This window comes from Adiantum capillus-veneris, chromosome 6, assembly GCF_014529385.1.
Source record: "Adiantum capillus-veneris isolate H3 chromosome 6, ASM1452938v2, whole genome shotgun sequence".
In the NCBI taxonomy this organism is placed as follows: domain Eukaryota; kingdom Viridiplantae; phylum Streptophyta; class Polypodiopsida; order Polypodiales; family Pteridaceae; genus Adiantum; species Adiantum capillus-veneris.
In genome coordinates this window covers 53,284,804-53,356,892 of record NC_140936.1, presented here as the reverse complement: position 1 = coordinate 53,356,892, position 72,089 = coordinate 53,284,804, and the positions used below count along the sequence as shown (strand labels likewise).

Here is a 72,089-nt window from a genome sequence, read left to right as displayed (position 1 = left end):
TATCTATGTTCACTTTGAGGTGAGAAAGTATATGCACATCAAAATCGAACTTACCTAAATAAACCCGATCTCTATTCTATTATGTCTTGCTGACAGATAACCACATGTGAGAGTACACTTTGTACACAATGGTAATCTCTAAATTATATCACTAATTCACTTCCACGTGTCAGTAAATTGAGCATGTAGCAAGTGATTCCTTACAAAAAAACACCTTGTATGAGTGAGAGTTTAAGCTCTACACAACATACAAAGTTTACATAATTTGATTTTAAAACAAAAAATAAATAAAATTTTAACAAAACATTAAATTAGATTTAACCAAAAATTTTAAAAAATTATTTTTTATTTTTTTATTATAAACAAAATTCATTTTTTTGTCTCCTATTGACATGGAATACCTTTTGTGAGGAACACTAGTCTCAGCAAGACGCGTTGCCAATATATATACTTTTTTTTTTATCAAAACATCTCTTGATTGAAAAAGAAATTGTTCTAAACATCAAAAGACTGAAAAAAAGAAAAATGTTGCCCATTTTTGCTGACGTGTCGTCGTATAATACGCTCGTATAATATGGGGTAAGGTAAAATACGCCCATATATGACATATTATATGTTTCTTGCATAACGTATAATGCAACTTAAGAAATCATTTAGAAGGGGAAAAAACATATGAAGCCCCTTGTGCTTTACAATCTCTCTTGAAATAAGACTAGAGACGAGTTTTATGAAGCATTTTAGCTTCGAAGTGGGCCACATATACCTGTTTTTTTATTTTACAGAGTTTGGCATTAATGGCCGCTATTTTTTTTGGATCGATGACTGTGCTTATACATACAGTCAATCTATACTTTGGAGTCGCCTGTAACATAAAAAGACATTTAGTAAGTAAGTCCTACACCCCCTCAGTCACAATCAAAAACCAAATGTAAGGTAATAAGTATGAGTACTAATACCCTAAATCATAGTCCATATAGATGTGTTATTCCATATTTCCTCATTTGTTCCAAAAGCCAGGAACGTGTGCCGCCAGGGTCCATAATAATGATGTAATAAGCAACCACTCACGACCACAAGAAACAACCCATATACAACCATATCAACCATATACCACAACCCATCATACCCATCTTTAGAGCCATAAACGGCCACCTTCAATCATAACCATGTTCCCAACCAACCATACTCGACCAATATGAGCAATCCTGCCAAAATTTTATATACACAGCACTAAAACGACAAGAGAGGTAATCTTGATAACCAACCCAGAGGCTCAACAACACAAGTACACCACCATGGCAGCCTTACAGAAATTACAAGCCGTTGTCTTACACCCCCAAGTATATCCGCCCCACCATATAGGGTCATTCACCAGGTATTTTAAGAAGAACACCAATCGTTGCCCCCCCTTTTTTTTGAAAACAAACACCACAATCACTGCAACAATTATCCAGTAAATGAAAGAAATACCACCTTCCAATGCTTTATTTTTGTGCCTATGACAAACCACATATGTCCTCATGAGCAGCCATATTTACCATATTCCACAACTCATCATAACCATAACTATATTCGGCCACCATCCATCATTACCAATGATTCATTCGGCCCCTTTAAGCCATTTTTTTATGAGTGTGCCTGTGCGCGGATGCGTGCGTGCATGCGCGGTGCGGTGTGTGCAGGGAAGGGAAAAGAGCACAAGCCGGTGTGGGTGGAGTAGCCTCACAAGACTCAAGATGAGGAGCTATTTATTCTCATATGTAATGAAGAATAAGGGTATGTATACACGTGGACGTGTGGCCGGACAGTGGACGTGCAGGCGGGAAAAAGGCATAGTGTCTTTACCCCAACAATCTCCCACTTAAAGATGATGCACCAATAAGTGAGGCCTACTAGCTAAACTACTAGTATGTACAAGGAACTAGGTGAGAGACTCTCTCAACCTACACCCACTGGCTCACTCTGTCGATCTACACGCAGTCATATTGGCTCTGGTGGTAGGCTAGTGTGCGTACCCACACTAGAGCTTGCATATAAATCCTGCAGACAACTCTGTATGGTCTACAAAGCTCCAGGAAGCACCATGCTAGTGTCAACCATCGTACAGCTGACAATCCGTGCTGCAAATTCTCCCACTGCAGCTACTAGGTCGGGCCTCGACAGTAACAAGTCAAACATGAGACGCCCAAACGCTGACGAAATCTGCACAAGAGTGGTTGTACTCGCCTCCCTTGCGCTATCTGCAATCACTGCATCCTCGGGACTACCCATCGCATATGGATGTGTCAACACCGACACTAGGGAAGCTACATCTCTCTCACCCATAGGCAAAATTGTGCTCCTGGCACCAACTCATCAGCCTCTAACATGAGCGTGTCAAAGAACTCCATATATGTCAGCTCTATCTGTGTCTCTAGGGAGTAGACCTGCTCTACCTCTGCCTACACAAAGTCTGACAACACCTACTGTGTCTCACTAGAGCACCGCCGCTCTATCTCTATCTCTACAAAGTCTACTAGCAAGTCCTGCACAGCTAAATGCTCTATCTCTTGAGCATGATGGAGATCACTAGTGAAAAAGACACGTCTCAGCTCTCGCTCAAAGCATGCTAGCAGCAAAATCGAGACTACACGTCTCGAACCTCAGACACATGCATAGGATATACCAAGCCGTTACGGGCTCCTCTGGCAATCATTAGTGAACCGCAATGCATCTGGAAAGACTGCTCTCTAAGCAGTACCTGACAACCAAAAGCTGTCAAATGTCTCACTGCAATCAAGCTCTATCTCAACTAAGGAACGTAGCGCACATGTCGTAGCGTGTATGACACACCACTGGGCAATGACAAACAAACATCTCCTGCACCCTCTATGTCAAACGCCGAACCATTGGCCAAGTGCACACAACCAAGTCTCCCACTAGAAAATGTGCTAAACCACTCACGACATGGTGTGACGTGGAAAACTGCATCCCTATCTAGTAACCATTGTGGAGAAAGTGAGCTAACCATAGACAAATCTACAAGAGGTACAGTGGAGACAAGCGTGACATCACCGTCACTGGCATAGACTACTACTGGAACTGCCTCTCTAACATATGTCAAAGCCGTATCTGCATCTCACATACATCTCCGTTGTTGTCTCATATGTCTGAAACAACAGCGTCTAATGTGCCCTGTGTGACCGCAATGCCAACAACGCATGTAATGGCAAGAACGAGACCGCCGTCTCTCAATGTCACACATGTCTGTTGCCATAAGTGAACGCCAAAATGGCAACAAAGTGGGAGATCACTCGACCACTATGCTAATCGAGCATAAACCAACCAGTAGCTCAATAGTGAAAACTCATAGCCTGTATGCTATAGTCTCACGCTCGGAATATGCATCGATGTGAGAACAGGAGGCAAAATCAAAGGAAACTTGTAACCACTACGAGCATACTATAAATGAATGGCGAAGAGCCAAAGTATGGCGAGAAATCTGGAAAATCTGAAAGGATCTCCCCTGTAAACTGAGAAAAACCTCAAGTACAATCTCAATCATAAACCATGCCAAACTGGCAACAAAGTGGGAGGTAACTCAACCACTACAGAATGCTCAAAAGCATGATCAATTGCATCAAATCTGATGCTAACATATGCCTAAAAGCAACTCCACAATCTACAAACTCTGCAAGCATAAACTGGGACAAACTGCTCGACTGAGCGTAAAGCGCATAACCATATACGCAAGTAGAGAACAAGCTAGCTCAAAACGCATCCCACGAGAGAAATTGCCTGCACAAAAACCTGTGAAACCTATGACTATCTATCTGTAGCCACACGAGCATACACAATCACAATCCTCACTCCTGCGAGAGTGGGTACAAGAACACCAAACCGTGTCCAAACTGACAAAACCTATCAAAAGCTGTCAAAGTGAGAGTAAGCACTCGATCACTGTCAAAGTGAGAATATATCGACCACTATAAAAGATGGCATAACACTGCAAACTTTTATGGCGAGAAGACCGGGAAAAACGAACAAAATTTCCTTTGCAAAATGAGTCAAAACCCAACGCAAATCGCAAGCCAAAAAACTACAGATAACTGCCAGAGTGGGAGTCAACTCGACCACTAAACCATCAGGGAGCTAACTGTGAATACGTGCAAACCATGGCGAGAATCTGGAAAAAATCCGACAGGGTTTCCCCTGGAAACTAAGCAAAAACTCAAAAAATCCCACCAAGTCGCATGAAAACTAGATACAAAGTGTCTCAGTAAACAAATCAACAAATGGTCTACATACGCTGCCAAAAAAGCCTGGCAAATTGTCTCACTCCTGACCGAGTGGCTGTATGGACGTGTACCTATCCAAAAACACCTATAAACCTGTAAATCTGCTACCTGCGAGCTATCTCAGCTCAAGTTGTATCCACATATGCATACATAGCATGAAACTGCAACAAATTGTGCAAAAAACTGCTCTCTAGTAATCCACACAAGCTACACTGCAACCAATGAGCAAAACCATTGAGAAGCTGGCAACTACTACCTCATCGATTGATAAAGATGTCGATTGGAAATGTTGTCCAAGAGTTGTGTGCGCTCAAGGAAAAATCTGCTCTAGAATGGTCCGTCACAGCCGTATCTGTCGGTATGTGCCATCAAGGCCGAAACTGGAGATGACCATCGAAGTCGTAAAGTTGGGGATGGTTGTCGGAGCCGTCTTCCACCGCTGGGCGGAAGTGCCAATGCTATGGCCATCACCTATGCTCGAAGTCGGTGTCGAGTCATAGAGGCCAAGTCGGATCGGTGTCAAAAATCGATGCCAATGTTGAGTAGCAAATCGGTGATATCGATGTCGTCTCACGCCGTCGGACGGGAGTGGCTAGCCAAATAGCCATAGATGATGCAGGAAGATCGAACTCAAGCCGATGTGGATAACGTCGGGCTTACTCGCCCGCACGTAGCCAGTGTGTTCTCACACAGATCAATTTCTCTCAATCTCCTTTCACTCTCCAAGCAGTTGTACACCAAACTGTCTTGAAAAACACAGTCTCTATGTTTTGGATTTTCGATCCACTTGCACTCCGAATCAGAAAACAATTTCTTCTACAAAAATGTAGATCTTGAAGAGACCTACGTTTAAATTAAAAAAAAAAGTTTTGAAATCGGAGCTTCCTTGCTCAAGTTATGGCTAAAATACTGAACATATGTCAAGCTGTCAAACCTAAGTGACCTACTTCTCAGTGTCCCTAGCTCACAGAAATTTTGATCTTTCTCTCTCCTTTTGCCTGGTGGGGTGTAAGCTCCTGTTACCTTGATCTCTGAGATCTACTTTCCGGATCCGTGTGAACCACCCCCGATCAGACGCCAAGCACCGAACTCCGTCGCCACCGAGAGATCGTCGCCGCCACCTAGATGTAGCTCTGATACCAATTGATGAGTGCGCATGTGCGCAGATGCGTGCGTGCATGCACGGTGCGGTGTGTGCGGGGAAGGGGGAAGAGCACAAGCCGGTGTGGGTGGAGCAGCCTCACAAGACTCAAGATGAGGAGCTCCTTATTCTCATATGTAATGAAGAATAAGGGTATGTATACACGTGGATGGGCGGCCGGACATTGGACGTCCAGTCAGGAAAAAAGCATAGCGCCTTTACCCCAACAATTTTACCCAAGATCAATAAACACAACAGCATGGACCGTATCTGCACAAGATTTTTCATCTTGGTAACCAACCCAAAAGTACATCCACCATAGTATAACCACCACGACACCCTTACCAAAACATACATGCCGTTGTCTTACACCCCACAAGTGGGTTAACCCCACTATATAGGGTCATACATCAGATATTTAAGCAAAATTTCTATCATTACACCCCTTTTATAATAAAAAAACCGACTTCCAAGGTCACAATTATCCAGTGTTTGAAAGAAGATACAACCTTTCAATGTTTCTTTACATGCTTATGACAAACCGTAGAAATGTATTGACAGACATCCCTAAACTTGGAAGTTATAAACCAAATTTGCAGACATCGAAAGGGTGCTCATACACATGCATATGATAAGACATTTAAAAGCAATTCCTAACTCACAATGTAAGTAAAAAACAACCAGTGCAATAAATACAAAACGGTTCATCATAAGTTTCCATTCAAGTACCTCTACCGGCATATGCATGAGGAATACCAACAAGTGAATCACAACCCATCAAACAGGTCGGACAGCAGTCCATTTTAATGCCAAAAAGTCACTTGAGATTGAGTCGAAGCGGCCAGCTCCACAATGGCCTACTTATCCTTGCCCTTTGCCATAGATCCAACACTTAACACTACCCCTTTGCAGGTAAAGACGTACACAATCTTAATGTACAGACTACTACACCCAAGTACACACAAACACCACCAATGCTAAGTGAGCATGTAAAGCTCACCTTTTTATAGGGTTTGGAGCAGGTAGCACCTTCCTTCACAGCCGTAAGGCAAGCCCCGCTTCAGAAGGGGAAAGGTGTAGCAGCGCCGCCTAATACAGAGAGAGGGGGGGGGCAGAGAGAGAGAGAGAGAGAGAGAGAGAGAGAGAGAGAGAGAGAGAGAGAGAGAGAGAGAGAGAGAGAGAGAGCACGAGCACTAAGAGCTCAGAATTGTAGACTCGTCAGGAGGGAGCAACCTTGCTATTAAGCAGAAGACGACAACTTTCACAGAGCCAGGTAACCCGCCCATAGCCCTTTTAATAACTAAGGGTTAGGTACCATTAAGGTACCACCGAAAAAAATTTACCTAATAAAGTTGAGCTAGTTATACACCAAAGGTACCCCAAGCCAACAGTCCCATTAAATTAAACCAGGTAAATAGCAACATGTTATAACTAGTCGTGTGTGTGTGTGTGTGTGTGTGTGTGTGTGTGTGTGTGTGTGTGTGTGTGTGTGTGTGTGTGTGTGTGTGTGTGTGTGTGTGTGTGTGTGTGAGAGAGAGAGAGAGAGAGAGAGAGAGAGAGAGAGGGAGGGATAGAACCTATGGTAGGTCAAAAATGTGAAAGTGAACGATGACTCAAAACCGAACTGCATAGATCACTCTCTTCCTAAGTTGAGCAACATTCCTAAATGGGATTACAAAGTGAGGATGTGGAGAAAAAAGAAATAACATCCATTTTTATTTGGAGTGCACGTGTGTGTGTGTGTGTGTGTGTGTGTGTGTGTGTGTGTGTGTGTGTGTGTGTGTGTGTGTGTGTGTGTGTGTGTGTACCATAATAGGTACACACGTCCTCTTAATGTCATCTATCATGTGCCCAATAAAGGCTTTATTTATCACAACCACCAACATACACCAAGTAAACCATGTGCAAATACCGTCGTATACATTTAAATGATATTCGACTGCCCATTAGGCCAGCTCATTCTGGAGAGATTATCCCCCTCAAGACATACCCATCATTGAGGTGAAGACAAGATTGCGTTAAAAATAGTCTAAATAATCACACAAGCATAGGCGGTAGTTGTAAGATTACACCTTAGTGGGTTATGATATCTATGGAAGACATCAATCTGTCACATGTTTCCCAAAGATGTGAAACTGTTGGCAGATTTGATACTTGCCAACGCTTGGTTCTTTTGCAATATATATCAGTAGACAACAGATTAACAATATATTAGTGGATAAGGAGATCAAATGGTATCACTATACTATGTGGTCGGGATAACTGAAGGATCATATGTATACGAGGGTTTACTAAGGCAAGAAGTAAGTGTGTGTGTGTGTGTGTGTGTGTGTGTGTGTGTGTGTGTGTGTGTGTGTGTGTGTGTGTGTGTGTGTGTGTGTGTGTAACTGTTTTTACTTAAATAATAAGACATAAAGTAACTTTAACATTCAAAAGAAAGCTGGCTTTAGAGAAAAGCCAATGGTTAGTACAAAAACAATTCAGTCTTAGAATTCTCTTTATACATGGCTTATGAGAATGAGGCCTCATTCTAGTATACAATGATAATGGCTTATTAAAGAAGTACTTCCCAAGTAGTTCGAGCAAGTGTAATCATGGACAGACATTTTCTTTAAGCCAAAAAAATTTTGCAAGAAAGGATACAGTCCTCACCTGCATCCATTCAAACAAGACAACAGATTCGTTAGCCTTGGATGTGTTTTATAGGTGTCAATGGACTATATCAGTTGTTATCCATAGCCAACTTACAACTTTTCTAACTAAAACCAAATGTCCAAAAGAGCTCATGTAATCCAGAGAATTTTTTTTCGAGTATTTTTGGATTTTAAGGAGATAATTATACATATGGTTTCTATATAGCCCCAATTTTTAATAGCCCTTAACAGATATTATTATACATATCATTTTGATCAGAAGTCTACCACCCCTTCTTATCCAAGTGTCTTAATACCCAAATTTTCACAAGAGATCCAATCCTTCAATAACCTTGCAGAGAGTGTCCAATTCAACCTTGTAATTTGCACGATTTAAGACCAGTAAGACATCACAGCAGAGTGTAGTTTGCCCAAGAGAAGAGATAGCCGAAGTTAGGCCAACAAGATATAGCATCCAAGGTACCAGTTGTGTCCAAAAACATCAAGTTTTTTAGGGCTAAGAGGAAGGAAGTAATGCAAAAACCCCTCAAATAACAACCAGTTTTAGCTTGATAATCAGATGAGTACTAAATTTCTTAAGCTACAACATATTTTTATAAAGTAGACAGTTTACGTTGCTTACTCCTTACTGTATCATCAATCCACAGGCAAAACAAGTAAAGACCATTCATATAAACAAAAAAACCATAACCCATGTAAAAACTCTAACTTAGATGATAGCCCTAATGAGCTCTTCATGGAAAAAAACCAATCACAATTGACAGTTTATAAAAACTAAAAACCTTATCACTATTAGTCAAATACGGTGAAAACAAAGTTTTTGTATCCCCTTATTAGTCTCCACCTATTTCAAAGAGGTAGACGGGATGCGATAAAAATTTATGATCAGTACGCGTTCGAGGTAGGACGTCCCACCAGTTTATGATGCTTCTAAGTCATGCTTAACGAGCCAAGTACGATAACTTCTTTATTGTGAAGACTGTTGTGAAACAAACCAATCAACTAATTTCCATACTCACAATAACGTAGGTGCCGTGTTTTTTATGCAATGATATGCTTATGCAAAGCACACAGACAAAAAAAACAGATAAAGTAACTAGATCATTAAATCATGAGCTATGTACCCAAAAAAACCCTGTTAAGTATGGAGCCTGATTTACCCTTGTAATTTTCTGTGGTAAAAGCGCACATTTGTAAGGCCCCCATTATGAGGAGAAGCCATCGTGCGTGAAGGAAAATCACTCACCGAAAACCAAAATTTTCACGGACAAGAATCAGGGGCAACTTTAAAGGCCTCAGGGGCGGAGGCCCCCGAGACTTTTTTTCGCCGGAATATTCCTTTTCGCCAGAATATTATGACCGGACGGCGATCGGAAAGTGGTCGAAAAACAACCGGTCGGTTGGCCGGTGGCCGGTAGTCAATGGCCAATGGCCGATGGTCGGAAGTCAATGGCCGGTGGCGGGTGGTCGGAATTCAATGGCCGGTGGCCGAATTCAAAAGCGGACTTGTCTTCTCAAGGGCGGCCACACATGGGCGGATTGGAGGGTCCGATTTGGACTTATTCGCACAAGGGCGGCTACACATGGCTGTCTCTCATAAGAGAGGGCAGCCCTTTTGGCCTATAAAAGGAGGCCATTTCTACACACATTTCATAGTGTGAAGTTGATGCAACAAGGTGAGTGTGAGGTGGTGAGAGTGAAGCAAGGTGGGAGCTCCATTAAGGGTATAATCCCTTTGTAAACTACTTCTTGTTTTGAAGTACCAAAGCCATTGAGTGGTTGCTTTCCCGTGGACGTAGCCCACATTGGGTGAACCACGTATATCGTGTGTACTCTCTCTCTCTCTCTCTCTCTCTCTCTCTCTCTCTCTCTCTCTCTCTATCTCTCTCTCTCTCTCTACACTATAATCTCGTGTATATAAATTTGTCTCTCTCCATTAAGTAATCTACTCAATTACCTATTTAGCTACGTCTTATTTCCTAACAAACCCTAGTATATCAACCAGTTTTTATCAAAAGGTAAACACCGACCTGAGACAGTAGTTCAGTCACCTCCATAACTGCACAATACGCGGCTATGCACTCACTTATCTCTTTCACCAACACACAAAAAAAGAAATACACCATAGGCTTAGTGAGGGGCCAAAGCACCCTCACCTCTTATATATTGTTGTAGGGTTAGGTTCTTCAAACTTGCCCAAGGTGGTAAAATCTCCCACCATCCAAGTACTCAATAGGTGCAGATTTCCAAGAAGCAACTACGGCCGCCCCAAGGAGCGGATTAGATAGCTTGACCTGGCCAAAGCAAGTGCACGCAAGCAATCATTTGTGTGTGTGTGTGTGTGTGTGTGTGTGTGTGTGTGTGTGTGTGTGTGTGTGTGTGTGTGTGTGTGTGTGTATGAGAGAGAGAGAGAGAGAGAGAGACTTCATGCATAAGCAAAGGAGTGAGGTTTGGCGTACAAGGTCAACTGTGAAGCTTGGCATGTAAGAGTGACTGCATACAGTTTTCTAGTGTGTCTATGTGAAGTACCTTGTGAGAGTTAGGGTATGCGAGCAGAGAAGGAAATAGCACTATTTTAGGTGTATGTAGCACACTCAACCCATAAAGGGAAATCCATGAGTAGGCAAGGTTGCAAGATATCGGCAACATTTATCAAAAAAAACTTGTGAGTAGGCATAAAGAAGGACCATTAGCCATTCACTCGATGCAGGCCTCACCGTCTTGGGAATTGATGCCGTCAATTGGGGACATATCCAAAATATCATGTGCTAGCCTAAGTCGTCAATGACATTACCTTTGGATGCACATGTGCAAAAAATTATGTGAAAATGTTACCGTTTGTGAAACATTAAGACCGGATTTGCTAGTGTGTGTGTAGAGATCCAAAGCCAGCGAAGGGTTCGCAACAACATTTCTTTTTCTAGATGTGTGTGTGTGTGTGTGTGTGTGTGTGTGTGTGTGTGTGTGTGTGTGTGTGTGAGAGAGAGAGAGAGAGAGAGAGAGAGTTTCATATTCAAATTCACGCTCTCAAACATGGTAAATTAACTTGAAGAAAACGGGAAAATAAAAAACAACGCACATATAATCAAAGCAAGTCTAAAAGAAGAAGAAATTGCACACAACCTAATGCTCAATCCAATTACCCCTCTTCATCGGCAAGGGTAGTGGTCGTATAGACAAGCCCAAAAAACCAATGCTAGAGATTATTGAAATTGAGTAGTAATTAGCCGAAAGAGTTATTATAGTTTAACTTAATAGAGAGAGAGAGAGAGAGAGAGAGAGAGAGAGAGCACTAAGTTTAGCATAGGGATCTAACCATTGTGATTAGAAAGTACTTATTATATGTTACCTCTGATACCACATGTAAGTGGTATGGTGGATAGACCAATGTAGCAGTCATCATTGTGTGCGCACCATAGCAATGGAGAGTGAGTAGAATAGGTAGAGTGTACTAATTACAATGAAATGAAACTTGCTTGATTGATTGAAAATGAGAGAGGATTACAAATTATCATAGTGGCCTTATGTAAGCTCAAAATGGAAGGTGGAAATAAAGGTGAGAGGGATATGCACCACAAATGGTAAAGGGCAAGTAGCATGTGGGCTACAACATATAGCATGTGGCTATAATGTGTAACATGTGTGCATAGCATGAGAAACATGTGTTAGGGATTCCTAAGTAGGAGGTCATATCCATGCACATAGGGGTGTATGCTAGTATGCTTGGCTTTAGGGATATGTCACATAAAAAGTGTAAGCTTAAAAGCTTACCCCAACAACATGTGTCATAAAGCAAGGGATAAATGACTCAAATATGAGCAATTAATACTTATTCTTGCATTTGGACCTTTTTAAAAATGGGAAATAGATGCAATAGGTCCTCTACCTAGAATACAATAGGAAAGTTCTACATCATCATGGGAGTCGACTATGTGACTAGATGGGTGGAGGCAACCACCACTTACTCTTGCATATGGACCTTTTGAAAAATGGGAATAGATGCAATAGGTTCTCTACCTAGAATGCAATATGGAAAGCTCTACATCATCATGGGAGTAGACTATGTGACTAGACGAGTGGAGGCAGCCACCACTGGTAGGATCAGAGTGATGGTAGTCACAAAACTGATCATTTGAGCACATTTTTTGTGGGCTTTCGTGCCTCTTAAAATCATTTAAATAGGGGAGCAAGTTTTGAAGGTGCTCTAGTGGGAGAATTAATGAAGAAACTAGGAATATCAAGGAGACATTCCACTCCCTACTACCCTCAATGCAACAAGTTGGTAGAATATGTCAATGGTATGATTTGCAAGATTGTTAACGACGAGTAGGTGTCTCTAAACCAAAGGATTGTGATGGTTCTATAGGACTTCTTTCATAACCTCTTTAGAATACACTCAATATCATTTGGTGTTTGGAAAGGAAACCATTTTTCCTATAGAAGTGTAGCTAGCAAGTCTAAGAATGTTAGCAAGTGAAAGAGAAAGGGCAAGTAAGTAGCTTTAGTAGAGGATCTTGGACCTAGAGAGGCCAGAATCATACATGAAATATACCCTCGAGTATTATTTGGTGTAAAGAAAGGACGGTTGTTTTCCTTTCCCTATAAGCAAGAATACCATATGGCGAGGGACACAGGCCAAGAGCCACTGATTACACCAAAAGGACAACAGTAGCCCTTTCCTAACTGTCACAGTCCAGGGGAGAGGGGCCAAGAATTGGTGCATTGAGAGAATTATGTTGGATGAGTTGGCATGTCATCGTTGGCGTACTGCAACCACAAATTACGTGGGTTGAGGTGCAGGAATTCTGAATGAGTACTTGGCTCACAATGCTCAAAAAAACTTAGGTTTAGTGTCTTCTTGGAGGATAGCATACATTCCATCTGCTGATGTGTCCGACAGTGATCGGTTGCAAATGTTGATTCTACTATGAAGGTCATGATGATGGACAAATGTGACCGGTGTTTGCCGTGAGACCCTTAACTGTGATAGAACTTTCCAAGAAACCAACAAATGTCCTATTTTTGGACTCTATGAAGTTGGCAGTTGTGACCACCGGATATCAAAGGGTGTTGAAGTGTCGACTGAAAAAGTATGTAAGAAATAAGGAAAGTGAGAAGCCACATAGCTTGCAATTAAAAAAACATAGTTTTTTTGCCTAACCTCGAAAACATAGTCATCCAACCACGAGAAGTGCTCTAAATGAAATTTATTTTGAAGACTTGGAAAACCTTCATGGACATATTTGTAGAGGTAAATAGACTATTTTGGAGGTTTTTCCTAAATTTTTAAAGTTTTTTCACCTCGTGAATTAAATTAAGAAGTAAATTGAAAATTTATAGGTGCAGTAAATTTCTGACCTACTGAACTAAATTGAAAATTAATAGGTGGTTCTTTGTTAATCAGCAGCAAAACAAAGATATCGAGGAAAGAATCCGACCTGCCGGAATCGAACCAGCGACCTAAGGATGACAGCTTGCAACGACTACAGTCCTCCGCTCTACCAACTGAGCTAAGGTCGGGGATGTTGCTATTAACTGGAATTTCAAATTTATAACTTATACGCTTTTAGCGCTGGCGTACACACGAAAAGGGTTTCAACCCGAAAAGAACAGCAGCGCACTGCCCCAATCGCACCTAATTAGGTATGCCATGCCTCCCTCACAGAAGCTCGAGATGTTATGCATTTATGAAAAACACTAAAAAAGGCTTCCTTTTCCTGCATGAGAAAATTTCTAAATCTTCTTGTGAAGCGGGTCCATATTCAAGCCTTGTCTGTTACCCAATTACTTGTGACTTTTCAAAATTCTCGAGATTCGTGCCGGCCTCCCTCAATTGTCAATCCACATGGGACCCTATTGAGAGCCCCTCTATATAACATTCGTTCATAGAAAGCTTTTTTAACACCTACATTAATAGATTGACCTCTATTTTTTGTAAATTAACGAGGTTGGATTTTTTAAATCCCTCTTTTTAATATATCCGTGTTAAACTGCTAAATTAAAAAACTCCTCCTGTTGAAAAGACGTGGTATATTTACATGATTATGCAATGGAGTCCTCAAGGCTGAGAGGTATTGCACTCTGAATCAAAGAGGAAGATTGGATTTTGGTCCATGATGATAGTGATGATAGTGCCTCTGCGGAAGATGGTGAAGCCATGGTTTGAACCGTATATTGTCAAGAATATAAATGACAATGCTACCTACAAACCATATAAGCTAAATGGTACACTGTTGAAGGTGCCTATGCCGAGATAACAAATCAATTTGTTCAAAAAGCAGGATTCGGATATAAATGTCAAGAATATAAATGACAATGCTACCTACAAACCATATAAGCTAAGTGGTACACTGTTGAAGGTGCCTATGCCGAGATAACAAATCAATTTGTTCAAAAAGCAGGATTCGGAGATTCAAATAAAGTTTAAATCAATAGATTAGTGATAGTAAAAAGGCTGATGAAGAAGATGATTCATAGACAATGCTAACTCAAGAGTGATAAGAGTGGCACATACCAAAGGATGTGTATTCATATACGTATGTGTATGTACAGAGGTATGTGGGCATATTTCTTTCTTATAAATGTGTACAAGTATCATGTCACGCATAGCATGTAGCAAGGGACTCGGAAAAGCACCTATCTTGTGAAAAAAATGTAGTATGCCCATCATTGAGAAGCCATATGATAAGTGATACAATGTGCATGTCAAAACAAAAACCTTGAAAGAAGGCCATGAAAATTTTTTGAGGATGGGGAGGAACTCCCTTTCAGAGCCTCAATCTTCAAAAACACTCGAGAACTTCAAAGGAGTTGGGCAAGCACTCAGAGAAGTTTGAAAGTAGAATGAGACAATGTGTTTGACATTGTCACACATAAATCCAACTCCCCAGAGAGAGAGAGAGAGAGAGAGAGAGAGAGAGAGAGAGAGAGAGAGAGAGAAGAAGAAGAAGAAGAGAGTTTTAACGTCGTAGGAAACTTTCCCAAGAGACTTAAAGATCTAGCCGTCGAAGAGTTGAACTCAAGACTTGTTATGAGAGAGAGAGAGAGAGAGAGAGAGAGAGAGAGAGAGAGAGAGAGAGAGCACAGCAGCAGCAGCAGCAGCAGCAGCAGCATTTTTCCCCTACTTGTCTCCAACTCTAGATGTATTTCCATAGGTTTATTCCATATATTCCAAGGGCTTTTTCACTATCAGTTTGGATATCTGTATTGCCTACAGGCTTTTGTATGCCTTCAGTCTTTGTAGTTTTCCAAGTAATACAAAGTGTTTAAGCCCCACTTTAGAGAGAGAGAGAGAGAGAGAGAGAGAGAGAGAGAGAGAGAGAGCTCAAATTTGGAGCCTCAAAACACTTGAGCCTGCCGAAGGAAACGATAGACAAGTCATAATAGTCCCTGTCGCGAGTGCTTTGGCTGCCATCTATGGCCCCTTGTGATATGTTAAGAGCATATTTACACGGAAGGGCCCATTTCAGGCTTCCGTTCTCTGTTCCCATTCCAACTTCCTGTTCCGAGTCCCAATTCCATGTTTTAGACGTGGATATCCGTAACAAAGAATGGCAATTCATGCGCATTTCCATTCACCATTTTTTCCAGTTCCTGGTAGCCATGGTTAAGAGTGTTGCACAAAGATATTTCAGGTAATCCAACTGATTGCAGTGTATGTACATGTCTGAGCTAAATAATAGCTAAAGAAGAGGCTGCAACAACTGTCTTGCAGCTAGTACAAACATGTCTTTTCGCTTACACTGCTATGCATATACTTTTGTATATAGCCTCAACAGGCAACAAAAAATTGACCGCATTAAGACTTGGGTGAGAACCTAATGGGACAAATAGAGAAGGCCATCCGACGTGCTGCAAAAGCAAGAGTAAACCTCTCATTTTCTGTCAGAGGCCTTTCAATGACTTTAATATTATTGGGAGCCTGTAAAATACACACCGAAAGAATGGTAAGGCTAATGACAGCTGTAACATGAAAACATCGCAGAATAATGCATATCATCATAAACCCCCCAAACTACAAAAAGAATCAACTTTCATGCCCTACACTATTAAGATGAACCGAAGTTTTCTCATATAAGCAGGAATGAGTTCACAAAATTGAATGGATAATTCAATATTCCCCGTGCAAATAAAACTGATTGTATCAAACATAAATGCTCACAACAGGGCCCAAAAATTGTTGGGAGAGGTACAAAGGGAAGGTGCACTCTTAACTAAACATGTACGCCAGCCCCTTGCTGGAAAACAAGGGATGGAGGAGCCCAAAAAGCCAGGCTGAAGGTGCAGCCGCCTCACAGTAATCTCAAAACATTTAGATGAACATCAAGAGGTGCGAAAGACTTGGAACTTTCTGAGATCAAGCAGATGTTGCCTAGAAGGTTCTTGCTCATGTGCAAAGCTTTAGTACTTCAACACATAGTGATATGGAATGCGGAATGGTAATCATTCAGAATGGGGAATGGGGTTGAGAGTGCCGAATAGAAACAAGACAGGACAGGAGGCGAGAAAACGGCTTATTTTATGCCATTAGAGCTCCATGACTTCAACACTAGAAAAGCTGAAGCCTCTTAACTCTAGTGACCTACACAAATAATCATTTGGCACAACTGTTAAGAGAGCATGTGTTCCTTGTGTGTGTGTGTATATTCATGGAGAGGAATTAAGAACAATCCCCATTGCCCCCCACTGCTTTCATCCCGCCACCGCTGGCCCCTAGCCTCTCATGTGTTTTTGCCTATCCGGCCACCTCCACCCCTTCGACTGTGCACTCTACATGCGGTTCAGCAGTAGCCACACGCCACACCCCTATTCCTTTATTTCTGGCTGTTGACGTGTTTGAGCCTGCATCTGCATATGTGCCTGCCGTCTCCCATCACCAAAGCCGCTTTAGCCACCGCTGGCTTATCTCCCCCCACACCCGCGTCACGTGCTTGCTCGTACTTGGCGTTAGCCTGTTATGTCACAGGCACGCTGCAGTTCTTCAGCAGCCCTTCGACAACCTTGGTAGCATCAATTCGCAGCAGGCCCTCCCTACGTGACCCTTGATTGACCAGAGCTGTGACGGCTGAAGATAGTCGTTCGGTGGACTCGCCAGGGTTACTTCTTGCTCACATTCCACGTTAGCGGGTATAAGAATTTGATGCATCCAAGCTTGTTTTACCGGAGGATTGGGCCTTGTAGCAGGCCACGCCATTCCCTCCTCTGGCTGGGGCGGATTGGCATGACCATAAGTGTCCCCAACCTATGGGGCACCTGCCGATAGGGCCCTAGGGACACTAGAGTATAAAAAAAAGAACACCAACGGCTGGCCGTACGGAAATTTCCGCAATTTGTGCTGATGGTGCTGACGTGGCTGGCCGTACGGATTTCCGCAAAATGCGTTGCTGGGCTGATGTGGATAGCTGTATGGATTTTTCTTTTTGTGCTGCCTGCTTTTGGGAGCCCAGTGCTTTTGAAGTTGAAGGCTTTTCATGTAGTGCTTTTCACCAAGGCCAAGGGCCTTTAAATAAGTCCCTTGGGCTCTCTCTGGCTCACTTTGTGTTGACAAGCAGTGAGCACAGGCGACGCAAGGGCAACTCTACTTTGCTCAATTAATAATACAAAAAGAAATACCAAAAGGGGCGCCAGTCTTTAGGGCCAATCTCACTGGGCACAGAACTACGTCGGACCCTGTCAACTCAATTGAACTGTGATTTAAGTGTCTAGTGTTTAAAGTGATTCTCTCTCGTGTGTCGTGCCAAATTCCAGACTTGGGGTGCCCAAGTTTGTTACAGACACACACACACACAAAGACGACACCACATATCGGGTCCCAACCACCCTCAAGGGCCCCCTTGCTCTGTTGCCAGGGAAAGTACTTGCTTTATTACTTGCATAATGCTGATACAATGATGCTAAATGCTAAGATGGTAATGGTTACTTGATGCTATTGATACTCGGTACTGGTGAAGTGCTCAAACTGCAGGTTCTTGGTACTTGGTACTTCCCTTGAGTTCGCAAAGCCGAAGCACGCACAGAGCTCTGATACCAGTACTCGCTTTGGCAACAAAGCAAGGGGGCCCTTAAGGGTGGTTGGGACCCGACTAGCGATGTCGTCTCTCTTTTCTCTCTCTCTCTCTCTGCGTCTCACTCCTTCATTGTGTTCAATTCAGTTTCCTTTCAAGTGAAGTTAAGTAACCTAGTGTTTGTGTGCGGAGTACTAAATCCGCACTAAATCCTTAAAAACTTTCAATGCACCTGACATTGGTATCAGAGCTTTGTGCGTGCTTTGGCTTTGCGAACTCAAGGGAAGTACCAAGTACCAAGAACCCGCAGTACCCCTCAGCATCTACCGCAATACCCAGTACCAGTAGCATCAAGTAACCATTAGCATCTCACCATCATTCAAATAACAACTGAACAAAAAGAGATGCGCGACTCGAGACGGAGAGTGGCAGAGTTCCATGTTGCTAAATGGACTATTTTCTTATTTTCTTATTTTCTCGAGTAATTTCTTTTTATGAGATTAGGATATTTAAAGATGTGCACTTGAACAGTAAGGTTAGGAACTGTAGATCTACTGGAATTTTTAATAGCCATCAGGAACGGAAAACTCTGATGCGTCATATGATGGGTGACATTAAGCATCGCGAAGGGGTTTTACCGTTAGTTCGGTAGGAGAGACCGGGGAACGAATATTCCTGATGCGTCACGTGATGGGGTGACGGGAGCATCGGAAAGGGAATATCTTGTTGGTCTGGCAGGAAACCCGAACTGGAAAGAGGAATACGCGTAAAGACGCAAGCACAAGAATAAAGATGGGTTTTGAGAAGCTTTTCTTAAAAAACGGAATATTTTAACGAGTTATCCAGGAAGAACAGACGGATGCAACTAGTATCTCTTGGAAGAAATGGTAGAGTAGAATCCCCACGAATTATACTAGGCTTAGGAGATGTAGATGGTATATCTGTTGAAGAAGATGGAGCCTATAGAGGTGGATTCTATGGTGGATCCTTGCGCGCGTAAACCTGTCTGACTGGAGGCACTTTTGTCTGCCTTTGCCGCTTGCTTCTCCTCTTCTTTGCTTCTCTCCTCTTGACCCTCTCAGCCTTTGTGTCACAAATGTGATGACGTGGCATTCTAGTGAAAGAGGACATGTTTAAAGTGCCCAAAAGTGGTCGAAACGAAATGGGACTAATTTGAAACTTAAAATATGATGATGTGGCACTTGTATAGGCATCCTAGAATTTGCGGCGGCTCTTTAGGAGCAGCTTTTTTGGTGCCAGCTTTTCATGTAACATGAGCCTGGGGACCCTATCTGGCTCGGGACCCATTGGGGTACTTGGTGATTCTGTTGTGCCTTCATGCAATTCTGATAGTGATGAAGTTCCTCTTGCTGTGCGTATAGCACAATTTGGGGAGAATATTCCCCCTCTTGCAAAATGTATGTGTTAAGAGATTTGAATGTATATGTAAAGAGATCTGAGAGAACTTTCAAAAACCAAGAAGTAGTCTTGATCATTCAGTGTATATTTATGGACATTTTTGAGATCGCACTTCTGTGGTGGTCGGCTTTTGTACATTTTATTTGAGGCTATGCCCTTGAGACTCTTCTCTGATAAAAGATTTGAGAGAGAGAGAGAGAGAGAGAGAGAGAGAGAGAGAGAGAGAGAGAGAGAGAGAAGAAGAAGAAGAAGAAGAGAGTTTTAACGTCGTAGGAAACTATCCTGAGAGAAATAAAATGAAATGAAATGTTATATTAACGTCTTCAAAAGGCCAGAGTGACCTATGAGACCAAACTGATACAAAAGTGGTGAATCTGTTACAATGTCTGAAAAGTGTGAAAGTGTGAAAATAAATGCGAAAAACTAAATACAAGATATTAGATAAACTTCTTAGGAGCATTCTTGGTGTTTGGCTAGAATACTTCTAATCCTTTGTTGTAATCTCCTCCGATGAAGTGTGCTTCTGCATCTCGGTCGTGGTCGTCTCGATTTCCTAAGCTCAATCTCCCTGTCAATGAGGGTGCCTTTGGTATGAATGTGGGTACTCCTTTGTGCTTGCTGCTGGCCTCTTGCTTCTCCTTCCATTCCTGCTTCTCTCGATCCGAAGAAATCTGTGATCTGCCTCTGAGGCTGTAGTGCTCTTTGTCTTCGCATTAGATTATCCCTGTGCCGATGTAGTTCCGGTAGGTACAGGCCTAAGCACCTTTGATCTTGGTATTGCATGACTCTATCTAGAGGTCCAAAGCCTTCTTTAAATAGGCAATGGAAACGCCCACGTATCTCATAGTATACGGTGCAATGGCATATGTAGTGTAATTCTGTCTCCGGCTCCATTCCACATAACTTGCAAATTCTACTCTCAGGTGGGATTCCCCTAAATCTGCCAAATTCAATTTCCAGCTGGTGTGAGGATGTACGAATCTGACCAATAGCACATCTCAAACCATGAGACAGGTGGGTATCCATGTAGCTCGGGCAAATCACAAAACCATCTTCAGATAGCTGTAGGAAGTTTTCTTTGTAGTCGGCCATCTTCGTGCCCAATTCTTGTGTAGGGTCTACCCATGTCCTCTTCGTGTCCAACTATATAAGATCCTAATGGATGATTTTATTAATCTCCGCTCGTGTGATTGCCAGTGATGGAGCCTCAAGAGAGTATTGGAAGGGGGGTAATCTTTCCATACTGAACCCGTGTCTCTAAAACCACGAGGACAGTTGCGCATACCAGCATGATGTATCTCCTTTCATTGCTAATTGTCGAGAGGATTCGAGGGCCAATCTAGTATATCGGCAATTATTTGTATCCCATAAACCATGTATAAAGGACACTGATCTGGTAAGAGCTTCAATTTCTATCGGAGGGGCAGCTAGTTCCGCTCGGATAATCGCGTGTGGTACGGAGGCCTTGGCTCTAATCGTTCGGGAAATCATAGATACCAAAGGTCTCTCCAGTGACTTCCAACTTCCAATTATCCTGATCCACAGATGGTCCCCAAATCTGGACCCCATAAAGCATAGCCGAAGCCACCACAGTATCAAAGAGCCAAAGTTTTGTTCGTGGTTCCTGAAACTACACTTGTGAACACATCCTCTCCAACCCTCCCAAGGCCGCAGAGGCTCTGGACAATCTAGCATCTGCTGCTTTCTTAAGAGTAAACTTTGGTCATGTAAATACCACACCAAGGTATGTGTATGCATCTGTGTACTCTACTGTATCCTGGCCATATGCAAATGTAGGTGCCGATCTCCTAACCCACTGCGGTGTGGTGTTAAACACCATAACTTTCGTTTTACCCAAATTTACCGACAGTCCGCTGTCCTCCGCGAATTTATGTAATGCATCTAACTGCCTTTGCATTCCATCTGGTGATTCTGCTATCAATACAATATCATCTACATACAACAACAAAGGGATCCATGACCTTGCAAGTGGGGCACCTCTGTCACCCTCTCTATCAATGTAATCTGATACCTCATCTATATACATACCAAATAAAGTAGGAGACAGTGGGCATCCCTGCTTTACTCCGACGGTGGAATGAACAATGTTGGAATCCCCTTCTGGAGTACGTACATAACCATTTACTGACCCGTATAAGGCCATGATCCCCCAGATAATCTCTTTGGGGACCCCTAACTCTTGCATTCTGCGCATCAATCTGGCCCTTGGTACTGTATCAAAAGCTTTCCGAAAATCCACAAAGCAACAATACATCCTTCTCCCGCTTGCTCTTCCTTCCTCAATAATGGCTCTGAGCGTAAGAATATGATCTAAAGTGGAATAACATCTCCTGAATCCAGCTTGTCCTGTTGCCCTTATGCCCTCATTCTCTGCCCATCTACTCAGTTTTTGTTCCAGAATGGATGCGTACAGTCGGGTCAATGTGTGACCCACCATAATGGTACGGTAGTTCCCGGGTATCATAGGATCTCCTGACTTGAAAATAGGTACGATAGTAGATAATTTCCAAGATTCAGGTAATCCTTCACACATGACCCGATTAAACAGACGAGCAAGGACTTCTAAAAGTAGATCCCTTGCATGGATCAAATGTTTTGCTACTAAACCCTCATGATCATATGCTCTTCTTGTCTTCATCTTATCAATGGCTTTTTCCACCATTTCCGTAGTAAAGAAAGTACTAGTAGCAGGGCATGGCTCTAGCGGATCTGGTAATGGAGGCTGTCCAGATACCGTATATAATGATGTTACATATTGACCCCAAATCTCAGGAGAAGTAATTGTCGGAGGCGATGAGTGCTCGTGAAATAAACGCCAGGCCTCATGTGAGTCCTGACTCAAGAAGAGCTGATATAAATCCTTCTCCAGTTTGGCTAAAAATGCCCTTTTCTTGCGACGTACTATACGCCGAAGAGCAATCCGAGACTGCTTATATGTGATGATCCCGAGAGAGAGAGAGAGAGAGAGAGAGAGAGAGAGAGAGAGAGAGAGAGAGAGAGAGAGAGAGAAGGATGGAGACGAGGAATAGAGATTACCCCTCTGCTATAAATACTCTCTCTCAAGGAGGGATGGAGCACCACTGATGTAGCATATCGTCTACACAATGTTCTCTTATCTTAGATGAACATAATTTGTGCACATTCCAGCATCCGCACCCCATGGTGATGCAAACAATACACAATCCGTCATTCATCCTATATACAAAGCATGCTCATGGCTCCAAATGATGCACACTCAATCATCGTGTTGTTATCTTTACTTAATCCATGGAAATAGACTGTATGCTGTATTTTTTAACATTAAAAGAATGTTTCTATTTCTATGTGGTTGTATGGCTTGTTTTGTCACTAACATGTACCCTATTAATTTAATTAATAAAGGGCAAGGAAATTTTTGAGCATTTTTTCAGAGACTCTCATGATTGAATTGGCTTTTGTCGTTAGGTTGATTAAACTTAGAAAATATGTAAGCCCTATTGGCTGTCATGGTTTGTATGTATCCAGACTCCAGTCATTAGAGCTATTATTGCTGAAATCATTCCTTCCCTTCCTCCAAATATCAGCACCTATTAACATACATAGTCCTTTCTCAACCAGAAAACAATGACAACGACCACTCTCATTATATTAAATTTGCTCTAAAACAAGGGTACAGGAATTCAAAGAAGAATTTAAACACTCTCTCACCTTCATGTTTGAGCCAGTTGGAGGATTGAAATTTGTGGTAGCAACACCTCCAATGTGAATTACATTATTTACATTCCCCCACCTGTCAACTTCAGTTGGCAGGCTATGAGAATGTCTCCACTGCCCTTCAACAATAAACTTAAAGTAGTACCTGAATTTTAAACAAATGGCTTAAAGTCAAGAAAGTACTTAACACCACTGAAAATTGCAGCATGAAGCAGACAAAAAGCATCAGCAAAAATAAGTAGCCTCCTAGACTTTTCTATCCCTGAGTCACTGTAAAGTTATTCAGTACCCCTTGTTATTTACCTGTTCCCAAGTTTCCTCACATAAAGAGAAAAAGACGCTAAGACCAAAACTAAGAAAATGCAATGATTACCTTGTGGTGAGACATAAGGGGACTTGAAAAGAGGTATACATGTCACAGCATATAAAGAAAGCAAGAAGACATTGATGAGGCCAATATGGCCTATGAGATCACAACAATACATATAACGAAATGAGTATCTTGTTTAAGATTTTTTAAATAAAATAAAGCTAAAGACAGATATAAGAGATAATTTAGGTTATTATAGGTGATCAAGGACGATGGAAAACAGAGACATTTAAGCTTATGAAGAAGAGTCAGCTTATTGAATGAGTGTAGGCAAATGAAACCAAGTTAAGTCATGACAGTGTAAACTGTGTTCTTTAACCAGGTACTCCAGGTGTTTCTTCATAACGAGGATGCACAGCAATGGGAAGGTTCTGAGAGGTCAAATATATATGAAGATAGCTCTGACTTGGCACAAAAAAATTTACGCAAGTAGTTGCTGATAATCTGTTACTTTGCACCAAAACCAATTGGGCGCACCCATCAAAAAGACAGCACAAAAGAATCATTTTCTATTTCCTGATAAAGATTTTTCTTGACAAACAAAAAGACCTCTTTTAACACATGAAACACAAGAGCGATATAACATTTCTTGACCATCTTTATGGAATTATGATGCAAGTTAAGAGTTTACAAAACTCTTCCTGCTCAATCTAATGGTTCCTACAATGTGTCGGTTGTATAGCATGGTAGTTCCCATTGATCAAAGAAGCCTCTACAACAATAGGAGCAGCACACTCTTACAAGAAAAGATATGTATGTTGTGACAAGTTTTTGGAACATCGTGCAAGCCACCCGCAAGAGTTTGAGAGATGATCTTTTATGGTTTTTTGCATCACACATGTATATGAATCATGCTTGAACAAAGCGGTGCATGTTAGGTGTCATTGAGTGACAATTGCACGGGGTGCATAGTTTTGCTATTTTTCTACATGCAAGTCTGGGCACTTGAAAAAGTGACCTAGTACTTAGAGAGCTGAATAAAACTGTGGTTTTATCAATTTTTGCACGAGTAAGCGGAGGTTTTCGTTGTGGTGGAGGGAGCCTGTGTTGCTGCAGTCTGCAATGACTGTGGGTGTGATGCGAGGGTCCTACAGCTTGAGTTGAGGGTGTCTTCAAGAGGGCCTTGCACATGGGTGTGGACCTCTGCACTTTCACTTTTCTTCATGTTGTTTGGTGATGAAAGCTGCGTAAAGTGGAGCTCTTTCGTACATCTGGGTCTACTACGACTCCCTTTGTTATACGTGTGAAAAGGGGAGTATTTCTCCATGTTTTGCATGGTTTTTCCTGAGTTTTTGGCTGAGGATTGTGAAAAAAAAATTAAGTCTTGATAGGAAAATGGTTTTCAATGAAATTAAGTCATGCTTGGGAGCAACTATGGAGCCCCATCTTGCATATGTAACGGTTGTAATGCTTTTGTGAAGCATTTGGCTTTTATGCTCAAAAATGAAAAGGTGTTCCTAAATTTTCTTCCAAAATTTGGTGGTGGTGGAAGTGCAATTAATCACATCTAGGGCTATGGCAGTGCAAAGGGACGCTAGTCGAGTTGTGTGCGTGCAAGGGTTGAGCAAATTTATGAATGGAGATCAGCCCATATCTTTTTGTGAGAGCTACTTTCTCTATCCTCATCTTGTGAATATGGAGGTGTTATAGAGGTCAACCTCAAATCCTTCACAATGTGTGCACCCCCTTCTTGATTGCAACAAGTAGCATGAACATTCTGTATAATATGCCGGAGGTGAACCTAAAAAGTAAGGTATGATGCTGTAGACCATTGCCAAAACACACCAAGACGGCAAGGATACTACTTTAAGAATGAAAGAAAAGTAGCGTTTGTACTGTTTACTAACAGGACCAAGCCTGCGACCATTCAAAATACTCAAGTCAATGTTACATTTGAAAGAAACCATCACAAATAACCAGCAAATCAAATAATACGTACTTGCCCTGTGGAAGACGAAGATCTACAATATACTTTGGGCCACCAGCGTGAACAGCTTTGATAGGCTCATTCCACTCACCCTTGAAATCACCCACTAACAGTACTTCCTCACCCTGCTCATAACGAGAGAACAATAGAGGGAATAACTAACCTGCCTTATTATAATCCAAGGAAACCTCTAACAACAAGATCAACTGCCCCCCCCCCCCCCCCCCAAAAAAAAAAAAATCAAGAGATTTAGAAGTTATGTACCTCCCTGCAACCATGATTCCATACAAACTGAACCGTGTGAGTCGCAGGTCCTTCATGGTTACCCTTTTCAGCCATTGCAACAAGGTCCCAAGTGGCCCATACCAAAGCCGGTCTGTTCACATACCCACTCAATTAAAATTGACCAGATAGATAGTGGTTTTATGGACAAGAACTTATCCAGGTCTACACAATGGGAAACCAAATGTCACTAACCTGTCAGGGCCACAGCGGTGCACGCTCTGGACAAAATCAAATGCATCTTGTAAAGCCACATCACGGATCCAATGCAAATAGGCAATCACACATGCAGGCGAGCGATCCAGCCCTGTTGTACATGTCACATAAACACGGTGTCCTTGTCGTAGTAACCGATAAAGCACTGCAATTGCACAAGGCAGCTTTCTACGTAGATCAACAGAATCAACTTCTCTGCAAAATACCAGAATCAGCTTCTAGCTGTTTTTTGAGAATTGTTATGGAGCCCAAAGACAAGACTGGCTACTCCATTACCTTACTGGAAAGTCGAGTGATAGGACACCATTTTGGCTCAAAGTCTGCTTAATGGATTCTCCATCAATGTTCCAATTAGTTTGTTCACTCTTGCATTGCAAATTGAGTACAGCTGTGATACCCTGAGTAAAAAAACAAGTTCAGAATAGTTGCAGAATTGTCAATTGCGTCGATGTCAGGTGGCAATTAATTACACCACCAAAAATTGTTGCAACCCTTACACCTTATTGATCTTGTGAGATTAATGTGAAGATAATTTGTACAGGTATTCAAAGAGGTGGTTATGCTTGTTCACACGTTGGCACCACCTTCTCTAACAGTTCTCATCTCACTTCCTGGATGACAAACCATCCTCTCCTTGACCTCACACAGGTTCCAAAAGTCGGGTAGGTTACTAGATGATCATACATAAGATACGAACGCCCATTGAGAGTTTGGCAAAGAGATCGAACAGACTTGAGAAAATGAGGTGGCAGTCGAGCTAGCACTGTGCTTGGTAGAATTCATAGTAGTGCTTGTTACCAATGTCATGTTTCGAATGACAATGGTGTTGTCAAGTATCATTATATTGTGCATTTTTTTCACTCTAACTTTTGTGAGCTTTTATAGTGCTTTTAATTAACATGAATACCTAGATGAATCCAAGAAAAGCCCTAATTCACCCTTCAAAAAGATAAGGACACATGTATGTGCAGCAGCTATATTACAAAATGGGAGAACGGAAGAGCCACACAATTGGCCTATAGTAGATACGGTGGTCCACCATAAAGAAAGGTCCTGGCCGCCACAGGTAGATGAATGTCTCGCACTGTCTTCCAAGCCTGTCGGAGCTACCATATTGTCCTTTGAGAGAGTGAATCAGCTCCAACCAAAAAGAGCCCACTGTCACTGCAGGAGGCTCAGGTCTGTCCTCGGAGACTCTCAAGCATCGGGCTCACTATGCAAACTATAGGCTAAGGCTACTGACCAGCTCCCATCTTCTCTCTCTCTCTCTCTCTCTCTCTCTCTCTCTACAATTTCGGCGCTAGTTGCAAGGAGATTTACCGGCTGGAATCTGCAAATGATCGAGTGAAGGCAGTAGAAGTGCAGATTGTATTTTTTATTTTTGATGGACGTAATGACTGCTTCGCCAGTATGTAAGCCCCATCCGAAGGCAACTTTTGTGCTTACAAACAAGCGGATTACACAAATGGAGAAGGAGATGAAAGACTGGAAAGCAGATATGGAGGGATGGTGGAAAGAGAAGGCCAACCTTCTTCAAATGTTTCTCAACGAAGGCGCGCAGTGGAAGAAAGAGAAAGAGGACCTGCACGCAGAGCTACAAGCACTTAAGGCGGACTCCAAAGCAGTTAAAGAAGAGGTCTCAGCTCTCAAGCGAGAACTTGCTGATAGAGCGAGCAGTGGACTAGAGGAGGGGGAATTCCAACCTTCGGTAGTAGAGGAAATCAAGGTCATCAAAGAGCAGGTACGGATGATCAAAGAGGAGGAGAAACAAAAGATGGTAAAGATGTCTTCGTGGATGGATGTGATCACGAAGACGCAAAAGAAGGCGGATGAGGCCGAGAAGTGGATAGAAGTCGCTAAGAAAGGCAAAGGGAAAGAAACCACATCTGTCCCCACTCATACAATCATCAACATGACTCTAGAAGAAGAACAACGAAGGAAAACTAGAGCTTTGCATATAAGAGTAACCGGTCTAAAAGACCGAGATGATGTGGAAGGGGAAGTTGAAGAACTTCTCCGCATGATGGGTAGTGAGGCTACTCATACAAAGGCATGGAGGGTGGGGAAGAAGACACAAGGCAATGGGGAGACTTCAAAAGGGAGAGCTCTAATCATCCGTTTCCCATCCATGGAGGCAAAGAAGGACTTCTTGAAGAAGCGTCCTACACTAAAGAAAACGGGCATATTCCTTGGAGATGACCTCACTCTCACACAGCTTGCGCATATGAGAGAGGTAATGCCAGAGATTCAAGCGGCAAGGGAGAAGGGAAAGACGGCCTTCTACAGAGATGGTCGGGTTGTGATTGTAGAGCGACGCTCCACATGACGGTGCGAGACCCGTGGGAACACCCTCAAAGTTGCCACGTGGAACTGTAATGGATCTATGCGACTTAATGTGGGCGCCTTTGAGGATAGTTTCAGGGGAAGAGACATCGTCTTCTACTCTGAGACACATCAGGCCCATGGGCAGTCTATGCCTCACATCAGTGGATATAGATGGGAGACTGCCTATAGACAGGAGACACGATCAGAGCGCAGAGGGCGGGGATCAGGAGGAGTGGCAGTGTTATTCAGGGAGGAGTTGCAGCCATTGATACATATAGCCCGTAGAGATGAGCAAGCTAGGTACATGTGGGTGAGACTGAGAGCAGAGACAGACAGATATCTTTACATTGCTATTTGCTACTTTCCTCCGAGCACGTCAGTGTATGCACCACCCAGAGGACAGTCCCCTTTCTCTATTTTGGATGATGACATATGGGAGTTCTCTAGAGATGGTGACATCATCATTCTAGGGGATTTCAATGCTAGGACTGCCATCATCAGACAGTATTTTATGATACTTCAGAGGAGATGCTGAGAGAGTTGGATGCTGCAGAGACAGGCCTATCCAAACTATCACAAGATGGAGAACACACTCAGTATGGACGACACTTGATAGACATGGGGACTGCACATGGATTGGCCATCTTGAATGGCCTACAGAGATTTCCCGCCTTAGGGGGTTTTACATGCTTTCCACACAGACATGGAGCCAGCACAGTGGACTATGTCATGGCACAGCCAAGCCTCATCTCTAGTATCCAGGATCTCACGATTGGACCCAGACCTGTTGGTGTGGCAGTGGATCATGCTCTTGTGTCAATGACCATCTCTTTTCAGTTTAGTGTAGCACACAGGATACGGACAACAGCCCCTACTCGCTACACCTTCACGCGGGAGATAGACTCTGTATACATAGATGGGATCTACAGACGCCTATGCACATAGGAGCCAGGGCGACCTCTGAAGGAGCTTACTACTATATTGACACAGACACTACATGATGCAGCAGCAGAGGCATACCCACATACCCAACCTGAGCAGAGACGCCGTTCGGGGAGCATGCCCCAGAACAGTTGGTATGATGAGGAATGCCGGGACACTAGAGCTAGACTTCAGAGGGAGGTGCTTTTGGGGGACATCACTCATAGACACTCACAGATTGACTTCCGACGCCTAGTGCGGCGGAAGAAGAGGGCATTTTTGGCTCGGCTAGAGCAGGATCTATATCAGCTGTTCTTGAGTCAGGACTCACGTGAGGCATGGCGGCTCTTTCAGGAGCACTCTCCCTCCCCCGCCATCACCTCTACAGAGGACTAGGGCCAGTACGCATCATCCCTGTAAACAGTTCCTGAGCAGCCCCCCCTTCCCGACCCTCCCGATCCATGCCCACACACATGTGCTTTTTTCACCGCGGAGATGGTGAGGAAGGCCATTGACAGGATGAGGACTGGGAGATCTTACGATCATGATCGTTTAGTGGCTGAGCATTTCATACATGCCAGAGATCTACTAGCAGAGCTTCTAGCAGTGATGTTTAACCGTGCCATGTGTGAGGGCTTGCCTGATACTTGGAGCCTATCTACTATTGTACCTATCTTCAAGTCCGGAGACCCTATGGAGCCTGGGAATTATCGCACTATCATGATTGGACACACATTGGCACGGTTGTACGCATCTATTCTTGAGCAGCAGCTAAGTAGATGGGGAGAGAGGGAGGGGATACGCGCAGCCGGGCAGGCAGGGTTCAGGAGGGGTTTTTCTACTCTTGACCATATCTTGACACTCAGAGCCATCATTGAGGAGGGTAGATCGCGTGGGAGACGGATCTATTGTAGCTTTGTGGATTTCCGCAAAGCATTTGACACATTGCCTAGAGCTAGATTGATGCGCAGATTACAGCAGATGGGAGTACCCACAGAGCTCATTTGGGGGGTCATGGCATTATACAGGTCAGTAGTGGGGCAGGTACGCACCTCAGAGGGTCTATCCACACCGATTCACTCCACTATTGGGGTGAAGCAAGGCTGCCCGCTCTCTCCTACTCTATTTGGTATGTATGTGGATGAGGTTTCTGACTACATTGAGAGAGATGGTGATAGAGGTGCACAGCTGGCAGGGACATGGATTCCATTATTGTTATATGCTGATGATATTGTGTTGATCTCCGACTCTCCGGAGGGGATGCAACGTCACTTGGATGCTTTGAATAGGTTTGCTCAGGAAAGTGGTTTGTCCGTCAACCTTGGTAAAACCAAGGTCATGGTATTTAATACCACCCCACAGTGGATCAGGAGGTCAGCACCAGCATTCACATACGGCCAGGAGACTGTGGAGTATACAAATGCATACACTTACCTCGGAGTGGTTTTTAGTGGGCCAGCATTTTCATTGAGGAGGGTAGCAGAGACTAGACTGACCAGAGCCCATGCAGCATTGGGTAGATTGGAAAGGATGTGTTCACAGGTTCAGTTTCACGAGCCTAGGACGAAGCTCTGGCTCTTTGACACTATGGTGGCTTCTGCATTACTTTATGGAGCTGAGATCTGGGGACCTTCATTAGATCATCACGGGAGGAGAGGCCGCAGTGATGGATGGGGGGACATGGAGAAGCCTCTGGTCTCTATGATCTCGCGGCTCATTAGAGCCAAGGCCTCAGTACCACGTGCTATTGTTCGAGCAGAGCTAGCTGCCCCCCCACTAGTGGTTGAGGCACTCACTAGATCGGTCTCCTTCATACACCGCATGTGGGAACTTCCCAGAGACAGATATGCCCACCTTGAACTTGAGTCCTCTCGACAGTTAGCCATGCAGGGAGATACAGCATACTGGTACGGGGAGATGACATCATGGTTTCAGGCGCATGGGTTCAACATAGACAGATTGCCTCCCTTCCAGTACTCAGTGGATGCACCCTCTCTGACTCTTACACAGTCCGAGATCACCAGGCTCATCCGCCAGGACTTGACTCAGCTAGACACCAGGAGGACATGGATACAACCACCACAGAAGCTAGGCACGAAGATGGCTTTCTACAGAGAGCATCTCCTCCAGCTTACGGTTGATGGTTTTGTGACGAGGCCCAGATACATGGACACCCACTTGTCTCATGGGATACGATGTGCTATCGGCCAGATACGTACATCTTCACACCAGCTGCGGATCGAGACTGGGAGATACAGCGGAGTACCAGCAGAGGCCAGGACATGCCCCCTGTGTGACATCGAGCCTGAGACAGAGTTGCACTACACATGCCACTGCCCCGTCTACTACGAGATACGAGGCCGCTTCCATTGCTTGTTCAGAGAGGGCTTTGGACCATTCTCCAGAGTCATGCAGTACGAGGATTAGAGATGCTTGGGTTTGTTTTTGCTCGAGCTACGCAGACACAGAGAGAGCCTGATGAGAGGAGAGGCTAGCCAGTCCCAGAGACAGATCACAGATTTCTTTAGAGCTGCCATTGGACACCCGGAGGAGTTACTACCACAGCAGAGCTCGTCGTCTCACACCAGAGGCACACTGATCGACCGAGCGACTGAGCTTGGAAGATCCAGACGCCCACGACTGCGGAGGACTACACAGCATCGACGGAGGCTGCATCAGAGGATTCGTATCACTTTGGCTCGACATGCACGACGCCCGGTCAGACTACTAACCATGGAGGAGATTGATGAGATCCGCCAGCCACCGATGCTGGATCTCTTGTGATCTAGCTATCCCAGCTAGCTGCTGTTCACAACTATTAGTTTAGGATTCCATAGTATTTTATTGTGACATTTGTCATTTCATTTTTGTCATTGTTGTCATCTTGTTACCCTGACTCTGACTTTGTATCAGATCCACCACATTGTAACTTTCTGGTCTCATAGGTCACTTTGGCCTTTTGAAGACGTTAATATAACATTTCATTTCATCTCTCTCTCTCTCTCTCTCTCTCTCTCTCTCTCTCTCTCTCTCTCTCTCTCTCTCTCTCTCTCTCTCTCGTCTAAACTGCTGCTGAGAAATCAGGCATCGAGCATTATTGAGGACATCCCACCCGAAGCTTGAACCCTAGGCTGCCCTGCTCATCCTCATAAGCTAGCTGACCATAATGAAGTCCCGCACGTGAATATCATACCAAGAAGAATGAAGGCCATCACACGAGGGATGTCTATTGTTTCTATGGGCAGTTTCACAGAGAGTGTCTTTGGGTCTCCTCGAGGTGTCCACAACCAGGGCAAACGGAGGGTGTCCATTGTATGCCATCAGACCCCCACTGCTGTCCCTCTCTGTGCGACTGGAAAGTAATAATCCTGCAAGACTCATGAGTAGCCCACAGTCAAGTCCAAAAATATGAGAGGAACCCATCAGTGCGCCCCTGCCGGCGCCAAAACTACAGCTGCATTGCTGCTAATATGGCCTGTCATTGAGCCCCATCAAGATGTGCCATGCAAGCCAAGCAATGTACTTGAAAACAGGAATCACCAGGTGGCCGGGAGAGGCAACAAGATCTCGCCACAGCTACTCTCAAGAGTCCCACTGTAGCTGAGATAAAGGCTGAGCTCCCAAGGCCCATAACGTTCAATCTCCTCTGACCACCTCCTCCGGAACAAGGTCAAGGAGCCACTGTTGTGTTGCCACGTGCCCCAACTCTAATCCTCTGGAAAGTGCACTCTAGTACCAAGGCTGACTCACACTGAACGCAAAAGAGTTGACCCTCCTCCTGCACCTATAAGCGGAAACACAATGTCTGTCTATACACGCTCTGACTGCAATACCTCTAGCTGCGTGAAAGCTACTATCCAGACAGGGGCCTCGAGCTCAAAAGGTAAATGCCAATCTGCCAAGAGTGCTGTCTGAATGCTCTGAAAGCATATAATGAGTCACTACAGCACCTCTGTCCACAAATGGCCTGACATCAAGAATCCACGATCGATATACATGCCCCTCCCTGTAACCCCATAGTACCTGTAGCAGGGCTACAGTATCACTCGCATGGGACAAGCAATTAGTTGCAGTTGGGCTTGAGTTCACACTCGGCGGACTCTCGCCTGGGCAGTAACACGTGGCAAGTGTTACGATGGTGGTCCAGTGGACACCGTGGCCAGGTCACCAAGGAGATAGGCTTCGCTGGATTGGGATATCTGCCAGCTGTGTTGGTGACTCTTAGATACATATGAATGGTTGGTTCCAGTCGTCGGGACCCATCATCATCTTCTTCATGTATGGTCCAGCATCGTCGTCTAGAGCAGTGAGTCGTCTGCACCATCCCTGCACACCTGGACCTCGACACCCTCATTGTACCCGTGAGTTCTGGGCTGGAGCTGAGTGTGCTGCCACGCCAGAGTCTGTACTGGTTCCTTTGAGATAGTCGAGTCCATATGTTCTGGTCTGTTGCTGTGTCTCTATGTTGATTTGTTGTTATCTATTGTTTCCTGTGTTTTCATTCTGTTTGAGTGAGATGTCACGCAAATTGCACTGAGGAGCACCCACTGTAGAGAGCACGACACACTACCCACGCTACAGGCTCTCATTTTTGGCACACCCGGCAGGACCTCAACTAAAGTCTCACTCTCTGTTGAGGTACAAATCGAGGAGCTAGCTGGGTTTTACCTAGCCCCACCTACTTCGCCTTGCACAGTGCAGCCTGCTGGTCTGGTCCAGTTTCACCCTAGACAGCTTAGTCTAGCTGACCTAGTCTCTCACCGTGTAGGTCTCGTCCTCTCTCGCCCTGGTCCAACCAGCTCTCGTCCTGGTCTAGTCCTTCCTCGCCCCTGGTCCAGCCAGATGGTCTAGTCACTCGCCCTATCTAGTAGAGTCTAGACCGGTGTTCAGCCAGTTGAAGGTCTTCTTGCCCAAAGCTTGGTTGGGTTTGTGGTTACTGCATGACACATACAAGACGCTCATTAGAGCGTCAAAGTGCACTACTGAGTCCTTCGAAGTACTACCACAGAAGGCGTCAACCCTTGGTACCTAGTAGAAGTCCACCAACCCTATCACCCATACCTCCACATACAGCATCATCCATTCCTCCATCCGGTTCTACGTCTTCCAGGTCACCTTCCCCAGTAAAGCTCTCTCCCATTTTGTTACAACAAGCTACTGAGCAACAGGCTCCAAAGCAAGAGGCCATCGAGGAGTTGACCAGTGTCTTGGCCAAGGTAAACATCAAGTTTCCGACTTTCAAGGGACTCTCCTCAAAAGATGCAGACGACCATGCAAGGAGGTTTGTATCTCTCTGTAGAGGTCGTGGTCTTAATAGAGAAGATGTTTATCTGTTAAATCATAGTTACCCGGAATGGGAAATCGGAACGGGGAACGGGGAACGGCAACATGCATGAAATGCCATTCCCTGTTTCGAATACTCACGTTTGAAACACGGAATGGGGATTCGGAATGGGAAATTGGGATGGGAACGGGGAACGGGGACCTGAAAATGGCCATTCCCTGTTACTATGATCTGTTTCCATCAACCTTGGATGGTTTAGCAGACAAGTGGTACAGTCAGTTTGCAGAGAATCACTTTCCAACTTGGGCAGCTTTAAGACAACAGTTCTGTGCAGCATTCAGGTCAGGTGACTTCCAGGAAAAGGTTTTGGATGAGTTGGCCAACATGGTGCTCCAGCCAGAGGAGACTTTTGCAAAACTCGTGACTAAAACCAAGTCTCTGGTTGCCAAGCTTCCTCAGCAACCAGGGGAATTTATGGTCAAGAAGTGGGTAGAGAAAGCTCTTCCAAAGACGTCTCAGCAAAAACTACGCGAAAGTCTTCCACCTGAAGCATCTTCGGAGGAGTTTATAGCGGCCGCTACCAGGATAGAAGGAGCAAGGAGGCTATTCAAGGACCCCCTTCAAGTGGAGACTGCCTCAACACTCACGGAAAATCCCTCTGACCCCTTGCTCTCTCTACGCAGGGAGTTAGAAGCATTGAAGTTACAAAGAGCACTTCAAGAGGAGAGGTCCTTCTCTCCTAGACCGGAAAAATCTCCACATCACGAGGCATTGGAACAGATCAAGCGCGAGCTATAAGAGCTCAAGTCTCAGGGGGAGACTAAGGCTATGGTTTGGTGTAACTCATGCCGCTCTCCAGGGCACCCTCCACATGAATGCCCCCTTCGGGTTTACTTCCACTTCTGTGAAAAGTCTGGACATGAGGACAAGGACTGCTACTACCACAAGGGATTGCGACAAATACAGCAAAGTCTTGGTCCTACTCTTCAACAAGGGCCAGACCTGCATCCAACATGGTTTTTCCCTGTGGCCATCCACACCATATGCCACCTTTATTGACAGCCCCTCCTATGCAAGGTATGCAAAGTACTTTTTCATCTCATAGCTTTTGTCATACCCATGCTCCCTCATCACCTCAAAGCTTATATGCCTCCACCTCCAACTCCATGCACCACGAGCAAGGACCACCTCGCCCTTCGACTCGCCCATTGAATCGGCCCATTCTGTGCTACAGATACGGGGAATATGGTCATTACCAAAGCAAATGCCCTCTGCCCGAAGGGTCCCCTCCCTGTCGTCATTGCCCTGAAACGAAAGATCACTACAGTAAGGATTGCCCTAAACTTAGTGCATCCACGGCTTCGAACCCAAGTCAAAGCCAGAATGAGTTTACCTTTTCCAAGCTCAATCTGATAGCAGTTAGCACCGTTCCTCGGCCGCCCCCTTCTACGCACGTGGTTACCCCTCAAAATAAGCTGCAGTTGGTAGAGGAGCCATCGCGTGTCCTCACTCGAGCGCAGAGAGCTGCTCTCGGTCTTAGCATTCCAGCAAGTTCAACTCCCCCACACATTCTCACAACAGTGGATACCCTGCCTTCAGCTGTTGACAAGCCATCCCCCAGTGCCAAGAAAGAATCCAAATCTTTGCTCTCAGATAATGGTACCTTCATGGAAGCAGTAGAGAACTTGCAGAAGCTCAAGATACCGATCAAAAGAGAGAAGCTTACAGCAGAGACTATCTTGAAAAACACCTTTCAGCAAGTTCATTGTAGGACATGCTTCGACTTGATGCAAATTGTCGAAGGGACACCCTTTCCATCATTCAATCTTTGTATCCTGGTGCAAGGTCTAGTGGCAAGCACCTACCAGTGCAGCCCGTAGAGTCCTACATGATTTCATTTCCCGGTGCTCCGCTCACTGACTACAGGAGTCCTTGTCTCACCGCGTCTATTCTAGGGCGCGACTTTTCCGGTGTCATAGTGGATGGTGGGTCGGGTATCAACTTGACGCCCGAATTCACCATGTTGGCATTGGGTCTCCAGCCTACAAAGCCCGCTCCCTTTACAGTGACTTTAGCGGACCATAGAACTGTCAACCCTGTGGGAATAGTAGACGAGGTCCCTCTGCAACACTCCAGGTACAAGACTTCACATTTAACTTGGATTTTGTTGTGGTTCGTCTTCCCCAGGTTGAGGGGGGATTTCCCTTGCTCATCGGTAGACCATGGCTGCGACACACTAAAGCACTTCATGATTGGGGAAACCATGCCATGTGGATACATACTCCTGGCTCCCCAATGCAACCCATTTTCCTAGAAGGAGGCATGGATCCCGTCGTACAACATAGTTCTTTGTCCCTAGAAACTAGCCTTGAATTGGAACAGCCCACTCCACCTGACGGGTCAGATGAGGATATGTTGGAGTGGTTGGACGCTACCAAATCTATGCCTTGTTATGGAGTCTCTGTTCACTCTTTGCCTGGAGGTACACCCTCTTCCAATGTTTCCACGGTAACTAAACCTAATAGGCCACTTGAGCCAACACAAAGGTTGAAGGTCACAAAAGTTACTCCTACAAGGGCGCCCTTGGTGGTAGCCTTTGGATTTGGTGAGCCTATGAAGAATCATAGAAGCGGAAAGAAATCTCCTCTACAGGAGTTTATCAACCTTCAACATCAGCCCCATCGGTGTCTGCTTCTCCGACCAGAACAAAGCTCTCCTCTCTGTGTAGCAAACTCCCTTCACAAAGCTTCCTCACGACGGGATACAACAAAAACAATGTTGATTTCAAGCTTGATGAATTCCCTGATCATGATATCTATCTGCTTGAGTGTCGTCTCCCCTCACTACCTCCTCGCCCTTACTCACACCCCCTCTCGCCCCTACCCTCCCCCTCACACTCACTCGCCCCTACCCACCCCTTTCCCCCCTCGCCCCTCCCCCTACTCACCCCTCGCCCCCTGCCCAGGCCTCCCCCCCCCCCCCCCCACTCACCCCTCGCCTCCTGCCCAGGCGTTGCACACCCCCCCCCCCCCACAACTCCCCCTCATCTCTCTCCCCTCGCCCCTACCCACATGGGCCCCACCCCTCGCCCCCGCCCCCACCCACCGCTCATCTCTCCCTCCTCACCTATTCACTCCCTAGACCCCACAACCCTTCCCTCAAGCTCCAGTGTTAGCAACAGCTACTACATGTGCATTTAACCCTCCAGTGTTAGAAGCAACTACTACAAGCGCATTCTAGTCGGAGTTTGAGCATTGCCATGAAGAAAACCGGAAATTTTCACTAAGTTTCATTGCAACCAAGATCCACGCGTCGATCTAAAACCGGGCATTATTGGTACCTTGCTCCGAGGAACTCAAAATCTTCTCCAAACGTCACTTCCTTCAATCAGAGTATACTGCGTTTTTTCTGGTGTTTTACTGTTCTCTCTAGTTTCACTGTTCTATCTCACCGGGACGGTGAGTGGTCTTGTGGCGGGCAACCTGTAGCAAGGCTACAGTATCACCGGCATTGAACAAGCAGTTAGTTGCAATTGGGCTTGAGTTCACACTGGCAGACTCTCGCCTGGGCAGTGACACGTGGCAAGTGTTACGATGGTGGTCCAGTAGACACCGTGGCCAAATCACCAAGGAGATAGGCTTAGCTGGATTGGGATATCTGCCAGCTGTTGGTGACTCTTAGATACATATGAGTGGTTGGTTCTAGTCGTCGGGACCCATCATCATCTTCTTCATGTATGGTCTAGCGTCGTCGTTTAGAGCAGTGAGTCTATACACACAGCACGTCTGCACCATCCCTGCACACCTGGGCCTCGACACCCCCATTGTACCCGTGAGTTCTGGGCTGGAGCTGAGTGTGCTGCCACGCCAGAGTTTGTACTCGTTCCTTTGAGATAGTCGATTCCATATATTCTGGTCTGCTGCTGTGTGTCTGTGTTGATTTGTTGTTATCTATTGTTTCCTGTGTTTTCATTCTGTTTGAGTGAGATGTCATGCACATTGCACTGAGGAGCACCCACTGTAGAGAGCATGACACATTATCCACGCTACAGTTCCAAAACCGAAAGACCCAGAAGTCTCATAGTGAGTGTCATGCAAGTATCCCACCAAGTTGTCTTGCAAGTCTTGTCTCAACCAAACATGATATTGCAGAAACTACGCTCCTCAAGGTCGCCATGAGACAATCCTCATTGTGCTTGAGAAGGTCATGGCTACTACAGCAGCAAAACATGCAATCTTCGCAAGTGGCTTGGTCACTGAGTAATCTGCACCTGAGTACCTGCAAGACTAGGACAAACTAGTATGACAGGCAAGCTATTGAACCAAGCCCAAGGTTCCCTGGCAACTTGCCATGCTTCTGCCTCAGGCCAAGAATCTCCATAAATAAATGCATAGCAAGGAGCACGAAGTGGGTCAACAATCAATCAAATAGCTAGGTGACCCAACCCTGAACCATCTGGTACTGACAAGGTGAAACGTGCTACTGCTAAAGGCCAAAACGTCTTCAGCAAGACTGCACCTCTATGTCACTAAAATGATACAAACTTGGGTCCCAAGGAAACTGCTTACACAATTTAAAGACGACTCCTACTGACTCCTCCCACATTGAGGAAAGGGGAAGCCAATAGATGATTCCACAGCCTTGTCACCTCTGGCTGGCATCCAGAAGATATGCACTCCGATTCAAGATGGTGGGAGATCTGCCCCTAAATTACCAACATATCACATAATGGAGAAGCCGAAATGCTCCTCAGTGGACTGCGGAGTGTAGGCGGAGATGGCAAAAGTGGACTGAGGTGACAAGGTGGAGCTGCTGTCACTGCCTGAGGTGCCCCAAGATAGGCGAATTCAGTAGCCCTTATTCAGTCGCAGGTGCACAGCTGATCCATGTTTACTGCTCAAGTAGCCCGTCTCCTTGCAAATGCAAATGTGTGAGTTGCAGAGCTCCTGTCAAACAGTTTGCACTGAGGTTCCAAACAACACAGTACATGATTTTGTACAAAGGATTAGACCCTGCAATTTACATGCATGAACTATGTGTGAACTGAAAACAATTCAATCAAACCACAGTGGAAAAAGAGTTTCAGTTTCTGAGAACTAACCAAGTCTTTTGCAAGATTTGAGGCATCAGCCACAGTTTGTAAGCACGACCCCACAAAAATTTCTCCTGTAATCTGTAGGACAGAAAACGGTAATTGCACAGCAAACTGCACGGATTTGTGGACCAGCTCAGTTTTGAAAGAGAGGCGAAGATTTACCACAAGCCAAGCTTCACCTTGGTCACTTGCATTCCAAGGGAGTGATTGTACGACAAATCCTTTTCAGATCTTTTCAACGCCGATGTATAGTCCTCCAAAGAGAAGTTGCCGTGTGTCCACTCCACCTCACCATCTGTCTCTTCGTCACTGAAGTAATTTACAACTTCATAGGTTGGAAGCTTCCCACCATAGCCATTTTTCGAACCCTCCATTGGTCCATTCATATAATTCTGCACAATCTTCCATTTCACAAGGGCCTTGAAACCCCTTGATCTTAGAAACCGCGATGAAAACATCAAAAAGCCGCTCTTTCCTTCATGTTTTACATCAGTTCCAAATAATTCTGGGTCTATAGCCACATTCTCCCCGTTCCATGTGACAAGACCAACCCTACCACAGTTGAAGGAAGGTCCACCCTTGCCTAGAAGTGGATGTATACGTGCTGGAGTGGCAGGACGTTCAAGGACCAAGCTGACAGAACCACTACGCTTCTTTATTGCATGCCTATTTAAGAGAAGATAGTACTTAATAAAGATTCTCAATGAAAGAATGAGCACAAAGCTTGCTGGAACATAAGTACAAATTACTCGTAACTTCAAGTTTGAAGCAAAGCATACATGGTCCTGCTGAAATCCTCAACATCCCACATAGCATCACCAAAGACAGCGCTAGTCTTCTTGAGCACATCACCAACCATGATCATTCGAGAACTTTCTGCATTACCCTAGTAAACAAGCAACCCATTCATGTGCTGCTGCTGCTGCTGCTGCTCTCTCTCTCTCTCTCTCTCTCTCTCTCTCTCTCTCTCTCTCTCTCTCTCTCTCTCTCTCTCTCTCTCTCTCTAGCTACTGTACACCCAGAAGAACAGACAGAGGAGCAACCAGCGACGGTGGAGAGGTCTACCCACACTACTGGCATTCTCATAGACCGAGCATTGGAGCTAGGGAGATCTAGACGACCCCGAGGGAGGAGAGGAGCTACACAATTTCGAAGGAGGCTATGGCAAAGGATTCAAGCCATACTCTTTCGTCGTCCAGAGTGCACATGAAGATGGATCTCTACTCCCCTCCCATATTGTCTTCACATTGTACTGCTTAGTTTAGGATCCCGCAGTATTTATATTTTGTTATCCTAGTTTAATTTATTTTGTTAATCTGACTTTGTATCAGATACACCGCATTGTAACTTTCTGGTCTCATAGGTCACTTTGGCCTTTTGAAGACGTTAATATAACATTTCATTTCATTCTCTCTCTCTCTCTCTCTCTCTCTCTCTCTCTCTCTCTCTCTCTCTCTCTCTCTCTCTCACCAGATCGGTCTCCTTCATACACCGCATGTGGGAACTTCCCAGAGACAGATATGCCTGCCTTGCACTTGAGTCCTCTCGACAGTTAGCCATGCAAGGAGATACAGCATGCTGGTACGGGGAGATGATATCATGTTTTCAGGCGCATGGGTTCAGCATAGACAGATTGCCTCCCTTCCAGTACTCACTGGATGCACCCTCTCTGACTCTTACACAGTCCGAGATCACCAGGCTCATCCGCCAAGACTTGACTCAGCTAGACACCAGGAGGACATGGATACAACCACCACAGAAGCTAGGCACGAAGATGGCTTTCTATAGAGAGCATCTCCTCCAGCTTACGGTTGATGGTTTTGTGACGAAGCCCAGATACATGGACACCCACTTGTCTCATGGGATACGATGTGCTATCGGCCAGATACGTACATCTTCACACCAACTGCGGATCGAGACTGGGAGATACAGCGGAGTACCAGCAGAGGCCAGGACATGCCCCCTGTGTGACATCGAGCCTGAGACAGAGTTGCACTACACATGCCACTGCCCCATCTACTACGAGATACGAGGCCGCTTCCATTGCTTGTTCAGAGAGGGCTTTGGACCATTCTCCAGAGTCATGCAGTACGAGGATCAGAGATGCTTGGGTTTGTTTTTGCTCGAGCTACGCAGACACAGAGAGAGCCTGATGAGAGGAGAGGCTAGCCAGTCCCAGAGACAGATCACAGATTTCTTTAGAGCTGCCACTGGACACACGGAGGAGTTACTACCACAGCAGAGCTCGTCGTTTCACACCAGAGGAACCCTGATCGACCGAGCGATTGAGCTGGGAAGATCAAGACGCCCACGACTGCGGAGGACTACAACATCGGCGAAGGCTGCATCAGAGGATTCGGATCATTTTGGCTCGACATGCACGACGCCCTGTCAGACTACTGACCATGGAGGAGATTGATGAGATCCGCCAGCGACCGATGCTGGATCTCTTGTGATCTAGCTATCCCAACTAGCTGTTGTTCACACAAGTACCTCGCAGACTTCTCAGAACCCTCAGAACGGTAAAAACGATAAGAATGGTAAGAATGGTAACTCTTCTAACCAATCTTCCAACAGTCTCTCAGAAAAGAATTCTTCCAATGAATCCAAGGGTAAGGCTAACACAATTGCTAAACCTAAGCTTACTTCAAATGAAAAGGTAGCACAAGGAATTGTAGGAGGATACATCACGTCGGAAGAGCAAAGCACTTATTCTAAGCAAGGTCGTTGTTTTCATTGTCACATTAAGGGTCACATAAAAAGAACATGTCCTAAGCTTGAATCGAATGAATCTAAAGAATCCACAGAACCCACTTCCTCTGTCAATGCAATTAATGATAACACGAGTGTGGCCCAAGTTTCTCATGACCCTCCCATTGATGATTCTCTCATTAAATGTTATGGTCATATGACGGGGCAGCGTTTTGTCATATTGTTTGACCCAGGTAATATGCATGATGTGATCAGTCCCTCTCTTGTTGAGAGAGCCCGCCTAGAAGTTAGTCAGAGATCTCCTATCGAGGTTTCTCGCTTTGTTCAAGGTATGGACGCTCTCATCACGGAGAAGTGCCTTGATGTGTTGTTTGCAATTCAACAAGCTGCCTTTGCTAGAAGATTTGTTGTCTCTCCTCTCTCAGGATGTGATATGATTTTGGGCATTCGATGGTTTCGTGATGCTAACCCTCTCATTGATTGAAAGGCTAACACTTTCACTCTCAATGCCAAAAGTGATTCTCCCATTGTCATTCATGGAGAGGACATTGTTCATTCTTCATCTCTCATTGCTAATATGCAAGACAAGATTGAACGGATTCATGAGAAGGAGACTCTCTCAGTCTCTTCTTCTCCCAAGCATGACACACAAGATTTGCATGATTATAAGAAGCATGATGATTTGGATGACAATGACAAGCATCATGATTTGCATGATCAAGATGTGATTTCTCACGAGCATTATGATTTGCATGATCAAGATGTGATTTCACACAAGCATGAGGAGTTGCATAAAGAAGATGTGATTGTTCACAAAGATGATGTGTTAGTGGATGCTTTTTCTAGCGAAGCTAACCTCGTTGTAGATTCGATCGATCACGAAGCACCGATCTTGGCTTTCGAGTCGAGGTCCAAAGAACCCCCACAGGACGATTCGATCATTCACGAAGAACCGATCTTGGCTCTTGAGCCTAGGTCCAAAGAACCCTCACAGGAAGTATTATGTGTTCGCATGATTGATACGCACGCATTGTACGAGTGTTCCATTCGTGATCGTTTCCTGTATTTTAGTCAGCGTCTTTATGTGATCCCTTTGCCTAGGCATGACATATTGTACGTTGAGCACGTTTCACTCATGGATGAGCACGGATGTATGCAGATTATTCATGAAAATCTGAAAAGTATACATTCAAGGAAGTCACATTCCATGTCTCTTCCTTGGCATGACACAGTTGTAGAAAGAGCACAAGAAAGTATGAGCACCAAGCATGGGCATTTCCGTTGTGAATTGCCACAGTTGATTGATTTAGATCAACAAGACAAGATTCGATCTCATTGTTTGCGTGTGTGTGGTGAACGGTTTGGCACTCCGTCTATTTGTTCATCTACATTGCATGCACAATCTTTAGCGAAGACAAGATTTTTTCCACTCACTTTACATGGAATAGGTATGTTCATGGTTTTGTGTTGGAAATGGTTTCAGGAATTTTCAGCCATGGAGATCCTTGAAGAAGAAAGAAGCATGACTCTAGACGAAGTTGAAGCATTGAAGGAGCCATAGAAGACTTTGTGTCGCTTTCGGCGCGGCCCAAAAACGAAGGCATTGCAGACCTTTATGAAGTTCAAGTACCGCATGACCCACACATCACAGTGGGTCGGCGAAGAGTCCCTTCCAGGATTCTGGATGCTATTGGCGATCTCCCTCGACGCCATACAGTTCGGTACCAGTACCTCACTTTCAAAAGGAGGGGATGTCACGTGACACATCCAACCCTATGTGTCCATGGACAAGCTACAGCATAGCAAGGGTTCGGTCAATCCAGTCAGTCTAGATTTAGAAGTGATTTGGCACTTTTGTGAGTCTATCCGTAGACCGTGCATGCCCAGTAACTTAGTGTAGATGCATATCCTCTGGTTGCACACAGCATGATCATAAGCATTCCCGTCGGAATCCATTAGAATCAGTCAGGGGAATTTTCTAGTGCATTTAGCCTATTGTACCTATTTTTGACAGTTTTCACTTATTAGTTTTAAGTGCCTTTCCAACAAAAGTAGGTAGGCCAATTTTGCCAAGTTTGTATATAAGTAAACTAGAGCTAGCACTATTTGGTAGAAGAGGCAACAGGAGCCAAGCTCAGTAGGCAACTTCTCCAACAAGACCTTAGCGGTTCTCCCCTCCAAGCAAGATTCAGCACCTAGCGTTTTCAGCATTTACATCATCGCCAGCAAGTCCCTTGCCTTCGCATTTTTGCATCAGCAGATCTTCACCGCAAGCAAGCCCAAGCCTAGCGTTTTTGCAAAGTTCCATCGCCGGCAAAACTACAATACATCAGCGTTTTCAGCCCTTGCCATCGCCATCCACAGCCCCATGCCTAGCGTTTTTTATCCCAACAAGATTCAGCCCTAAAGAGTAGCAGATTCAGCCCGGAAAGACCAACAGTTTCAACCTTTAAGAACCTCAGTTTTCAGCCCTAAAACCTGCAGATTTTCAGCGACAAAGGCCTACAGAATCAGCCCCAAACCAGCGTTTTGGGACTGTAGCAGATTTCAGCCCATAGCGTTTTTGGACAGCAGACAAAAGATTGCAGATTTCAGCCCTTAAGACGGTGTCGTCATCCCCGTCGTCATCGTCGACATAGCCTAGACTTGCATCAGTCTCATGCATACCGTTCGTACCTGTTTGTGCAATCAATAGTAGACCACTCTCGCCGACGAGAGTGGGGCCTTCGAAGGAGGGTTTTACAACGTCTCTGGTGTCGTATTCTCTCCTCTCTCTATCTCTCAGTCTCATGCACTTGCACGCACAATGTCCATTCACTTTGTTTGTGATCATAGCATTCTCTCACTAAGAACGGAAATCTCTACCTTCCATAAGAACAAAAGGAACCTTGAGCACAGTTCGGAGCACTCATCTTGAGCAAAGCGCAAACATTCATTCCGTTGCACCTAACAACTGTCCCAAAGACAGATTACAGATTTCTTTACACTAGATATTGGACACCCAGAAGATAAGCCAGAGGAGCAGCCACCATTGCAGAGCTCTGCCCGCACTCATACTACCACTACTGACATTCTCATAGATCGAGCATTGGAGCTAGGGAGATCTAGACGACCGCTATTGAGGAGAGGAGCTACACAGTATAGACGGAGACTACAGCAGAGGATTCGAGCCATACTTTCTCGACGCCCAGAGTGCGGATGAGGATGGATCTCTACCATATCTATCTTCCCCCCCCCCCCCCCCCCCCCCCCCCCTTCTCTCATTGTACTACACAGTGTACTGGGCACCTTTTGTATTAGCAGGCACATCCATACAGTCCCAATTTGTGGTTTGTAGTAGTTGTATTTTTGTTTCAGTTCTTTTTGATTCCAGACATGGTATCAGATTCACTATGTTGTAACACCTTGGTCTCATAGGTCATTTTGGCCTTTTGAAGGCGTTAATCTATCTTTTCATCCATCCATCCATCCATCCATATATATATATATATATATTTATATATATATATATATATATATATATATATATCACCCACATGTAACTTGCCTGCTCATCCTTACGCGCTATATATATATATATATATATATATATATATATATATATATATATATATAGCGCGTAAGGATGAGCAGGCAAGTTACATGTGGGTGAGGCTAAGGGCACAGACAGGCAGATACCTCTACATTGCTATTTGTTACTTTCCTCCTAATACGTTGTGAGCAGGATGGAAACACACACAACGCCTCTATAATGACCCGACACACACTCTTGGGATATACACACACACATTATGGGGCACCACTCGCCATACACAACCAGCCTGGCCGAGACAGGAAACACACAGACGGAGTGAGAAGAGAGAGATTTCCCACTTGCCCACTCAACACTCACACATACACACTCACACACACTCTCAATTCAGCTCAAAGGAGGCAAATTGCTGTTGTTTAGACTCAATGAAGCTCAGCCCAACACCAATGGGGCAAATAGTTTACACAGTATTGAGGAAATACACCAGATACAACCACAAAGTTAAGCAGAGGCTTCACTCACCGGAGAAGATTACACAGAAAAACAGCAGAAAATCTGTGAGGAATTTGGCAAAATGGACAGCGCCATTGCGTCCAGAACGCCCAAAAACCCCAGTCTACAATGTCAAAGTGCTCAAATCCGACCTCGGATGAGCCGTTTAGGGCCAAAACAGGCTCCAAAAACCCCAAAAACACAGTTGCGGCTGTTCCTCCTCTCTTCTCCACGTTTTTTCTGGTCTTCTCTCTTTTTTTTTCAGTTCCCACACTTCGCTTTATTAGTTGGGCACCCGTGGCCTTTTAGATGACCTCAAACGGACCCCGAACAGGCCAAAAACTAACCTCGCAGTGCATAGTTGTCACCTTTTTGCATCATCCGCACACCTGGCACTCAGTTTTTCCAATAATGCATCCCGCAACCACGTGAAGTGGCCCCAAAAAGTGGTCCTCATGATGACCTTTTTGCATAAGTATCACAAGAAAACACCCACGTCGTGTCCATACTTCTCCGCGTGCAAGTATTGACCCCGTTCAACCTCCTGACGCTACTCGATGCCATCTGACGCACCTGCTTACCTCATGTCGTCGGCCCGCGGATAGCTTCCTCGAGAAGTTTTACGCGCTACCAACTCCTCCTTATTGTAGAAAAAACACAGTGGTACTGTTAATAGTGAAAATCGATGCACTATGTACACCCTGTCCTACCTGTACACATGTGGGCCCCACGTAACCACCTGGCTCTGAAAAATGGGCAATTCTTTATTTGATGCACCATGCATGTATATGTACATATACGCAATCCCTTGCTCCAAAAAACTCCTGACATAATTTGCCCATCCCCTAGCCTGCTAGATCATTCATGATCAGCAGCAGCAAAGAGAGATGAAACTCGCCGCATCAAAGGTCTCCTCATCCCTCACCAACACTGCTTGATCCACAGACAGCTCATCTTGCTCCACCATCATCAATCTAGCATGATACAATTTAAGACGCAATCCATTTACCCTTGACTTATGTAGAACACCATCCAGATTAGCCAGATGATATGTGCCATTTGGAAAACACTCCACTACCTTGAAAGGGCCTTCCCACTTAATTTGAAACTTCTTTTGGAAGGTGTTGTCCAACTTACTGTTGTAGCGCAAAACCAAGTCATGTTTCTTGATACCCTTACTTTTGACCTTTTCATTTATCTTTGCCAAAGCCTTATCCTGCATCTGCCCATAATGCTCCAATGCGCTCATCCTATCCAACTGAACCTCTTGTAACTGCAAGAGCCTCTCTTTGAATGCATCACTAGGCGGCCCAAGCAACTTCTCTAACATCTTGACCGCAGGCAACTCTACCTCCACAGGCAATAGTGCTTCCTTTCCATACACCAAATGAAATGGAGTAAACTCTGTACCTGTCTTCACCGAAGTACGGTAAGCCCATAATGCACTAGGCAATTCCAAATCCCAATTCTTTCCTTGGTGCTCTCTCACTTTAGAAAGAATTTGTACCAACTCACCATTGAATCTTTCATTTAAGCCATTACACTGCGGGTAATAAGGAGTGGTATGCTGGTGCCTAATCTTCATCTTTGTGCATAAGAAGTCTAGCAGTTTAGCTCTAAATCCTGGCCCCTTATCTGAAAGTAGCTCTAATGGCACCCCAAACTTGCAACATATTTCATCATACACAAATTTTGCCACATCCTTTGCAGTGATCTGTTTTACTGCCCATTGTATCTGTATCAGATTCACCAATTATAACTTTTTGGTCTCATAGGTCACTTTGGCCTCTTAAAGACATTAATATAACATTTCATCCCTTCTCATCTCTCTCTCTCTCTCTCTCTCTCTCTCTCTCTCTCTCTCTCTCTCTCTCTCTCTCTCTCTCTCTCTCCAGCGTCATGCTTTTTTATCGCAGCTCCCCCTTTTTTAACGCTTCACTTTGCCTTTAAATTTAGTCTTACTTTATTTATTTTTAGCATTCGTCTAAACGGCCATTCATATTGCCTTAAAGGATATTGAAAAGGTCACCCAATTTGGCATACATCTTAACCTATGGAGTGCAAAGCACATTCATGTCAACCAAAGCATTGCCAAGTACCATACTAAGCCACTACATGGGCTTCTTGATTAAGCATTGCACCAATAAAACACCCTGAAGCATCACATTGAACCTCAAATGATTTCCTTTAAGTCTGGCACTATCAAAATAGGTCCATGACTTAATAAATACTTTAGCCTGTCAAAGGCATCTTCTTGGCTCGATCCCCATTTGAAAGGGATCTTCTTCCTTGTTAGGTCATGGAGTGGTCCTGCTACTTGAGCAAAGCCTCGGATAAACCTCCGATATAGGAACACAATCCCAAAAGCCTATGTACATCATGTACCGTAGTGGGAGTTGGCCAGTCTTGTACCACTTGGATCTTGGCGGGATCCATACTCACTTGGTTGTGAAAGACTATATGGCCAAGATAGTGTATCTCCGTGAGAAAGAACTCACTTTTCTTTGCATTCACGTGCAACTCATGCTTTCGCAATTCCTGAAACACTATGTCCCAAGTGCTTCCGATGATCCTCCTCGGTCTTTGAAAAGACGAGTATGTCATCAAAGAACACTCCTATAAAAGCTCGATGTGGGCTGAAAATTCGATCTATATTTCGATTGAATGTGGCAAGAGCATTGGTCAAGCCGAAAGGCATTACCCGAAATTCATGAAGTCTAAAGGTAGTGCGAAAGGCAGTCTAATGGACATGGAGTGGAGTGGTCCTGCTATTTGAGCAAAGCCTCTGATAAACCTATGATAATAGGAACACAATCCCAAAAGCCTACGTACATCATGTACCGTAGTGGGAGTTGACCAATCTTGTACCACTTGGATCTTGGCGGGATCCATACTCACTTGGTTGTGAGAGACTATATGGCCAAGATAGTGTATCTTCGTGAGAAAGAACTCACTTTTCTTTGCATTCACATGCAACTCATGCTTTCGCAATTCCTGAAACACTATGTCCAAGTGCTTTTGATGTTCCTCCTCGGTCTATGAAAAGACGAGTATGTCATCAAAGAACACTCCTATAAAAGCTCGATGTGGGCTGAAAATTCGATCTATATTTCGATTGAATGTGGCAAGAGCATTGGTCAAGCCGAAAGGCATTACCCGAAATTCATGAAGTCTAAAGGTAGTGCGAAAGGCAGTCTTATGGACATCCTCAGGGGCCATGCATATCTGATGATACCCACTCTTCAAGTCAATACAACTAGAGATGCTTGCACCCTATAACTTATCTAGAATATCATCAATCCGAGGAATCGGAAAGCAATTCTTGATTGATCTTGTTTAGAGATCGGTAGTCTATGAACTGGAGAACAGTAGAGCAAAGTACTTGGTTGAACAAGACCTTTTACCAAAAACACATTGACTTGCTTCAAAATTTCCTCTTGCTAAGAAAGACTTACCCTATAAGGGGGTTGGTTTGGGAGATCAATGATGCAGTGATCTTCCAGACGTTCCCGGAGGTAGCTTGTCCGAAAGCGTGTCCGTGAAAAAATACTTATACTTTTCAATAAATTGAAAACACTCAATTTTCAAAATAGAGAGCGAACCCTCATCAGTTTTATCCTTTTCCCATGCAAAAATCAAGCAAGCATAAATGCATGTCTTTATTTCCTTTCTAATGGAAATATGGCTCGTTTACAATAGGGAATAGCCAATCCCCTATATCGGCAAAAATTTTAATGTTCTTACCCTCATGCTCAAAAGCAAGGGTCTCGTCCTTCTCGAAGTCGGTCTCTCTCTCTTGGGAGAGTGGCCCCACAGACGATGGAAGTAATCTCTCTCTCTCTCTCTCCATTCCCTTCTCATTTTTTCTGGCCCTTGCTCTTGAAAGGCCGTTTGTTTTGATCTGGAGATCCCTCGTGCACTTCAGCACCTCTTTCTGCCTATGGGTTGTTACCACCGGCAAAATTTTCCTGACGCCCATTCATATATGTTCCTTACCGGTTCTTGATTCCTTCCAAAACCTTTTGGATAGCCAACAGCTTGAGGAGCTGCTACTCAAGCTGCTACAATTCCGCGAGTTGAACTCGTACTTGCTAAGGTTCATCTTCAACGGTTTCTCCATGGCTCTTCATGGTGCTTCCCATTCCTTCCCAAAATCATCCTCCTTTGTAAAAAATGAGAGGCATCCGCACTCTGATACCACTATCAAAAGCGAAGCGCACACAAATAATCAAGCAGCTGAAAATAAATAAACTATCTTCTCAGTTTCCTTTCGACCTATACTCAGAGCACGGAAGCTCTGCCGATTCGGTTTTCGGAATCCCTTGAGCGTAGGCAGAAGCCTCTTCGCTCACTTCTCCGATACGGAGTACCTACAAAATCCAAACACGGTGGCAAAGACTAGCAAAAGCTCATGAACGCCATTCACCTGTCACTATGAGCACGAAAAGCAACCTTCCTTCACTAAGCAGTCACGTACACTTCCAGTTTTCCGGCGACGGAGTCTCTACTTCACTTCAGCGCTGGTTGTTTGTGATCCAAGAGGAGGGCATTGGCTTCCTATATATAGGCCTTGAGGGCTGGCAAAAATAGGGGGGCACGTGCCTAGGTGCACTTCGGCCAGAGTTAGCCTAAAGAGAGAGAAGATTGGCTGGCGCCAGGTTTAGAGAGAGGAGGGAGAGAGATCGCACGCTATTTCAACTTTTACACCAGTGTTGGTGTATTTTTAAGAGCCTTGCTTTATTTTTTTATTATCGCCTGTCAACTTATTAAGTGGACAACCGATCAATTCTTAAAAATATGTGAACCTGTTTAAAAACTCAATGAAATTCAGTGAAAGAAAACGGATGCTACACAACACTTCCAAGGCATTCCTGGATGCAGTTCTCAGGCACAGATGCAATGTAAGCACAGATCCCTCGCGGAAAAGCATCTGCTTTTCCCATAAAGCATTTAAAAATATTCCAAGTTTTTTTTTAAAGCTTCTCAGAATCCATCTTTATTCTTGTGGCTGTGTCTTTATGCATAATCCTTTTTCCAGTTCAGATTTCTTGCCGAACCAATGGAATATTTTCTTTTCGATGTTCTCGTCACCCATCATGTGACGTATCAAGAATATCCACTTCTCAGTCTCTCCCACCAAACTAACGGTACAACTCCTTCACGATGCTTAATGTCACCCGTCATGACACATCAAAGTTGTCTGTTCCTCATGGCTTTTAATAATTCCAATAGATCTACACTTCCTAGCTTTATAGTTCAAGTGTACACATTTAGATATCCTAGTTTCAATAAATAGAAATTACTTTGAAAAATAAGAAAATAGTCCATTTAGCAACACTCTCTCTCTTTCCTGTTCTCATTCTCCCTTCCTCTCCACTCTAACAAGAGCTTATGCACTACAATGAGATACAAAAGGGAAAGATCCTTTTTTTCTCCAAAGCATGGATAGCCTAGCAAAACACTACACAAAGACTTCTTTCCCTCAAAGACAATGAAGAGTCTTATGCACTATAACAAGGTACAAAAGAGAATGACCCCCTATATTCTCCAACACTGGAAAGGCTACACAAGGCTTCTAATTTCCCAAGGAGCCCTACTCATGCAACCTAGAGGGGACAAAAATTGCTTCTTGCTGGGACGTTGCAAAGGTGCTAGCTAGTTAAGACACTTCAACAACCTCTGTAGCCTTGAAAGGAGCAAGTTTCGCACTTCAAATGCCTCATGCCGAAGGTCAAAAAAGCTACAAAGAAGTGGACAAGGGTACTGACTTGGGACCAAATTTGACATGGAGAAAATGCCTCAGTACCATTTTACACCATACGCTTGACATGTTAGATATCCTATGTGTTTTGCTTGTGAAGGCGCTATATCCCTCAAGGCCTCACTAACGTTCTAGAACAAGCGATAAGCATGAGGCAACAAAGCATACCTCCCTTTGTTTAAAGATTGAATAAGCGTATCCAAATTAATTCTTTCCAGCGGTCAAGCCTAGAAGTGTTCAAGAACCATATTTTTTTGCTGTCAAGAAAAATGACTTGCATGCAAAACAATTGCTTCATGACAGACACAAGGCCAAGAATTCTATGTCCATAATCTCAGTTTTCGCTGAAGACAACAGTTAGCACCACAACAGTGTGTGACCTGCTTCTAGCACGCTTTTGCAGAGTGCACCCGGCTACCCTGGTGCAACTGAAGTACATGGTCAATTGCAAGCATAACTCTGCAATTTTTCCACTGCAATACGATCTCGCACTCTGTGAGATTACACCCGCTTCCTATATTACTTGATCATTATAAGCTCTAGCGATTGAACATTGTCCGTGTTTCACTCATATCTGAGCGCCATGCTCAAAGTCCGCAAAATCTGCATAGGCATAATAAAAACTTGACCATCTTGCATTGTGAATAACACTACTGCTATAAAGATATGGCATTGCCATATCTTTAATGCAGCTAGTTGATTGTTGTTTGACAACGATCAACGGCTCATTCATCCTCACACTATATGAAAACAAGACCATCATGCATTTCTAACACTGCAAATCAATTACTTACCTTCCCTGTACATCTTACAAAAAGCCAAAGCAACGGAAAAGAGATTTACATGCTTGGCAAGTGCTTCGACATAAACTTTTCCATCCAGAGTCTGCGCAAATCGTATACCCAGAGGTTTTTCAAGGGTGAGCATGTACTCGCTAAGATTCATGTTGTAGGTATTGGCAACCCGGGTCTGCTCAGATGAAAGAGCGTGCACACCCAGCCGCTGTGGCCTTGAGCTGGAGCTGCTGCACCATTTCAACCGCCCACCACAGACCCAATGAGAGCTACTGATAGAGCTTGGAAGAGAGCGCCATTGAGAACTTGTCAACATTCCACGATTCACGTTGCCCTTCTGCGGACAATGAGCCTGGAAGCTGCCTGCAATTCCCTCCATGAGCCACCCGCTTCGTCGATCTCACAGCTCGATTTTCTCTCCTCCGGAACCTGAATATTAGCTTCTACTTCGCCATCAATTCACAAGGAGTCCCCATTGCCCAACAGTACCACAAACGTGTCACTATTTACTCGCACTGCCGTTAAGACAGGGCCGCGGGCTTCGGCCAATCAAGTTTTGCCATGCTTTTATGCGGAGGACATGCATGCAATTGCCATTCTTGTTGGGTTTAGAGGGTAGATTTTGGGTGTGAAGACTTCATTTTTTATTTTTGACGGAAAGTATGTGGGACAACGAGGACGCTCTTTTGCTTCAACTGTGGTTTTTGTTCTGCTTTCACCCACCATTTCTTGCAGGCACTCTCTCTTCTAAAAGCAAAGCACGTCCTACCTTTGCTTCGAACTTTCTTCCTTGCCGGAGCTGCTCCATCTTCACTCGCATGCCTTCTACGCTTCTCTCATGCCGACGAGCACGCAATATGGTATGCTTCGTCTGCAAGGTGACCTTGCTTGTGTTTTTTTGCGAATGTGGGATACTCGTTGACATCTTCTTGTGCGCACACTTAATTGCCATCTAGCCGCACAACATACAATGAGAAAAAATAATTCCCTATGTGAAGTGTCATCGAAAGTCAAATAGCAAAGATGATTGAGAGCAAGTTCCCTAAGCCGAAGCATGCGACGGGGCCATAGAGCTTGTTTTCTTATGTGGTGTCGCTTTTGATTTATTGGTTGAATAATTTGTTTGAGCTCATTGTAAATTAAATCGTGCCTCTTAATAGATGATGTGGAGCCTTTTTTGAACTAGTATGCCTTGATTGCCAAGCTTTGGAGGAGGTAGAGCAAGGCATAAAGTTGGAGAGTGCAGGAGGTAGTTGTTCTTGGTGTCTTGAGATATTGAAACACATTGCAGCGCGCTCTAAAGGAGCTTGAAGGGTTATAGTGAAAGTAGCTAACTGGAGGAAGAAAGGGGAGGTTGGAGGAAGACAAGGAATTTGCTGATGTTTTGTTGTTATGAATTTTGATATGTATAGTGTATAAGTTATTGAAAAGCAATAGCAAGGAATACTATTAATTTGTGTTGAAGGCAAGGTGCAGCATTGATACATGTATAAGTTTGTTGTAAAGTATATAAGTTGTTGATACATGGTTTGTTTCTTATTTGTTGATTTTTTATAGAAGTATTAGACATGGAAGTTTATAGAAGGTGAGCTTGAAGAATTGTCGATAAATGGTATTGTGGTAGCGTAGCTGGTTGTTGCTGGAATGAATTGTCTATTTCTCTGTTATTGCAAGACATTTAGGTAATGTGGACGGACCAGTATCTTGATCAATCGTTGAGCTGCAGTACATGTAGCTATTGAACCTTAAAATTTGGAAGCTGAATGATGTTGTTGTAGAAAAAATTACAAAACATAAGTTAAACAAAACATAACTTAAAAAGTCTCACAAATAATAGAGAAACATAACTTAAAGATTATCACAAATATTAGAGAAAAAGACTCTTGAGAAGTAGTTTAATACAGAAGAAAGACCTGAATGAGAGATATTACCCTAGAACAAAGATTGCATTTCATTGCACGCTATATCTTTCTATGGTGTTTTAAACAATAGTATTTCTTACAGTTTGGAGGATGTCCCTTCAAATTATTGTATCCTTTGGTGGAAGTTGCATCTTGAGGAATTATTTCTTGTGCTTGTAGTGCAACAGCAGTGCTCATATTGTGTGTATTGTGCAGTACACGAAACTTGAAGTTTTGAGAAAACGGTGGAAAGGACGACACATCATGTTTCATCCGTTTTGGTGGATTTGTCATGCGCCCTTTTTCTAGCTTCAAAATCGGATGTCATGCCTATATAAACACGGTTATTGATTTTGCATATAGTAGAGTATACTATGTAGCTCTCTTTGTCTATCGTTGTCTTTTAAGAGTTGGAGCAGCGTCGGAACGGACTACTTCCTCTTGTGAAGTTGTTATATTGTTGGGGATCTCGTTGCTGGTATCGTTGTCATTGTCTTGTACTGCAGTGGTGTGTTTAGTAAGTATTTAATCACATAATTATATTCTTAAAGGGGTACATATGCTCACTATATAGTGGTTCAAGCTTTCAAAATGGATCGGTTGTCTCACCAAACCGGGCATCAAAAAGGTCTCTATTAAAATGCCATGTGAATTTCTCATCAATTAAGATTGCTCTCTCGTTTCCTTTGAATTTGTTTTCAAAATCTTTGGCCATGTTTGAAAGTGCCTGGCTTGTTGTATTCTTGTCGAGGATTACCAATTTATCAAGGCAATTTTGTAATCGTAGTGAAGCATCTCGATTGCGTAGGTGGTGATTCCAGCAGTCTTTGTGTTCAATATTTCTTGTGCTTCTGTGTCTAGTATTTTGTTTGACTCGTCAAAATCAATGCCCAAGGATAGCAGTGTCTCTTTTTGTAACCCTGCAAAAAAATATAGAGGTTGTAGGAGCAACCAGATTTGTTAATGTTTAGTGTTTATATTACAAGAATATGAAGTGTTCGAAGTACCTGTTGCCAACTTTAGCTCGCTATTTCTATATTCTTTCTTTCAATTGCTGCATTTATTGATGTATGAGTGGAGTAGCTGAGACGTGTGGATCCCTTCAATGAATGCAATCGGGGCCTTACCAGCCATATTTGCTAGTCGCATTTGATTTGAAGTTGGGTATACAAAAGAGCTATTTTTTGTTTTTGAGGTAGCTGCGATATTGATGAACCTATCAAATATCTGAATGATAGAGATATAGCATGGTTGAGTCTTCTAAATATTAAATGGCATAAAATATAGCTACGAAATAGATTAATTCAAGGAATTTTTACGTGGTCGATATCCATGAGGAGATGTTGGAGGTTATTACTTGCTGTGAAGAAAATCTGCATTCAAGAAAACTGTCATCAGAGAATTGATTGTATAGTTCATGCATCAAATGAGATGAAAGAACCAAATAAGTAGAGGACTTGTTTGTGAAAATGAGGGGGGGAATGTCTAACCATTGGGAGAGTGTTTTACCGACCAGCCAGAACATCCTTGGGGTTGAAATGTTCAGTATTTTGAGATGGCATCTTTCTGTCACACGAGAGAACGTGATGTATACAGTATGTCAATCCTGGGGCAAAATCTTGTTTTATAATGAGGATGGATTTCTTTGATATCATCGCTCCTTGAGATTTATGTCTAGTGATTGCGTACGCGAGTGACAAAGGGAATGTGCTTTTGTGGAATCATTTGCAGTTGATTGCCCTAGTAGCGTGCTTAGTCCTTCGTATTGTCATGGTGGCGCCAGTGCAAAGCAACATTACTTCTATAGCAACAATTTGACCTATGCAGTTGTATGAATAAGAAAGTGTACGATAGGTGGAGCCGCTCTTGGCACCTATAGCCAAGTTAATACTCTCTGTAATCATACATCTAGCCCCAATTGCAGTATTGTCCATCTCATGGAATACCTTGTCTTGGAGCCATTCCTGTAGTAATGGATCATCGGGAGCATTGGTCTTCAGTGGAATGGCAACAATATCATTGTTTATGATAATGAAGTTGGCACCATGTATGGCGACAAATCTTTCATCTGTGGGATGAATTGCTTGCAGAAAATGCTGTTTGGAACAAGGAATCCCGAATTGATAGTGGACTGTAGTTGCCAAGCTGCTAAGGCGGGCAGCCGCCGTTGCTCCAGTTGATGCAGTGAGGATAACGGTCTTATTATTTTTTATGAAGCTTGAGGTGAAGAATTTTATGAGGAATGTTTTTCCACATCCTGGAATGCTTGTAATGACATGGAGGCCATTACTTAGGCCTGATATACGATCAAAAATTGTTTGTTGTTGTGAGATCAGAACTGCATTGTTGGTCTCAATGAACTCCTACAGTAGCTTCAACATTCTAGTACGAGTTTGAGATACTCCTGGATAGACTGTGTCATTCACCGTACAAGTGAGTGGATCTTCACAATTGAGGATGAACTTTTGTTTTATGAGGTTTAAAGTGTTTCCTGTATTTTCAAAGACGAGCATATTGCATTGGGTGTGCTCGTTTATATACATCTACAAGTCTTTGTGAGTGCGCGGATGCGGTGCGCGTGCACAGAGAGTGAGAAGGGGAGAGAGAAAGAGAGAGAGAACGACACAGGATGTGGGGTGGAGCTCCCAAATCTCACTGTGTGAGCACCATGTGAGAATGTGAATGAGAGCTCCTTATTCTTTGTATGTATAAAGAATAAGGAGATAAATGTGGGTAGCCAGACACTGGCCGGTGGACACGGGCAAAGCATGGTGAGGCACACCGCCTTTACCTAACATTCTCCCACTAAAGGCTGTGTGCCAATAAGTGGCAAGAAGACTAGCCTACAACTAGTATATACAAGAGGTGAGAGAAGACGACTCTCCACCTATGCCCACTGGATCACTCTGTAACCGCTCTAGTGTAGATGCAACATGCATACCACCAGGACTAGAGCTACGATGACACTCATGATGCAGGTATCGAGTGACGACCTACATGGCTCCACAATGCACAATGCCAGTGTCGGTCATCGCACGACTGACAACTCCCACTGCAAATGCACCAACCGCATAAGCAAGATCAGGTCTCGAAACCAAAAGGTCAGACATGAGAGACCCGAAAGCCGACAAAACATGCACTATGTGTGCTAACCTATCCCTGTCAACAACCTCAGTGCCATATGCATCCTCATCAGGAACCACCTGACTATGCATCACCATGTCAACATCATCTTGCAAAGGCATGTCTGCTGAGAATGACTGCAAAACCGAAAAATCAGCACCACTGCAATCACACACAGCTGTCTGAAGGACACTGTCGCCCTCAAACGTATCAGACGCATCATAGAACAATGCATCGATCTCTAGCTCAATTGATGTCACCTCAACTGATGACTGACAAAGCTGTGCATCCCCAGAGATACCACTGTCTGCGTGAACATCACCACAAGACAAATGCACAACTTGCTCTCCATGTAGCACATCCGCAAAAGAGACACGTCTCGTCTCTCACTCCAAACATGGCTGCAAATACACAGAGACTACACCGCCTCGTGTGTCAGAAATATTCAAAGGGTATACCAGACCACTCCTAGCACCTCTGGATATCACTAGCGATCCCCTATGCATCTGAAATGACCGCTCTCCAAGCAGTACACGATGTCCACTACTCTACAAAACTGACGCACTGAAATGAGACTCTGACTGAGTCCTGGTACATAACGTACATCTCGTAGCATAAGCAATGCACCGCTAGGCAAGGACATGCATACATCTCCAGCACCCTCTATGTCATATGCTGAACCATCAGCAAACTGCACACAACCAAGTCTCCCACTAGAGAAAGAGCAAAACAAATTACGACGTGGCGTGACGTGAAAAATTGCATGCTCGTCTAGTAGAAAACGCGTAGACAATGTGCTATCCCAAGACACAAAGTAGTCTGAAGGCAAGCTAGACTCAAAAGTGACATGCCCGTCACATGCATACTCTCTAGCATCTGTCACACTAGCACCATGCATCTGCCTATTCCGTTGCCTCATACGCCTGAAGCAACGACGCCTAATATGTCCCTTGTGGCCACAGTGCCAACATATCAGTCGCGATCTTGAACGGGAACCGCCTCTAACCTGAAGCGTCTCCATGCCAAAACTATGGCAAACAATGCTCGAGATCACAAGACTCTCCCACCCGAGAGCAAACCACTGTCTCAAGCAAAGAAGGATACACGACTCCTCACTCTTGCGAGAGTGGATACAAAAACACAAAACTGTGTACAACTGACAAAACCTGTCAAAGTGAGAGTAAACACTCGATCACAAACTATGGCGAGAATCTGGGAAAAATTCGGCAGAGTTTCCCCTGAAAACTGAGCAAAAACTCAAGTACAATCTCTACCATAAACCATAACACTACTCAATGCCAATGAGTAGAAATGCCAAAATGGCTCCACATTTTCACATACAATGGCAATCCGTACTCAACGTACATCAACGGAGTGACCGCGCATAAGCAAGCGTCGAAAGAGTTGCAATCCGGAAACTTGATCAATGCGAAAACAATGCTCTCAAGAGAGCTCACCGGCACTTGAAAGTGCTCGCCAAAATGCATGTATAATGGGCATCAACCATGCGCCATAACCATATGCAAACCCATTCACAAAGACCATGAATCCAAGCACAAAATCACTGTCAAAGTATCCTGTGAAAACCAGTGAAAGAAGCTCCACCTGTGTGCTCCAAAAACCGTGTCTCTCAAGAGACCGCTTCGATGGTGTGTAAACGCCTTCGTACTTCGTTGCCCAAATCTACCAAAAAACCCTCAAACCACAAGCTCTGCACAACCTCAAATTGCATCTTCAGCTCAGAATTGATGCACCTAACTTTGGGCACCTACCGTGCTTCCAAAAGTGCATCAAACTCTCACACTATGCAAAAACAAAAACCTACAATTTCTGTATACAATCAGTCTGAGCTGAATATCAGCAAAACGGTAAGGAATTTGCAAAACATTTCTTCTACAAAGTTGTAGACCACGTCGAAACGGATGGGTCCTCAAGATAGAATTCTCAGATTTGTACTCTACAAGGAGAAAAACGAATCTGAAAACAGTGCTGCTGCGCACACAATTTTTAGGGCAGCACCTTCACTTACACACAATTTTCCACACTCCTTTCTGAGCTTCCACAAGAGCATACATCACTCTCAACTGAGCTCACAAGCTCCCATTGCATTCTCACAAAGCTTCAAGCTTTCTTAATCTCTCCACCGTCGAAAGAGAGCGAGCTATCGCCTCGAAGCTCTCTAAGCCGTCGTGCTCTCCGCGATCACCATTGGCTCTGATACCAATTGTGAGTGCGTGGATGCGGTGTGCGTGCATAGAGAGTGCAAAGGGGAGAGAGAAAGAGAGAGAATGACACAGGATGTGGGGTGGAGCTCCCAAATCTCACTGTGTGAGCACCATGTGAGAATGTGAATGAGAGCTCCTTATTCTTTGTATGTATAAAGAATAAGGAGATAAATGTGGGCAGTCGGACACTCGCCGGCGGACACGGGCAAAGCACGGTGAGGCACACCGCCTTTACCTAACAGTCTTCATCATCAAGAATCATCCCACGGATTTTTCACTCCAGGAAGTAAGAAGAGGGTGTGTTGGTTGGTGATAGTAGCTCCATCTCATTCCTAAAGGAAGACCATATTAGGTAAAGTGGGAAAATCCCAATTCCCAGGTTGGACAACTTTCAATATATCATGTACAAAATATAGAGATTTTGTCAAAAATTTGAGTTTTCTTAAGGTCTCATTCCACTTTATGCACATACAATACACAATGAAAACAACTAAAGTACCATGGTTTCAATCAATTGGATTATTAGGAGACGAGTATATTGCATCCATTATCGTTGTCTATGTCCTACTGTCCTACCTACAACTTATCTCAACATGGAGAGCTTGGTTTCTAGGTCCACCACTTGTCCAAGTTAATGTAAAAGTGACTCAAGGTTCACAACTTGTGAAAGCAAGGATCCATTGAGGAATACAATCCACTTGGCTATTTTTCCTTAATTTATCGCATGTGACATTCAAGCAAGGTCCACTTCTAATCTATAACTTCTTAATTTGAGGCATGGGGCATACATAAAATATGTAGCATATGCTCTATTGCCTCATAGGAAGGTTGGTTTCAAGGTGCACTTATCCATGCTAGCCTATCTTGGAGAAATGATGGAACTTGCTTCTCTCCTTGTTTCAATGGAGACTAGCTTGGACAAGTGGTGGACCTTTGCTTCTCTCTATGTTCCAATAGAGTTAGCTTGGACAAGTGGTGATCTTGGAACAAAACCCCATGTAAAACATATCATGGGTATTCCAAGTGATTAGAAAGATTACCATTTAAGATATAACCTTATAGGTTGGACAAATGGAGCTTGGCTTGGAGAAATGGTGGACCTTTGATTCTCTTCATGTTTCAATGGAGCCTATCTTGGATAAATGGTGGAGCTTGCTTTTGTCCATGTTTCGATGGAGCCTAGCTTGAACAGTTGGTGGACCTTTGCTTCTCTCTATGTTTCAATAGAGTTAGCTTAGACACGTGGTGGATCTTCAAACTAAGCCAACTACTATCAATGTTTCCTAGCTTGGACAAGTGGTGGAGTGTTTCTCTACTCCATGTTTCAATGGATCTTAGCTTGGACAAGTGTTGGACCTTAAAACAAAAACCCCATGTACAACATAGAATGGATTTTCTAGATTTCAATGGAGTCTAGATTTAACAAATGGTGGAGCTTGTCTTCATCCATGTTTCAATGAAACTAGCTTGGACAAGTGGTGGACCTTGTAACAAACCCCTCCATGTACAACATATCATTGGTTTTCTAAGTGATGGGAAGGAATACCATTCAAGATATAAACTTATAGCTTGGATAAGTAGTTGACTTTAAAACCAAATTCATCATAATACAATGAAATACAGGTTAGCCAATTCCTAAATCTTGAGACCAAACCTCCCATGCTATTAGAGATAATATATTGGATAAGTGGTGGACCTTCTATTATTTTCCCATGCCTAGTTTAGACTACCGGTACACTTTGCAGCTATAAAGGTTGGACGAGTTGTGGAGCCTTGTTTCTATCCATGTTTTAATGGATCCTAGCTTGGACAAGTGGTGGACCTTGGAAAAAAGCTTCCATGTACAACATATATGAGGTTTTCCATGTTTTAATGGAATCTATCTTGGACAAATGGTGAATCTTGCTTCTCTCCATGTTGATTTTGGAACTACCTTAGACAAGTGGTGGAGCTTTGCTTTTCTACTCTTCATAATACAATGAAGTATACGTTGGTTACATGGTGAATCTTAAGGCCAAACCTCCCATTTTACTAGAGATGATAGGTTGGACAAGTGGATCAACCTTCTATCATTTCTCCATGACTATATTGGACAATTAGTAGACCTAACATCTCTCTATGTTGTCTAGAGATAAGCTTGGACAAGTGATGGACCCTGCTTCTCTCTTCCCTTGGTTTACTAGTTTGAAGACTCAGTATATATACTTTCTTAGATCTAGCTTGAACAAGTAGTGGACCTTGTATCCACAATCTTAATTCATTACAAAAAAGTATATGAAAAAATAACATAGGAATCTTGGTTTGAAGGTCAAGCAATTAGGTTCCAAATGCACATAATAATATATTTTCCACCCATAATAAAGAAAGTTAAATATGTTATTACCAAATTGACAAAGGTAACGTCCAAGAATTCTAGCTTTGCATCTTGTCAGATCTAAATCTTCATCAAGGCGACATGCATGTATACATCAACTTTCAAGCCATTCAAGAATACATGCACTTAGATTCCATAGTTTTGTTTTCAAAGTCTTTTAGGTTCTAAAACTCTTTCACGTAAAGTATGTAATGACAAAATTCTTGAAGCAAACATTTGTGCCCAAGAAAAAGATATATTTAAAGTCCATGAATTCTCTGATGCATACTTACAAGTTTTATTTTGACATCAAACATCAATTCTCTCATAGTTACAAATAAATGCAACCTCGATATGAATTGACAAAAAATGAATTTCTTTTACTATATGACCCAACATAGGCCCCAATCAAATAAAAAATGAGTCTCCAAAAATTTGGGTGCACTCTAGCAATACATCAGAGTCCCCTTACAATAGGATGCACTCCAATAGTACATTGAAGTCCCCTTAGAGTAGGGTGCACTCCATTCAAGTGTTCATAAAATTGACACACCTTTGTTTTTTTATAAAAAAGACTATATCAAATTATACAAATGTTGAAAGATACACACTAGAATAAAAAAAGCATCTTATGGCCATATTTATTCAATTCTTTCGTGTTGACAAGTACACACCAAGGACATAATTTGTCTCAGAATCACTATACTGATTTACAATTGTGTTGTATGTATAGACTCTCTTATCTCTTGCATACAACCATCCTACCAACCATGGAATTATGGTTCTCTGCAAGAAGTTTTGAAGTTGCTCGGAAGTTTGCCTCCACATCTTTGGAAATATAAGATATGTCCCTGGCATGTTCCACATCACCCTATATGGAGTGTCATCAAAAATTAAGGTATTGTTTGCATCCAAATCCTCAAATATCTTCCAAATATCACTCAAATTTTTGTGATAAACCCTTGTAAATCCTAACATAATATTTGGATTTTGGCAATTTTTGTTACTCATAAACACCTTGAACTTGGTATACTGCTCAGGAAAACATTTTTGTGTGATGCGTTGCACCCTTGTTAAGTTATAGCAACTCCATATCCATAGCTCAAAGTATTCAGCACAAAAATCCAAAAAACTTTGTGCGTCTGGTCGCACCACATGATAAACTTCATCTTTATCCTCCACAAGTCGCATGTGTTGAGCCCAAGATGGCATAGAATCTCCATGTTTCATTTCAATTGTCTTGAGAAGTAACCCCTCTAGATCCAAGATAAGTACTCTTTTGATGTCCTTGAAAGAAAGTGGTAGGTGATAAGGAGGTGATTCATTCCTTGGACAAGGTCTTGGAGGAGGTTGATGGGTAATTCAATAGTTTTCTTCAATTTATGCCAGCATATAGCCAATCCATTTTTCTGTAATGGTTCTGAAATTAAAGAACAAGAACACTTAATGCAAACACAACAATAGACATGAGTTTTACATTGTCTACCCTAAGTTTTATTAGATACCAAAATCCATCTATGATCTACTCATTAATAGAAAGAAAGTCAAATTAAAATCCTGACTCTTTTATGCTACACTCTCTCTTAGTCTCAATACCATGGAGGTCAACTAGACTTAAGTCAACTAATAACTACTACTTGTTGTTAAAGGTATGCTTGAAGTGCATAAGGCTTTACCAATGCTCTAGTGTAGAATGGGTATTTAGGTCTCAAGGTCTACCACTTATCCAAGCAAAGATCCATTTAGATATGGAAACCCAATTTTTCTTAATATAATGATATAGAGTGGACAAGTGGTGAATCCTGAGACCAAACCACTCATGCTACTAGGGATAATAGGTTGGACAAGTGGTGGACCTTGAATGTAAACCCCCCATGTACAAAGTATCAGGGGTTTTGGGTATTTCAATCGACTCTAGCATCTTCGAGACATGGTGGAGCTTACTTCTCTCCATGTTTCAATGGAGTCTATCTTGGATAAATGGTGGAGCATCATTCTCTCCATGTTTCAATGGAGCCTAGCTTGGACAAGTGGTGGACGTTTGTTTCTCTCTATGTTTGAACAGATTTAGCTTGGACAAGTGGTGGACCTTGGAACAAAATCCCATGTAAAACATATCATGGACATTACAAGTGGTGAGAAAAAATACCATTCAATATATAACCTTATAGGTTGGACAAGTGGTGGACCTTAACACCCAATTATTATTAATATAATGACATAGAGTGGACAAGTGGTGAATCTTGCGACCAAACCTACTAGGAAAAGTAGGTTGGACAAGTGGTGGACCTTGAATGCAAACCCCCCATGTACAAAATATCACTCATGCTACTAGGAATAATTTGGTATTAAGGTCCATGTTTCAATGGAGCCTAGCTTGGAAAAGTGGTGGACCTTTGTTTCTCTCTATGTTTCAATAGAATTAGCTTGGACAAGTGGTGAACCTTGGAACAAAACCCCCATGTAAAGCATGTCATGGGCATTACAAGTGGTGAGAAAAAATACCATTCAAGGTATAACCTTATAGGCTGGACAAGTGGTGGACCTTAGCACCCAATTCCTCTTATTATAATGACATAGAGTGGAAAAGTGGTGAATTGTGAGACCAAACCTACTAGGGATAATAGGGTGGACAAATGGTTGACCTTGAATGTAAATCACCCATGTACAAAATATCATGGGTTTTGCGTATTTCAATGGAGCCTAGCATCTAGGAGACATGGTGGAACTTACTTATGTCCATGTTTTAATGGAGCCTATCTAGGAGAAATGGTGGAGGTTCCTTCTCTCCATGTTTCAATGGAGCCTAGCTTGGACAAGTCGTGGACCTTTGTTTCTCTCTATGTTTAAATATGGTTAGCTTGGACAAGTGGTGGATCTTGGAATGAAACTCCCATGTAAAACATATCATGGGCATTTCAAGTGGCGAGAAAGGATACCATTTAAGATATAACCTTATAGGTTGGACAAGTGGTGGACCTTAACACAATATAATGACATAGAGTGTACAAGTGGTGAATCTTTAAACCAAACCACTCATGCTACTAGGGATAATAGGTTAAACAAGTGGTGGGCCTTGAAATAAAACCCCCTAGAGTGTTTCAATGGAGCCTAGCTTGGAAACATGGTAAAGCTTGCTTCTCTCCATGTTTCAATGCAGCCTATCTTGGATAAATGGTGGAGCATCATTCTCTCCATGTTTCAATGGAGCCTAGCTTGGACAAGTGGTGGACCTTTATTTCTCTCTATGTTTGAATAGAGTTATCTTGGAAAAGTGGTGGACCTTAACACAAAACCCCCATGTAAAACATATCATGGGCATTACAAGTGGTGAGAAAAAATACCATTTAATATATAACCTTATAGGTTGGACAAGTGGTGGACCTTAACACCCAATTATTCTTAATATAATGACATAGAGTGGATAAGTGGTGAACTTGGGACCAAACCTACTAGGGAAATAGGTTCGACAAGTGGTGGACCTTGAATGTAAACCCCCCATGTACAAAATATCACTCATGCTACTAGAAATAATTTGGTATTAAGGTCCATGTTTCAATGCAGCCTAGCTTGGAAAAGTGGTGGACCTTTGTTTCTCTCTATGTTTCAATAGATTTAGCTTGGACAAGTGGTGGACCTTGGAACAAAACCCCCATGTAAATCATGTCATGGGCATTACAAGTGGTGAGAAAAAATACCATTCAAGCTATAACATTATAGGTTGGACAAGTGGTGGACCTTAACACCCAATTCCTCTTAATATAATGACATAGAGTGGACAAGTGGTGAATCATGAGACCAAACCTACTAGGGATAATAGGTTGGACAAGTGGTGAACCTTGAATGTAAACCCCCCATGTACAAAATATTATGGGTATTGGGTATTTCAATGGAGCCTAGCAACTTGGAGACATGGTGGAGCTTATTTCTCTCCATGTTTCAATGGAGCCTATCTAGGAGAAACAGTGGAGGTTCCTTCTCTCCATGTTTCAATGAGCCTAGCTTGGACAAGTGGTGGACCTTTCTTTCTCTATATGTTTTAATAGAGTTAGCTTGGACAAGTGGTGGACCTTGGAATGAAACCCCCATGTAAAACATATCATGGGCATTTCAAGTGGTGAGAAAGGATACCATTTAAAATATAACCTTATAGGTTGGACAAGTGGTGGACCTTAACACATAGTTCTTCTTAATATAATGACATAGAGTGTACAAGTGGTGAATCTTGAGACCAAACCACTCTTGCTACTAGGGATAATAGGTTGGACAAGTGGTGGACCTTGAATGTAAACCCCTCATGTACAAAATTATGGGTTTAGGGTATTTCAATGGAGCCTAGCTTGGAGACATGGTGGAGATTGCTTCTCTCAATGTTTCAATGGAACCTATCTTGGAGAAATGGTGGATCATCCTTCTCTCCATGTTTCAATGGAGCCTACCTTGGACAAGTGGTGGACCTTTGCTTCTCTCTATGTTTCAATAGAGTTAGCTTGGACAAGTGGTGGGTCTTGGAACAAAACCCCTTTGTAAAACATAGCATGGACATTACAAGTGATAAGGAAAAATATCATTCAAGATATAACCTTACAGGTTGGAAAAGTGGTGATGGACCTTGACAAGTGGTGAAGGATACCATTTAAGATATACCCTTATAGGTTGGACAAGTGGTGGACCTTAACACCCAGTTATTCTTAATATAATGACATAGAGTGGATAAGTGGTGAATCTTAAGACCAAACCACTCATGCTACTAGGTATAATACGTTAGAGAAGTGGTAGACCTTGAATGTAAACACCCCATGTACAAAATATCATGGTTTTAGGGTGTTTCAATGGAGCCTAGAATCTTGGAGACATGGTAGATCTTGATTCTTTCCATGTTTGAATGGCACCTATCTTGGAAAAATGATGGAGGTTACTTCTCTCCATGCTTCAATGGAGCCTAGCTTTGACAAGTGGTGAACCTTTGCTTCTCTCTATGTTTGAATAGAGTTAGCTTGGACAAGTGGTGGACCTTTGCTTCTCTCTATGTTTGAATAGAGTTAGCTTGGACAAGTGGTGGACCTTGGAATGAAACCCCCATGTAAAACATATCATGGGCATTTCAAGTGGTGAGAAAGGATACCATTTAAGATATAACCTTATAGGTTGGACAAGTGGTGGACCTTAATACATAGTTCTTCCAATATAATGACATAGAGTGTACAAGTGGTGTATCTTGAGACCAAACCACTCGTGCTACTAGGGATAATAGGTTAGACAAGTGGTGGGCCTTGAAATAAAACCCCCCATGTACAAAATAAAATGGGTTTAGGGCATTTAAATGGATCCTAGCTTGGAGACATGGTGGAGCTTTCTTCTCTCCATGTTTCAATGAAGCCTATCTTGGAGAAATGGTGGAGCATCCTTCTCTCCATGTTTCAATATAGCTTAGCTTGGACAAGTGGTGGATCTTTGGTTCTCTCTATGTTTCAATAGAGTTAGCTTGGACAAGTGGTGGACATTGAAACAAAACTCCCATGTAAAACATATCATGGGTAGTTCAAGTTGTGAGAAAAAAAACCATTTAAAATATAACCTTATAGGTTGGACAAGTGGTGGACCTTAACACCCAATCCTTTTTAATACAATGACATAGAGTGGACAAGTGGTGAATCTTGAGACCAAAGCTATCAAGCTACTAGGGATACTAGGTTGGACAAGTGGTGGATCTTGAATGTACATCCCCTATGTACAAAATATCATGGGTTTAGGGTGTTTCAATGGAGTCTAGCATATTGGAGACATGGTGGAGCTTGCTTCGCTCCATGTTTCAAGTGGTGGACCTTCAATTATTTTCCCATACCTAGTTTAGACAACCCATACACTTTGCAACTATAAAGGTTGGACGAGTGGTGGAGCTTTTTTATTTCCATGTTTTAATGGATCCTAGCTTGGACAAGTGGTGGACCTTGGAAAAAAGTCCCCCCTGTACAACATAGCTGAGTTTTTTCATGTTTTAATGGAAGAGAGATTTGACAAATGGTGGAGCTTGCTTATCTCCATGTGGATTTTAGAACTAGCTTGGACAAGTGGTGGAGCTTTGCTTTTCTACTCTTCATAATACAATGATGTATAGGTTGGTTACATGGTGAATCTTAAGGCCAAACCTCCCATCTTACTAGAGATGATAGGTTGGACAAGTGTTCAACCTTCTATCATTTCTCCATGCCTATAATTAGACAATTAGTAGAACTAGCATCTTTCTATGTTGTCTAGAGCTGAGCTTGGACAAGTAGTGGACCTTGCTACTCTCTTCCCTTGGTTTATTAGTTTGAAGACTCATTATATATACTTGCTTAGATCTATATAATTACTCATTAGTTAGGTTACAAGTAGGTATGTAATTTGTTAGCCTCAAGGGACTTTGAATATTGAATAGTAAGAAAGTCAAGTGCTGGTTTGAAGATCTTTTGCTTATCTAAACTAGACTCTAACTCAATAATAAGTCTTAAGTTCCACGAATTGTCCTATCTAGGCTCCAAAAGAGTCTTAATTGGTTTGTGCTAGATTCTAACTTCCTTGATGGGGTAGAATCCTAGAAAAATGAGGCACTATAAGTTTTACCTTAGCTCAAATGGATTTTCACTTAAACTAGACTGCAATTTGGCACTCTAGTATCTTTGTCTTGATGGAGTTTAACACTAGATACATAGTAGTGACATTTAAGCTTCATGTCTCTTCACTTGATCGAGATATGAGACCATACTTTCAAGGTCACCACTTGTCTTACCTAAAGACCAATGTGAGACATGGGAGCAAGAAATCCATCCGATATTGTTTTAAGGACTATTACATAGACAATCAATAACTTAAGTAAAGCAAAAAGACTTGGATCTTTGACAGTTTTTTTCAAACTAAAAAAGCACAATCTCATGCTAACAAAACTATAAATCACAATTGAAAGTTTTGAATGAGAAAAAGATCAACAATCTTATAAGAAGGATACTTTTCATTTCATTTGATGATTACAAACTAAAAGAAAGTCTCTCAAGAAATTGATAAGCAAAAAATGTAGGTGACTGCTTCATTATTTTGAGCAAACATATCAAAATCTCTATTGATTGAGCTCCATCTAGTAGTATCCTTTGTAAGATCCTGCAGGAAGGAATAAAAAGAAAGATTTGTTAGATACCATGCACATGAGTGTTCAAGTATGTGTATCAAAAATATATGACATGTCACTAGTACCTTAGGGTTGCTTTCTATCCAGCCTTAGAAGATTGTTCTCAGCTTTCACCTTATTTATATAAGCCTTTGTTGTGGTTGCCTTCAAAACTCCTTTTGTGTTACAACCCAATTGCCTAGCTAAAGTGGTCAATTGTGACGCCTTCATGCTTTCAATGGGTGTACGCTCCTTTGCTAAGATCTCTTGTATTTGGGCTCTTCTCATTTCATTGCGGTGGCTTGTGTCACTTGCATTTTCAATGATAGTTTCATCCCTGTCACCTTTTGCAGGTGGTATTCTTCTTGTAAAGAACACCTTAGCTGACCAAACATCATTTTTTTGCTTCCAATACTCCATGATTTGTTTGTATTCACTATCATTTGTCACTATAGGTTGTCCATAACGATTAGAAGCAATTAAATCACGCACATCCCTTCTCTCATCAAGCTGAATCAAGTATGGCAGTAGCTCCTCCAAGAGCATATTGTCAACCATCTTCTCAGCATCAAATTGTGGTGGAAAAATGCAATTGTTTGCTGGTGAAATACATCCCTTGTAAGGAGAGTCATCAATAAGCACTGTTCTTTGTGGATCACATTCAAACCCCATGGCAATTTTGGCTAGAGGCTTGAACATTGCCTCAACGTTTGGATTGTCGGGTCTAAACAATTTTTGAGTTTGAGCGGTGTAGCAAACATCTTGCGACCAAATTGCAAAGAAAGGCAATGTATCCTCAGCTAAGTTGTTTAGTGCTGCAAGGATTTGATACACATTATTCCTAGTAGCTGTCGACCAAATTGCAACATTAAACCTCTGTAAAATAGTCTTCAAGAATTGGATGCAACCTGGCCTGAGTATAATATATCTTTTTGAATCCATTTGCACTGAGTTGTGGTGTGAGGATGGTTGAGGGGAACGTTTCAACAATAGACCATTTAAATCCAATATAATTGTAAGCATGGATTTCTCAACATCTACGCTACATGACGTAGTACCAATTGGCAATAGCTCGTGAGTGGACTTTTCAGTCTCTTTTGATGTATGTTGCATTTTTGAAGCATCGATTTCTTGGTTCTCATTATTGGAAGCTTGCTCAAGTTGCACAACACTAGACTCTAGTATAGAAATATCATCCATCTTGGGCACTTTAGAAACCATAGAATCTATGGATTCTATAGTTGTTGACTGAACCATAGGAGCATTATCCATCCCAGTTTGTGAATCTAAGAAAACACACACACAAATGGTATCTCAAAACCACTAGAATTTTATTCACCATATTTATATGTAGAACTCCTAGTAAGAAATTTATTTAAGGTAAAGTCGTTGTTAGAATCCTTGCAACCATTTTCAGCATTCGTACACCAAACACCACTTGTCTAAAATACAATCTACTAACTCAACATTTTCCATCCTACACTTTATTAAAGATGAGTACTTAAAGTGAAAACTAAAAGCCACCCTTGTTGAGGAAACATGGATACAAGGTCCACCAAATGTCCAACCTAGACTACAAGCAAACAATTAGAGATTTGGCTTAGATTTGGATTCAAAGGCCACCACTTATTCAAGTAAGATAACTCCACTTGTTTAAGACAGTAATGTTTGAAGCCCCACCACTTGTCCAACCTAGACATTGATTAAATTTTGGTAAGATTTATCACAAATCTAGAGTAGAATCAAGATTCTATGGCCAAGGTAGTCAAATAAGTTAGACAACACACAAAGCATAAGAGCACTTTAGATTCTCGTTGAGCATAAACTAAACAATAATCAAATGTTATATTCACTTGAGATTTCATCCATGAAAAATGAAAATGATGCATGTACTTGAGATTTCCATCCATGTACAATACTTTACAATGTCAAGTAAAGTTATAGTCAGCAAACAACTCTTCTCCTGCTTCAACTTGACAAATAGTCTCAATGCATACATGGCCATATTCTTCTGACTTGATGTGTGAAGAGGTGCATTTATGCCAAGGTGGCAAATTTGGATCAAATGTATAGCGTACGTTGGGACAGACATTTGTACTGTGAGAACTATTTATATAGCCCGACACGTTTCCTTCTTCTACACAACCAATAATGTATGATTGATCTTCCTCTTCTTCTATGTTTGGATCCTCTAGAAGAGAATATTTATAAGCTCTTGGAAAAATTTTGCATATCTTTTTCCAGTCTTGAAATCTATACTTATGCCCTCCATAGTTTAGAATAGTCAAACCACTTTCCAGGGTAGTATGCACAAATAGCCCATAACCAGCTCCTTCAATACATGAAAGTCGCACTTCAAAATCCACACCGTTAATATGGAAAATTACATCTTTGGGAATAGGAAAAGTTGGTGTCCCAAAAGG

General features: G+C 43.1%; 1 protein-coding gene and 1 non-coding gene across 2 annotated transcripts; both read right to left on the bottom strand.

Annotated features, from left to right (window-relative positions):
* Positions 1–13,504: 13,504 nt before the first annotated feature.
* On the bottom strand, positions 13,505–13,592 carry TRNAY-GUA (transfer RNA tyrosine (anticodon GUA)). The gene is given in 2 exon segments: positions 13,505–13,540; positions 13,556–13,592. It is a non-coding gene; the product is annotated as a tRNA-Tyr (tRNA).
* Positions 13,593–15,609: 2,017 nt separating this feature from the next.
* On the bottom strand, positions 15,610–53,452 carry LOC147455512 (phosphoglucan phosphatase LSF1, chloroplastic). The gene is made up of 10 exons (XM_086514275.1): positions 52,970–53,452; positions 40,409–40,515; positions 39,809–40,295; positions 39,636–39,707; positions 26,281–26,402; positions 25,984–26,199; positions 25,771–25,882; positions 25,519–25,631; positions 23,204–23,354; positions 15,610–15,993 (listed from the first exon to the last, which is right to left on the bottom strand). The coding sequence occupies exons 1-10, from the start codon at positions 53,297–53,299 to the stop codon at positions 15,871–15,873; spliced, it is 1,833 nt and encodes a 610-aa protein (XP_086370401.1). The 5' UTR covers positions 53,300–53,452; the 3' UTR covers positions 15,610–15,870.
* Positions 53,453–72,089: the final 18,637 nt, after the last annotated feature.

Coding starts and splice junctions, on each gene's coding strand:
- LOC147455512 (XM_086514275.1), bottom strand. CDS start 53,299: ATGGAGGGAATTGCAGGCAGCTTCCAGGCTCATTGTCCGCAGAAGGGC. Junction 40,296..40,408: donor GAGGATTTCAGCAGGACCAT/GTATGCTTTGCT, acceptor TCTCTTAAATAG/GCATGCAATAAAGAAGCGTA. Junction 26,403..39,635: donor CAAATCTTGCAAAAGACTTG/GTTAGTTCTCAG, acceptor TTTTTTACTCAG/GGTATCACAGCTGTACTCAA.